This window comes from Callithrix jacchus, chromosome 8, assembly GCF_049354715.1.
Source record: "Callithrix jacchus isolate 240 chromosome 8, calJac240_pri, whole genome shotgun sequence".
NCBI lineage: Eukaryota > Metazoa > Chordata > Mammalia > Primates > Cebidae > Callithrix > Callithrix jacchus.
The window spans coordinates 74,067,165-74,139,253 of record NC_133509.1 but is presented as its reverse complement, the minus strand read 5'-3'; the positions used below and the strand labels follow the sequence as shown (position 1 = coordinate 74,139,253).

Sequence of the window (72,089 nt, the reverse complement as noted above, 5' to 3'; positions counted from 1 at the left end):
TTCTATGCACTGCGCCTGGATGTGGCCAGATCAGACCCTAACACCAACAAGATTCTTGAAAAACTGTGAAGAAGTGGATTTGTTTAATGAGTTGGCAAGTCCATTTGAGAATGAATTCAAGAAAGCTTCAGAAGACAACATTAAAAAAATGCCTCTAGATTTATCCCCTCTTGCAACACCTATCATAAGAAGCAAAATTGAGGAGCCTTCTGTTGTAGAAACAACTCACCAGGATAGTCCTTTACCTCATCCAGAGTCTACTACCAGTGATGAGAAGGTGATCTCATCCAGATCCATAATTTTAATAAACATCTACATACTGATGACTCCCAAATTTCTGTGGACTTAGGAAGTACCACTGGCACAAACTGCACAGCCCACATCAGCTATTGTTCGTCCAGCATCATTACAGGTTCCCAATGTGCTGCTAACAAGTTCTGACTCAAGTGTCATTATTCAGCAGGCAGTACCTTCACCAACCTCAAGTACTGTAATCACCCAGGCACCATCCTCTAACAGGCCAATTGTCCCTGTACCGGGCCCATTTCCTCTTCTGTTACATCTTCCTAATGGACAAGCCATGCCTGTTGCTATTCCTGCATCAATTACAAGTTCTAATGTGCATGTTTCAGCTGCAGTCCCACTCGTTCCACCAGTCACCATGGTGCCTAGTGTTCCAGGAATCCCAGGTCCTTCGTCTCCCCAACCAGTACAGTCAGAAGCAAAAATGAGATTAAAAGCTGCTTTGACCCAGCAACATCCTCCAGTTACCAATGGTGATACTGTCAAAGGTCATGGTAGTGGACTGGTTAGGACTCAGTCAGAGGAATCTTGACCACAGTCATTACAACAGCCAGCCACATCCACTACAGAAACTCTGGCTTCTCCAGCTCACACAACTCCATAGACCCAAAGTACAAGTGGTCATCTGAGAAGAGCAGCTAATGAAGATCCTGATGAAAAAAAGAGAAAGTTCTTAGAGCAAAATAGAGCAGCAGCTTCAAGATGCCGACAAAAAAGGAAAGTCTGGGTTCAGTCTTTACAGAAGAAAGCAGAAGACTTGAGTTCATTAAATGTTCAACTGCAGAGTGAAGTCACCCTGCTGAAAAATGAAGTGGCACAGCTGAAACAGCTTCTTCTGGCTCATAAAGATTAGCCTGTAACTGCCATGCAGAAGAAATGTGGCTATCATACTGCTGTAAAAGATCATAGTTCAGAAGACATTTCAGTGCCGAGCAGTCCACATACAGAAGCTATACAACATAGTTCGGTCAGCACATCCAGTGGAGTCAGTTCAACCTCCAAGGCAGAAGCTGTAGCCACTTCAGTCCTCACCCAGATGGCGGACAAGAGTACAGAGCCTGCTCTTTCACAGATCGTTACGGCTCCTTCCTCCCAGTCACAGCCCTCCGGAAGTTGATTAAAAACTTGCAGTACAACAATGTTAGCTACTCATTAGTGACTTCAAAGGGAAATCAAGGAAAGACCAGTTTCCATTTATGTGAAATCTGTGGTTGTAAATTTTTTTTTTACTTGAAATTAAATTTGGCTGTAAAGTTGGTGTAGCAGCAGTTGATCAGACTGAAAAACAGTTTTTAGTCTCTGGAAAAAGACTGATTTTGCTTTTTTTTTAATATAAATATTGTTAGATTTATTAATTTTTCTGTGCTCAGTGTATAAATTGTATTATAATTCATTGTGGTTTATTTCACTTTTAATTTGCTGGTGTTTTAATAAATGGGGGTGTTACTGAAAAAATGTGAGCAAGGAAAAAAATCACTGATCATTTCTTTCTTTTTATGATTATTATTATACTTTAATTTCTGGGGTACATGTACAGAACACGCAGGTTTTTTACAAAGGTATACATGTGCCATGGTGGTTTGCTGCATCCGTCACCCCTCATCTACATTAGGTATTTATCCTAATGCTATCCCTCCCCTAGCCCCCTACCCACTGCTATCCCTCCCCTAGCTCCCACCCCCTGACAGGCCCCAGTGTGTGATGTTACCCTCCCTGTGTCCATGTGTTTTCATTGTTCAATACCCACGTATGAGTAAGAACATGTAGTATTTGGTTTTCTGTTCTTGTATCAGTTTGCTGAGAATGATGGTTTCCAGCTTCATCCATGTCCCTGCAAAGAACATGAACTCATCCTTTTTTATGGTTACATAGTATTCCATGGTGTATATGTGCCACATTTTCTTTATCTGGTCTATTATTGATGGGCATTTGGGCTGTTTCCAAGTCTTTGCTATTGCGAACAGTGCCAAAATAAACATACATTGTGTCTTTGTAATAGAATTATTTATAATCATGTGGGTATATACCCAGTAATGGGACTGCTGGGTCAAAATCACTGAACATTTCTAAAGAAGTACTATGATAGCCAGGTGTGTTGACTCATGTCTGCAATCCCAGGACTTTGGAAGGCTGAGATAAGTAGATAACTTGAGGGCAGGAGTTCAAGACCATCTTGGCCAACATGGCAAAATCCCATCTCTACTAAAAATACAAAAATTAGCTGAGCATGGTGGTGCATGCTCGTAATCCCAGCTACTAGGGAGGCTGAAACAGAGGAATCACTTGAACCCAGGAGGTGGCGGTTGCAGTGAGCGAAGACCATGCCACTGCACTCTAGCCTGGGTGACAGAGCAAGTCTCTAACTCAAAAAAAATAAAAAAGCACTGTGACAGAATCAGTGTTGTAGACCTTCTAGAAAGGTAAGCCAGTAGTGACATCAAAGTTGGAGTAGAGTAGAAATACTTCAGGTTGCAAGGATTATATATTATAACCTTTTTCCAGATCTTCCAGAAACCCCTATTTATTGATCCTCAGCCCATCATGGATAGAAAATTCATTTATTCAAGCAATATATATTTTTTCAAAAATTAAAATTCTGTTAAGAGTATTAATTGAAGATATTCTAGATTTACTTCATCTGACTTCTGAAACTTAAAACATAAAAAACAATGTGTAGATACTTGAGTCTGTATAACAATGAAGAGAGTTCAGCTAGGAAAGAAATGACCACTGGCCATTAAGAGATTCCAAATATGTCCTTAAAGACAAAAAGTGGACAGAAGTGTACTGACAACTGAAGCAGAATATAATACACTAGTGTCCCACGATCCTTTGGGTGTTGCTTTGCCAGCTGGAAACTTCTGTGGCTGGCGGTGCCTCTGCTTGAGCTTCGCCCACACCCACTGGACTTGTTCTGCCTATTGGACTTGTTCCACCTACTCGACCCAGCCCACTGTACTTGGCTCGAATTACTGCTCTGGATCCCACGCCTGCTAAGGGTGAGCCAGGCACTCAGTTACAAAGGATGTGTGAGCAGGCAAGCGTGGAATCCAGCCACTGCGCACAGCCAGGCATATCAGCTGCTGCTGCGGAGTGGGCAGGTCCAAGCACCAACACAAGCACTGGCTCCATGTGAGGCTATGGCTGAACCAGATGCCTCTTCTGCTGCAGAGACCAGTGTCTGGATGAGGGGAACAATGTGGTACCCAAAAGCTTGGAGATGCCAGGAAACACAAAGCCCCCAAAGAGGGTGTTACAGCATGTCATAGCTCTGGCTCAGGAAGCCCTGAGGTCTGGGCTCCCAGAGGGCTGCAGCTCTTCTCTCTCTCTCATCGCCTGCAGTGCAGCAAGTGGAGGTTGGAGGCATGTTTCAATGGAGCATGTTTCAGCCAGTCTGTATTACAGCTCTTTCAGTCCCACCACCCCATTCCAGTTTGTGGTTGCCCCAGCCCCACTGCTGCTTCCCACCGTGTGGGGTGGCCACCCAGCACCAACAGCCGACGGGAGTGCTATAGTGTTACAGCAGCTCTGCCTCAGGAAATTCCAAGGTCTGGGCCCCCAGAAGGGTGGCCACTCTTCACTCTCACACTCCAGAAGCATGTCACTGACCAGGGCTTGGAAAATTGGCCATGAAAGCATTACAGCTCCTTTCACACCCACCACTCAGTGGATCTCTAGTAATTGCCCCATGTCCAGGAAGAATGAGGTTACATGGCCAACTGGAGGGTGAACAAGGCAGAGAGGAACTTTATTGAGCAACAGAACAGCTCTCAGAAGAGAGAAGACCTGTAGTGGGTACCTCCTTTCCACAGGCAGGTCATCCTGAAGAGTATCTGAGTCTGGATGAGTCCAGAGTTCTTAAGGGCTCAGAAGGGGGGAAGTGCATGCTGATTTATCCATGGGCAGCTATGGGCAGGCCTGGAAAAAACACTGTAAGTTCTCACTCTGGCTTGTGGACTACATCCATAACTGGTAGTCTGGCTCCCAGGCTTCAGGCCATCCCTGGCTTCAAAATGGGGTTTCACCAGGGACCTGCCTCTTCCCACCTAGGAATCTGTCTGCCTCCCATTGCCATCAACATGCCATCTGTGCCCAAGCTGTCCATACTTAGGGGAGCCCACAGGCCCACACCAAGCTGCCCTCAGCATCCCCAGCCTCCCTCTGAGTGAATCAGCACCCAAGGTTTCAGAAGGGGCTGAGGTGGTGGTGGAGGGGGCGGGGCTGGTGTGTCAGTGCTATACCAAATATGCACACACTTGGCTGGGTCACAACAGTGCCCAGGCTAAGCTAGAATTTTGCTCCACACCAGAATGGACACTAAGAGTAGGGAGATGCCACAGAGTGGAAGCAGGTACTTCTGAGCCTGTCAGGACAAGAGGTTTCCCAGGACCCCGAGAGCACAGGGATGCCCAGGTCCAGAGCCATGGCTGGGTGGCTGCAGTTGTTCCTAGGAGTGCAGGCTCCTGCCTTGCCAAATCAGTAGAGTGTGAGGCTCTCACTGGGATCATCTGTTCCAGCCCCTGCTGGCTCCATGAAGGGCACAACCCCAGGTGCACCTCCCCAACTGCAGCTGGCTTCCCTGCAGCAGCTACTCCAAATGAACCATTGCCACCATCACTAGGAGGAAGCTGCAATTGAGATAAAATCTGGCCTGTGCACTGAAACCTTAGAGAAATTCTAGGTTCAGAGCACCTGAGGAACTATCTCTAAGGAACATTAAGAAAAGAATGAGAAGGGTGGCTAAGAACAGAGATTAAAGATCTGAATACAAGAAAACTATACCAATCAAATCCACTGTTTTCTTCCATATCTGTCCATAGCAAATACAAGGACCCTAATATTTACCTCCAGCCAAAAATAATAATAAAAAGATAAGCCTCCTTTGTGGCAAAACTTCATCTCTCTGACCCTTTACATCTAGGCAGGACCATGTGTCTAGTTTTAGCCAATGGAATATAGGAAGTAATCTGTCATTTCCTTGCTCAAGCAATTAAGAGGTGCCTTCTCCATCCTCTCTTCCCCTTCCATTACAAGTGACAGAGAATCACAGGGCATTTTAAGGATAGCATACCATAAAACAGAAGGAATTAGGGTCACTGAATCATCATATGAAGGAAAGCTGCTTGCTAAGAACACCTTCAGTGGACAGTTAAAGGATTAAAAAAATACACTGCTATTTTGTTGTCATTAAGATCTTCAGGCTCATGATTGAAGATGGCCGAATAGGAACAGCCCTGGAGTGCAGTTTCCAGTGAGAACAAGGCAAAAGGTAAGTGATCACCACATTTCCAAACGAGTTTTTACTGCCTACAGACCCGAAGATTCCCAGGCTGCAAAGCACCAAAAGTTTCCAGCACAGCTGTTTCAGCCGGCACTGCCAGTTTCCACACAAAAATTCACACAAATCTGGGTGGCCGTTTCAACTCGCACCTGGATCGCCTGGGAGACAGAGTTGCCTATTCAACTGAAAAAGACAGGGCTGAAACAGAAAGCCAGGTGATCTGGCTTGGCAAGTCCCACCCCACAAAGAGCAGCAATCTGAAACACTCTGGATTGAGAGTTTCGCAACAACCATGCGGTGAAGGAGGTCTGCCACTACCGAGGCAGTCCACCACTATCAAGACAGTCTGCCAGTACCAAGGAAGTCCACCATTACCAAGGAAGTCCGCCAATACCGAGGCAGTCCACCATTACCAAGGCAGTTCACCATTACAGAGGCAGTCCGCCATTACTGAGGCAGACCATCATTACCGAGGCAGTTCTAACTGTACCTCTATAAACAAAACCACAAGGAATTTTACACAGCAGCTGGGCAGAGCCCATGGCAGCTCAACAATGCCTCTGCTGGCAGACTGTGACTAGACTACCTCCTTGCTGGACAGGGTATCTCTGAAAAAAGGCAGCAGCACATCAGGAACTTATAAATAAAGCCCCACCTTCCCAGGACAGAGCACCTGGGAAATGAAGCAGTTAGGAGTCCTGCTGCAGCAGACTTATACCTGCACAGCAGCTCTGCACAGAACAACATAGTTCCCAGCACAGCACTGGAGCTCCTATAAGGGACAGACTGTCTCCTCAAGCAGCTCCCCAAGCCCCATATATTCAAAGAGACACCTCATAAAGAAGAGCTCAGGCTGCCATCTGGTGGGTTCCCTTCTGGGATGAAGACAGAAGAAGAAAACGGCAGCAACTTTTACTGTTCTGCAGCCCCTGTGGCTGATCCCAAGGCAAGCAGGGTCTGGAGTGGACCTCCAGTAGTCCTGAAGCAGATGGGCCTGTTAGAAGGAAAACTCAGAAACAGAAAGAAATGCTTCAACATCAACAAAAAGGACATCTACTCAGAGACCCCATCCAAAAGTCACCAACTGCAAAGACCACAGGTAGATAAATCCATGAAGATGGAAAGAAACAGTGCAAAAAGGATGAAAACATCAAAAACCAGAAGGCCTCTCCTCCTCCAAGGGATCACAACTCCTCACCAACAAGGAAACAAACCTGGATGAAGAATAAGTCTGATGAATTTACAGAAACAGGCTTCAGAAGGTGGGTAATAACAAAATTCTCTGAGCTAAAAGAACATGTTCTAACCCAATGCAAAGAAACTAAGAACCTCTAAAAAAGGTTAGATGAAATGGTAACTAGAATAAATAGCTTAGAGAAGAACATAAATAACTGGATGGAGCTGAAATACACAGTATGAGAAGTTTGTGAAGCATATACAAGTTTCAATAGCTGAATCAACCAAACAGAAGAAAGGATATCAGAGATTGAAGATCAGCTCAATGAAACAAAAGTAGAAGGCATGATCAGAGAAAAAAGAGTGAAAAGAAATGAACAAAGCCTCCAAGAAATATTGGATAATGTGAAAAGACCTAATCTATGTTTGATAGGTGTACCTGAATGTGACAGAGAGAATGAATCAAAGCTGGAAAACACTCCTCAGGATATTACCCAGGAGAACTTCCCCAACCTAGCAAGGCAGATCACCACTCAACTACAGGAAATACAAAGAAAACCACAAAGATATTCCTTAAGAAGAGCAACCACAAAGCTCATAATCATCAGATTCACCATGGTTAAAATGAAGGAAAAAATGCTAAGGGCAGCCAGAGAGAAAGGTCAGGTTATCCACAAATGGAAGCCCATCAGACTCAGCAAATCTCTTGGCAGAAACCCTACAAGCCAGAAGACAATGGGGGACAATATTCAACATCCTTAAAGAAAAGAACTTTCAACCTAGAATTTCATATCCAGCCAAACTAAGCTTCATAAGTGAAGAAGAAATAAAATCCTTTACAGACAAGCAATTGCAGAGAGTTCATCACCACCAGGCCTACCTTACAAGAGCTCCTGAAAGAAGCACTAAACAAGGAAAGAAACAACCAATACCAGGGACTCCAAAAATGTACCCAATGGTAAAGAGCATCGACACAACGAAGAAACTGTGTCAACTAACGGGCAAAACAACCAGCTAGCATCAAAATGGCAGGATCAAATTCACACATAACAATATTAACCTTAAATGTAAATGGGCTAAATACTCCAATCAAAAGACACAGATTGGCAAATTGGATAAAAAGTCAAAATCCATTGGTGTCCTGTATCCAGGAAACACATCTCACATTCAAGGACACACATAAGCTCAAAATAAAGGGATGGAGGAAGATTGACCAAGCAAATGGATAGCAAAAAAAGCAGGAGTTGCAATTCTAGTCTCTGATAAAACAGACTTTAAACCAACAAAGATCAAAAGAGACAAAGAAGGGCATTACATAATGGAAAAAGGATCAATGCAACAAGAGCTAACAATTAAATATATACGCACCCAATACAGGAGCACCCAGATACACAAAGCAAGTTCTTAACGACCTACAAAGAAACTTTGACTCCCACACAGTAATAGTGGAAGACTTTAACACTCCACTGTAAATATTAGATCAACGAGACAGAAAATTAACAAGGATATCCAGGACTTGAACTCAGATCTGAACAAAGAAAACAGAATAGACATCTACAGAACTCTCCACCCCAAATCCACAGAATATACATTCTTCTCAGTACATCACACCTACTCTAAAATTGACCACATTATTGGAAGTAAATCACTCCTCAGCAAATGCAAAAGAACAGGAATCATAACAAACATTCTCTCAGACCACAGTGCAATCAAATTCAAACTCAGGATTAAGAAACTAACTCAGAACTGCACAGCTTCATAGAAACTGAACAACAGGCTCTTGGATGTTGATTGGATAAACAATGAAATAATGGGAGAAATAAAGATGTTCTTCTAAAACAACAAGAACAAAGACACAATGTACCAGAATCTCTGGGACGCATTTAAAGCAGTGGTTAGAGGGAAATTTATATCAACAAATGCCCTCATGAGAAGCAAGGAAAGAACTAAAATCGACACCCTATCATCAAAATTGAAAGGGCTAGAGTAGCAAGATCAAAAAAACTCAAAACCTAGCAGAAGAGAAGAAATAACTAAGATCAGAGCAGAAATGAAGGAGATAGAGACACGAAAAACCCTTCAAATAATAAATCCAGGAGCTGGTTTTTTGAAAAGATCAACAAAATAGACTGCTAGCCAGATTAATAAAAAAAGAAAAGAGAGAAGAATCAAATAGATGCAACAAAAATGGTAAAGGGGATATGTCCATCAATTCCACAGAAATAGAAACTACCATCAGAGATTACTACAAACAATTCAATGCACATAAACCAGTAACCCTGGAAGAAATGAGTAAATTCCTGGACACTTGCACCCTCCCAAGACTAAACTCTGAAGAAGTGGAAGCACTGAATAGACCAATAAAAAGGGCTGAAGTTGAGGCAGCAATTAATAGCCTACCAACCAAAAAAAGTCCAGGTCTAGATGGGTTCACAGCTGAATTCTACCAGATGTACAAAGAGGAGCTGGTACTACTCCTTCTGAAACTATGCAAAACAATCGAAAAGAGGGAATCCTTCCCAACTCATTTTATGAGACCAACATCATCCTGATACCAAAACCAAGCAAAGACTCAACAAAAAAAGAAAACTTCAGGCCAACATCCATGATGAACACAGAAGGAAAAATCTTCAATAAAATACTGGCAAACCAACTGCAACGGCACATCAAAAGCTTATCCATCATGATGAAGTAGGCTTCATCCCGGGGATGCAAGGCTGGTTCAAGATACACAAGTCTATAAACGTAATACACCACATAAACAGAAAACCAAATGATTATCTCAATAGATGCAAAGAAGGCCTTCAACAAAATTCAATGCCTATTATGCTAAAAACTCTGAATAAAGTAGGAATTGATGGAATGTATCTCAAAATAATAAAAGCTATTTATGACAAACCAACAGCCAATATCATACTGAATGGGCAAAAACTGGAAGCATTCCCTTTGAAATCTGGCACTCGACAAGGATGCCCTCTCTCATCACTGCTATTCAATATAGTATTGGAAGTTCTAGCCACAGCAACCATGCAAGAAAAGAAATAAATGCTATTCAATTAGGAAAGGAGGAAGTCAGATTGTCTCTATCTGCAGATGACATGGTTGTATATCTAGAAGACCCCCTTGTCTCAGCCCAAAACTTCCTGAAACTGATAAGCAACTTCAGCAGTCTCAGCATACAAAATCAATGTGAAGAAATCACAAGCATTTCTATACACCAACAACAAACTAAAAGTGAACCAAATCAAGAGTGAACTTCCATTCACAATTGCTACAAAGAGAATAAAATACCTTGGAATACAACTAACAAAGGATGTAAAGGACTTCTTCAAGGAAAACTACAAACCACTGCTTAACGAATTAAGAGAGGACACAAACAGATGGAGAAACATTCCATGTTCATGGTTAGGAAGAATCAATAGAGTGAAAACGGCCATACTGCCCAAAGTAATTATAGATTCAATGCTATCCCCATCAAGCTACCTGTGACCCTCTTCACAGAACTGGATAAAACCATTAAACTTCATATGGAACCAAAAGAGAACCTGCAGAGCCAAGACAATCCTAAGCAAAAGGAACAAAGCTGGAGACATCACACTCCCTGACTTCAAACTATAGTACAAGGCTACAGGAATCAAAACAGCATGGTACTGGTAGCAAAATGGAGACACAGACCAATGGAACAGAACAGAGGCCTCAGAGGCAACACCACACATCCAAAACCCATCTGGTTTTTGACAAACCTCGCAAAAACAAGCAATGGGGAAAAGATTTCCAGTTTAATAAATGGTGTTGGGGAAACTGGCTAGCCATGTGCAGAAAGCAGATACTGGACCCCTCCCTGACACCATACACTAAAATTAACTCCAGATGGATTATAGACTTAAACATAAGACCTAACATCATAAAAACCCTAGAAGGAAAACCTAGGCAAAACCATTCAGAACATAGGCATAGACAAGTACTTCATGACTAAAACACCAAAAGCATTGTCAACAAAAGCTAAAATAGACAAATGGGATCTAATTAATCTCCAGAGCTTCTATACAGCAAAAGAAAGAATCATTAGAGTAAATCAGCAACCAACAGAATGGGAAAAAATTTTTGCAATCTACCCATCTTACAAAGGGCTAATATCCAGAACCTACAAAGAACAAAAACAGATTTACAAGAAAAGAACAAACAAACCCATTCAAAAGTGGGAGATGGACATGAACAGATACTTTTCAAAAGAAGAAATATCTGAGGCCAACAAACATGAAAACATGCTCATCATCACTGGTCATTAGAGAAATGCAAATCAAAACTACATTGAGGTACCATCTCACACCAGTTAGAATGGTGATCATTAAAAAATCTGTAGACAACAGATGCGGGAGAGGATGTGGAAAAATAGGAACACTTTTACAGTGTTGGTGGGAGTGTAAATTGGTTCAACCATTGTGGAAGACAGTGTAGCGATACCTCAAGGACCTAGAAATAGAAATTCCATTGGAACCCAGCAATTCCATTACTGGGTATATATCCAAAGGATTATAAATCATTCTATTATAAAGACACATGCACACATTTGTTCATAGCGGCACGGTTGACAATAGCAAAGACCTGGAACCAACCCAAATGCCCATCGATGATACACCGGACAAGGAAAATGTGTCACATATACACCATAGAATACTACACAGCCATAAAAAAACAATGAGTTTGTGTCCTTTCTAGTGACATGGATGAATCTGGAAACCATCATTCTCAGCAAACTGATATAAAAAAAGAAAATCAAACACTGCATGTTCTTACTCATAGGTGGGTATTGAACAATGAGAACACATGGACACAAGGAGGGGAGCATCACACTGGGGTCTGTTTTGGGGGACTAGGAGATGAAAGTGTGGGGTAGGGAGGTTGGGGAGGGATAACATGGGGATAAATGCCAAATATAGGTGACGGGGGAACGGAGGCAGCAAACCGCATTGCCATGTATGTACCTATGCAACAATCCTGCATGATCTACACATGTACCCCAGAACCTTAAGTACAATAAAAAACAAAACAGATCTTCAGGCTTCCCTTTTATAGCAACTAGCAACCTTATTAATTAGAGCCCTTCTCATAAAAAGAAAAAAGAAAAAATGAACTTTACATTTACCAAAGCAAATCATAAGACCCAAGTTCAACATTAATAATCATGGGGGAAAGTAGGCTTTTTCCACAAAGGTGGGTAAAGGGAGAAAAAGTGAATATTTACAGAATAGTTATCTAATCTACTATAATCCAGCCAATTATAGACAAAAGCCTGTGACTGCTAGGCAGCAAAAGCTGATGAGTGTTAAGAACCAAGAGGCCAGGCATAGTGGCTTATACCTGTAATTCCAACAATTTGGGAGGCTGAGGCAGGAAGATTGCTTGAGGCCAGGGGTCCGAGACTAGCCTGATCAACATGGTGAAACCCCATCTCTACTAAAAGTACAAAAATTAGCCAGGCATGGTGGCTAATCTTGCCTCAGTCTCCTGAGTCCCAGCTACTCAGGAGGCTGAGGCAAGAGAACTGCTTGAACCTGGAAGGTAGAGGCTGCATTGAGCCAAGATCACATAACTGCACTCCAGCCTGGGCAACAGAGCAAAACTCCATTTCCAAAAAAAAATAACTAAGAGAAAAACAAAACATTACAATTATCAAATATTGGTGGGAATATGGAAGAGGGAAACAGAATAATGTAACTGAACTAAATCTTCACATTTTACAAAAAAGGAATAAACAGATGATGTCTAAAGTTAATCAGCCAAAAAGCACAGATAGTGGGTGGGTGTAGTGTCCCGTGCATGTAATCCTTGCACTATGGTAGGCCAAGGTAGGAGCATTGCTTAAGGCCAGGAGTTGAAGACCCCGTCTCTACAAAACGGTTAAAAGTTAACCAGGTGTGGTGGTGCCTGCCTATAGTCCTAGCTAATTGGGAGGCTAAGGCAGTAAGATTTCTTGAGCTGGGAGGTTGAGGCTGCAGTGAGCCATGATCCCACCAATGAACTCCAGCCAGGGCAACAGAGTAAGACCCTTTCTCAAAAGAAAAAAAAAAGTATAGGTAAAGGTATATAATTTGAAATTACCTAAGGAGGAATCCAAATAGGAAAAGATGTCAAACTATTACTCTTTGCTGTCAACATAATTCTGTACCTAGAAAACCCCAAAGACTTCACCAAAAGGCTCCTGGAACTGATAAATGATTTTGGTAAAGTTTCAGGATAAAAAATCAATGCACAAATATCAGTAGCATTTATATACACCAATAATGTTCAAGCTAAGAACCAAATCAAGAACATGATCCCATTTACAATAGCCACACACACAAAAAAAAAAAAACCCAGAGACATGTAACTAGGGCAGTGAAAGATCTCTACAAAGAGAACTACAAAACATTGCTGGGAAAAAAATTATAAATGGCACAAACAAATGGAAAATCATTCTATACGCATGGAAAATAAATATTATTAAAATTGCCATATTGCCCAAAGCAATGTACAGATTCAACACAATTCTTAACAAATTACCAATGTCATTTTTCACAGAATTGAAAAAAACTATTCTAAAATTCATATGGAACCAAAAAAAGACCCTGAATAGTGAAAGTAATCCTAAGCAAAAAAAACAGAGCCAGAGGCATCATATTACCTGACCTCAAACTGTACTATAAGGCTACAGTAACCAAAACAACATAGTAATGACATAAAAAAAGACACATAGACCAATGAACAGAAAAGAGACCCAGAAATAAAGCCCCACTCCTACAGCCGCCTAACCCTTGACAAAGTTGACAAAAATAAGCAATGGAGAAAGGACTCCTTATACAATAAACGGTGCTGTGCGAGATAGCTAACCATATGCAAAAGAATTAAACTGGACCCCTACCTTTCACCATATACAAAGATTAAATCAAGATAGATGAAAGATTTAAATGTAAGATCTCAAACTGTAAGAATCCTAGAAGAAAACGTATGAAACACCATTCTGGACATCAGCCTTGGGAAATAAATTATGACTAAGTCCTCAAAAGCAATTGTAACAAAAACAAAATCTGATGGGTAGGACCTAATTAAACTAAAGAGCTTTTGCATAGCAAAAGAAACTATCAACAGAGTAAACAGACAACCTACAAAATGGGAGAAAATATTTGCAAATTACACCACAAACAAAGGTCTAATATCCAGTATCTATAAAGAGTTTAAACAACTGACCAAGTGAAACAGGAATAACCCCATTCAAAAATGGGCAAAAGACATGAATAGACACTTCCCTAAATAAAACATATAAGCAGCCAATAAACATATGAAACAATATTCTGTATCATTAACCATCAGAGAAATGCACATCTGAACCACCATGATATACCTTCTGACAACAGTCAGAATGGCTATTAAAAAGTCAAAAAATAACAGATGTTGGCAAGGCTGCAGAGAATAGGGAACACTTACACAGTTGGTGGAAATGTAAATTAGTTCAGCCATTGTGGAAAGTAATTTGGAGATCTTCCAAAGAACTTAAAAGAAAAGTACTATTTGATCCAGCAACCCCGTTACTGGGTATGTATCCAAAAGAAAAAAATATCATTCCACCAAAAAGACATGCACACTCACAGGTTCACCACAATACTATTCACAACAGCAAAGACATGGAATCAACCTAGATGCCCATCATGTGAATTGGATAAAGAAAATGTGGTACATATACACCATGGTATACCACATAGCCATTAAAAAGAACAAAAATTGGGTCCTTTACAGCAACAAGGATGCAGCTGGAAGCCATTATCCTAAGTGAATTAAGGTAGGAACAGAAAACCAAATACCAAATGTTCTCACTTATAAGTGAGAGCTAAACACTGGGTACTCATGGATATAAACATGGCAACAATAGACACTGGGGACTGCTGGTGGGAAGGGAGAGGGAAGGGGACAAACGTTGGTAGAAAAAAGAAAAATAAATTAAATGAAATAAAAGTACCTAACGAATCAAACACCAAAATGGTTAAAAATGTTGCTGAGGGTAGGCTTGAGATGAGAGGCAAGAGATGAAAATTTGTTCCTTTCGTACTTTTGTACTATATATTTTTTGTTACCATGGTCATGTATTACTCTCAAGAAACAAAATGTAATGAATTTACTAGAAATTTCTCACTTAAGGGTTAGATTTTAGAGATATGAGACTCTTCCTACATAAACTGAATACTATGGGAGAAATTCCATAAAATTCAAGTGAATAAAAAAAATGCTTTATTTCCCTTGTGGTATGAAAGTATGATTCCCCAATTAATATTCATACAAATGAAGAATTGACTCACATTCCCAGAGAATTCAGTTAAGAGCTGATTCACCTACAGATAGGTCAAAATTTACTTAAATGTTGTAACTTATAAAAATTCCTAATTTGAAAGAATTTATAAAATTTAATTAGTTAAGTGATCTGTTGCTATTCACAAAATAAAGAACTGGCATGAATACAATGCAGTCACTGAAGAATGTATATGTACTGTGCAACAAAAGTAGAAAACACTAATATATAGTCACATTATACAATAATTAACAGGCCACCAATTCTACCTGACTATGGCAGACATCACATATCAAATGATACATACTCCTTCCAGTAGAATGAGAACAACCTCAAAATCTTTCTTAACAGTACTTCTTAGCCTCCAGAAATGATTAAAGTTGGCACATCAAGTGAAATCCTTTAGCCTAGAGCAAGACAACATTCCAATTAATCCTACTATATGAAAATATTCACTTCATTACTCCTTTTCAGCACCTAATGGGATAAAAAGATTTTCTAAATGATTAAATATTAAATTCTGCAATGAGAATATTGCAGTACTTAACCATGAATAATATATTTCTTCATGACAAAGTCTTATTCAGCCAGTATGACCTGGAAAAGCTTGATGAAGATTCCAAGAAACTGTCATACTCAGAAATGAAGAGAGTAACCTTAACTTTCGCTTTTAGTTTTTCATTCTTGTCCCTACGTATCCAATGATACCTGTGGATTTACTCAAAACTCCAGAAAAAGGAAGAGTGTCAGTGCTTAAGCTAGTTAGGTTAAACAACCAAAGGAACCCAATTAAAATGACTACCTGGAGATTGTGCTTTTTTTTTTTTTTTTGAGACGAAGTCTTGCTCTGTCACCCAGGCTGGAGTGCAGTGGCTTGATCTCGGCTCACCATAACCTGTGCCTCCCAGATTCAAGCAATTCTCCTGCCTCAGCCTCCTAAGTAGCTGGGACCACAGGCACCCACCAGCACACCTGGCTAATTTTTGTATTTTCAGTAGATACAGGGTTTCACCATGTTGGCCAGGCGAATCTCGAACTCCTGACCTCAGGTGACCCACCCACCTCAGCCTCTCAAAGTGCTGGGATCACAGGCATGAGCTACCATGCCCAGCCGAGACTGTGCCTCTTGAGTAACAGTTCTGTGAACTCCACTGTCAGATTCCACCTATAATCTAAGCTGCACAACTCCAAGATCATTAGTCAATTACTGATTTTAACTAGAAGTCAAGGAACTTTATTGGTTGAACCACCTGCATTAAACATAACAATTAGTTTTCAATACATACTTAAGCAATAAGGGCTATCTCTGAAAACACCAGTCCTCTTAAATAAAAAGGAAAGAAATCAGTAATACAATGAAAGAACCATTCAAGTTAAACCTTCATTTTTTCTTTAACTAAATGGGATGGATGAGGAGAAAAAATGCTCTGGAATTGGACTTAAAATGCAGGGATTAGCCAGGTGCCATGGTTCATGTCTGTAATCTCAGCACTTTGGGAGGCTGAGGGGGGTGGATCACAAGGTCAGGAGATGGAGACCATCCTGGCCAACATGGTGAAACTGTCTCTACCCAAAATACAAAAAAGTAGCTGGATGTGGCAGTGCACTCCTGTAGTCCCAGCTACTCAGGAGGCTGAGGCAAGAGAATTGCTTGAACCCAGGAGGCACAGCCTGAAGTGCACCAAGATCATGCCACTTCACTACAGCCTGGGCAACAGTGCAAGACTCCCTCTCAAAAAAAAAAAAAAAATGCAGGGATTAGCTAGCAGGCCTAGCCATAGAGACAAAAAATGGCCTCGGCCCACAGTTTTGAGAGCCTCGGTAAAGAATTTGAAATCTGGTGCCCTGAAGACTAAATCTGGTTTTGTTATGCCCACAGAATATTTTTAATGTAAATAAATTGGCAATCAGAAAGTTTAACCTTTTTAAAAATGAGGATTTTAGTTCCTTGGAAACCTAGGAAATCTGGAAACACAGAGCCTATTTTCCTACTTGTGTAAAGCATCCTCCTGTAAGACACAAACTTTCCCTCTCCCTATATTGCACAGGACCCAATTCTTCTCTCATTACATCTGTCTGATTCCTTTGAGACAGGAGCTATCATTCCCTGCTTTACGAAGAGAGGTCTTGCACAATCAACTCATGAGTGGCTTGGTTAGAAAAAGTTGTGATACCAACATGCTTCACTTGAGACTGACAAACCAATGACCTAGTCCTCTGGCGTCTAGCTCAACAACGCAGACTCCCCCCTCTAAAGATGAATTCCTTTCAATCCCTCATTTCTTTTTACTGTGATATGATCCCCCTAGGAAGCACTTCAATCCATCAAGTGTGCCAGGAATCAGGTCCCTTCTCCTAAGAGGCTCCGGTGCCTCTAGGTAATTTATGGATACATGCTAACAGATAATTGGAAGGGTGTTTATGTCACCTCTACCTTTCAACAATGTCTGAAACCCAGACACCACTCAGAAAGCAATAATTTTTCAAAAAATATTAGAATTTAGGCAATTTTTGTGTTTAGTGGTAGCCTTAAACATCTTTTCATGATGCAGCTAAAATAAAGTCTGTCATGGTTACTTTTTCTATTATAAAATTGCAAGTGATTCAGTACAATGAAAGTTATATTTAACCGAAAGAAAGCCAAACTTAAGCAAAAATGGAAATAAAGCCATAGTAAAGATATATTTAAAATTCCAATTACCTAACTAGGAAAAACACTAAAGTTGGCATGCTAGAAAAGGAGAAACATAAAAATATTAAGTGCTTAATTTCTCTCTAAAAGAATTGATCGTAATGAATGTAACGAAAACAAACAGAACAGACCACTGACTTTTAAAAGGCAGGCGTATCAATCCACCAGAGCACATATCTACCTTCATGTGATAGTCCTATTCACCACTCGTTGCCTGGGTTTCAAATCCAAATAAGCATGGTGGTTGCTATAGTGACAATATGCCACTTTTGGAAACTGGAGCTTAGTACTACTAGGTACTTATAAGCTTCATAACGTCAGTACTTCCTCCCACACTCTGAATCATAGATCAGATTTATAACTTCATAAAATGTAATTCCATTCTGTCCTAGATGTCAAATTTATTTTAGCAGTATAGAATATATGTCAAAAGAATCTAACTTGCTAAGTATACATACTCAATATACATTTAATTAATAGTAAATATACTAGCTTGATAAATTTTGTGCCATCATTGGAATTCACTGATTTATTATTGAAATTGGGAGAGATTCACAGCTTACTAATTCTTTAGCTTACAGTTATTTCAAACATAATTCCTACCGCGCTTCATTTAAAAAGAAAATTTGAAATTCTAAAATAATGAATTTCATTTATGGCAGATTGACATATTTTTATTTTACTCAGGATCCACTCCTAATAATTAAAGACTAATTATTAATGATGTCCAAGAAGAAAGTAGCTTGTTTCTAACAAAATGCTAAGGAAAAAAATATCAATCTCAAATTAGAGTGTATTTCCAAGATATTGAAAAAAGTCAGAGAACTGGAAACCCTCATACATTGCTGGTGGGAATGAAAAATGATGCAGCCACTTTGGAAAAGTTTCCCAGTTTCTCAAAAAGTTATACATAGAATTCCCCTATGACCCATCACTTTCCTAGGTATCTACCCAAGACAAATTAAAACATATGTCCACACAGACTTGCACATGAATGGTCACAGCATTATTCATAACAGCTCAGAACTGGAAACAACCTAAATGTCTGTAAACTGGTAAATGGGTAGTGTTTCATCCTGCCGAACCCACAGCTGGGGTCGCCCTCTAAGTGTTCATTAAAATTAATAAGGTCTAATTACCTAAAACTCATGCGGACAGGAGCTCGGAGAAGAAACCTATCACAGTTGGTAGTGAACGTCATATTGCTGGCAACCCTGTATGTGCAACGCATTAAAGAAACATGAATGGAGAACTTTGCCCTCAAAGGGTTAAAAACACCTAGAACATCTTGGTGTTTACCACAAAAGAAGGCGTTTGTTCCAAAATCACAGCATCCCTAAAGCAACCCTCAATTATTATATAAAGAGGCAGCCTCCCTAAGCAACTTTCAATTATTACATTAAGTCATAAAGTCACTTAATCCTTTCTGACTTCACCACTCTTTACAAACAGAGTTAACTTTGCAGGTTGTGGTGAAGTTAGGGACATGGTTTAAAAAATGTAAGTTAGGAGTACTAGGCTAAAAAAGAAGAAAAAAGAAAAAAAAATCAAAACGCTTGTCATCACCGTGAACTTCTCTTCAACGAAAGCCTTAATCTCAGCACTGGGAACAGAAACCCTTTTTCGGGCTCTGGAGAAGAGGCTGGTAACAACCTGCGGACCTCAGCCCCATTTACCAATTTTTTTCTCTCCCCCTGAATCCAAAGGGTGGCGCTGTCCTCACTGCTTCCTCACACAACGGAATGCGAGGAAGTCCACTAGCGTGGTCGGACCGAGGGGGCAGGTCCACTCGCGGCCTTCGCCCCGCGCCGCTCCTCCTGGCCAAGCTCTCCGGAGTTAGCCCTCCAGTCCGCCCGCTTCCTCTCAGCGGCGCAATCTCAGGAATTCTTAGAACTTCTATGAGCAGCTGGGATGATTGAGAAAGACCCTACGTGCCGCCACTTTCGCTCAGGGTCCTCAGCCCAAACAGAAACGTTTCACAGAGAAGCGTGACGACCTCTCGCACTAAGCAAGAGTGCCGCCACCTCCATCAACCGAGCGCCCAAATTAACGGACTTACAGAAGTGACGGGGCGCAGTGGCCGCCGTAGGCGTAAGGGTCGCCCAGTCCAGGCTCCAGCCCCGCCCCGCGGCCTGCGTGCGTCAGAGATCACGTGCCGCGTCTCCTGTCCCTACCGGCAATCAGGCTCTCCCCTCTTCCGGAAGTCGCGTTGGGCTCCTCCCACCAACAGCGACGTCAAACTCAGCTCCTACCACTTCTCGGCCTCCGCCTACCGGCGCAGGGAGGGCTGCCTTTTCCTTACAATATGCCTTGAGGCTTCCGGGCCGCTGAACTGTACGAGAGAGGGTTTCGCGGTTACTGAGTGTGCCGGCCTCGGACGCACGTGAGTAGAGTTTGAGAAGACAAAGGCTGCCTCTGGGCAGGCCACGCCCGCAGGGGCTTTTCCCCCTCTCCACAACTGGTGCTCTACTTGGTTCCGCCGAGACCCACGACGGTTCCGCCCCCTTCTTCCTTGTCATTGATGTTGTTGTTCTTGTCAGTGCCGCAGCCCCGACACCCGGGAGCTCGAACCCGAGCCGGGGCAGCCCGGGTGGCGCGGTGGCGGCGGCGGCGGCGGCTGCGGCTGCAGCAGCTGCGACGGCTGCGGGGGCTGCTCCGGGGACTGCGGGGGCGGCCGGGAGCCGGCAGCCAGCGGCGGGGCCGAATGGCTCTGTGCGGGCAGGCGGCTGGCGCCGCTTCGCTGCCCAGCGAGCTAATCGTGCACATCTTCTCCTTCCTGCCGGCGCCCGACCGGCTGCGGGCCTCGGCCTCCTGTTCGCACTGGCGTGAGTGCCTCTTCTATCCGGCCCTCTGGCCCCAGCTCCGCATCTGCCTTCGCGTCTCGCCGGCAGAGCAGCCTCGGCTGGAATTCCTCATGCGCAAGTGCGGCTGGTTCGTGCGAGAGCTGCGTGTTGAGTTCGCCGCCGAGAATTACCTGAGCGGCTGCGGCCCAGGCGACGGAGGTGGCGCGGACACCGGGACTGGAGGGGAGGAAGTCGAGGCCCTGCAGCTCTCAGCTCGTTGGCTGGAAGTGCTGCGCACCTACTTGGAGCTGGTGCTGTGCGTGCTGGTCAGCATCAGGAACAACAGGTAGGCTTGCGGTGAGCCCCGCCCCGCCCGGTAACGGGGGGTCGCACCTTCCCTGCACCCTGACACAGACTCTGTGCGGAATACGCGCCCGGCCAGCTTCAGCGTCGCCTTCGTCAGTGACGGAGAGTGCTGGTTCTAACCAGGCCGTTTCCTCGAGCAGGAGGACATAGCCAGACTCATGGTGATACTTTATAAACAGTGGTGGACGGGGTGTTTAACAGACACCACTTGTGGCGCCTTCCGGGCACTCATTCATTCTGTCGGTGGCCGTGGGATGGAGCTGACAGGCGCCGTCATTTATCATTTTATGGATGGGAGAATTAGGCTGGGAGGGTGAGGCCTGTGGGTGAGCCTTGGAAGAAACAAAACATACATAACACGGGTTTTCTGCCTCTGAATCTGTCCGTTAGAAGTAGTTCATGGTGGGGGAAGGAGTAGGTACTCATAGGACGCTGCTTAAAAGATATTTTTTAACAGCCATTTTCATACCAGAACTAGTTTTAGGTAACTGAACAAGGCCCAAAGAGAAGAAGGGGTGTTTTTTTTTAAGAGACTGGGGAAGAAGTTCATCTTCAGGGTTGGAAGTCCCTCCCCATACACCACCACACTCAAACTTGTCCCCAGTAGTTCACCTAAAAGTAACAGTCGAGCAGAGAAGCAGCGGGGCGGGCAACAGGCAGTTGGCCAGTGACTGCAAAGGATAAGCACATAACTCTTCTGGTTTTGCATCAAGACTTCACTGTAATTCTGGAACTAACACCCTATATTCCGACCCAGTATCCATCCCAATCATTTTCTCCATCGCCACCTCCAAACCCCGATTAATTTAGATCTTCCGTATATACATATTCTAAACCTTACAGTAAAACTCTAATTAGAAGAAAGTGGGGGCCGGGCACGGTGGCTCACACCTATAATCCCAGCACTTTGGGAGGCCGAGGCGGGTGGATCACGAGGTCAAGAGATCGAGACCATCCTGGTCAATGTGGTGAAACCCCGTCTCTACTAAAAATACAAAAATTAGCTGGGCATAGTGGCACGCACCTGTAGTCCCAGCTACTCGGGAGGCTGAGGCAGGAGAATTGCTTGAACCCAGGAAGCGGAGGTTGCGGTGAGCCGAGATCACGCCATTGCACTCCAGCCTGGGTAACAAGAGCGAAACTCCATCTCAAAAAAAAAAGAAAGTTTAGAAGTTAACAGGAGGAGCACCTTATGTAGTAATAATACTTCAGCAGTTTCACATTCACTGTCTTATTTGAGCCTCTCAGTGACACTGTGAGTTAGGCAAGGCAATTATTAACATCCCTATTTTATAGAAAGGAAACTCATTCTTCATATGTGATTTGCACGTTGTTGTAGGGCATTGTTTTTCTCCAAAAGCTTGTCCTTTTACAGTAAATATACTGAGTATTATGTTGAACAAGGTTGAGAACAGTCCCTGGTTTAATGCTAGGAGATACTTATAGATACATGGTATGGTTAGATAATATATATGCCATTAATCTCTGTCTTAGTCCAGAAGTCAAGAGATAAGCATATAGCTCCAAGTTGTATCTGGGACGTGGCTCCATTATTCCAGTGGCCTGTGTGGTTCCCCAGCTTTTCACAACAAGACATTCCAATTCCTTACTTTGGTTTTATCTGGCAAGCGAAACCATTGAAGCAAATACAGGTCTTGATCAGGTTAGAGACTTTCCAGAGTTGAATGTACGGCTAGAGGACCAACTGACCCAAAAGTTGCAAAGTTTCAGTCAGTGAGCACTTACTAATGAGACCAAGGTTGAGGGTGAATTCAGTAAGTGATTACCAATTAGATTTTTCTGAGATCAAATTGCAATTTTATGCAATCATCCAAAAAATGTGTGCTTTTGACCCAATTAAGAATAAGCCTTGAGCAGTGTCTAGTTCCTTTTAAGTATTTTAGTAACTGGTTGGTTGGATGGGTGGATAACATACAGGCAAAATGGAGATACTTCACATCTTCCCCATGTAGCTTAATTCTCCTGTCTTTCTCTTCCTTACCCCTATAATTTTTATTAGCATCCCAATCTGCCTCTCCATAAGACCACCCATGCCTGCCCTTCTGGGTCAGCTATCACTTCTATGCACAAAACATCAGACCGTCATCCCTGATTTTAAGGTTTGTTTGTCATCTACTGTAAGCTTGGTGCTGTATGTCATGTTTCTTGGGTAGCATATTCATTCTGTATGTCTCAAAGTGTAGTGTAATTGCATGTTGTTTGTACTAATGATACATCACAGGGTTTTTCAAAATTCTGTTCATATGTTTGGAAATAAGTTAATCTCATCTTTATTGTTGAAAATATTTTGAGATACTCTAGTGATATTGGAAAAGTTAATATAAATATTAAATCCATGAATAGGACTAATTTCCTTCTAATTTTAACAAATCTGAAAATGTTTTGAACCAAGTTGTTTATTCTATAGCTGTTAAAGCCTATCATTTCTTTCTATAATCATTTAAACTATAGACTTTGGACATTTGACAGTGCTCTTTATGTTCCCAAGTTAAATTTACAATGGTTTTGCTTTATGATTTCTGCCATTCTATAAGTAGAAAAGAGGGGGTGTGAGTCATACCAGATCATAAGCATTCTGCTTCCAGGCTTTGTGCTGCATTCCTTTATACAGTTCATAAAATTCAGACTGTTATTTTATTTTGTTCCAGTTATTTTCATGTCCCTCAGGAAAATAACTGAAAGTATAAACTTGAATTGTGGGAACTTTTCAAGGGTACTGATCTTCTGAGAGGACAGTTGGCATTTTGTTTTGCTTGATTCCGGGGTTACATATGTACATGTAACCTCATACTGATTATAGCTGCCATACCTGTAGGTTTTAGGAACAACTAATGAGGATAAAGAATGTGCAGAAGTGCCTCTCTGAGGGTACAACACAGTCCTTCACGTTTTAGAAATCCCTTCTCTACAAGGCACTAGGATACCTGTCTTCTTCATAAATAATAAGAATAGAAATGCAGTAAGTAATCATTCAGCTGTATTTTAGGTCACATAGGCTGAATTTCTTCTGCAGTTGTTCTGTAAGAAATTGTACCTATACGTGCAAAACAACAAATCTATAAATGCGTTTTTATTATTTAATCCAGTTGTCAAGTTGAGTACTGCCTATTGAAATGCTGTATTTCAGTCTCTTTAGGAAAAATGAAAGTTCATGGTCTATAAGGTTTATGATAATAGGTAATAGACTCAGTCCCTAAAAATACCTGAACAGTAGCCATAGGCACATTGTCTTCATCTGGTTTACGCTTTTATGGGCTGTACAAATGTTTTACATAAGCTTTTCTTGGGTGAAATGCTCTTGGGGGCAGTACTTTTTTTTTTTTTTTAAGAATTCATATTGTTGGCCAGGCATGGTCGCTCACAGGTGTAATGCCAGCACTTTGGGAGGCCGAGGCAGGTGGATCACTTGAGGTTAGGAGTTCAAGACCAGCCTAGTCAACATGACAAAACCCTAGCTCTACTAAAAATACAAAATTTAGCCGGGTGTGGCAGCACATGCCTGTAATCCCAGCTAGTCAGGAGGCTGAGGCAGTAAAATCACTGGAACCCGGGAGGTGGAAGTTACAGTGAGCAGAGATCAAGCTACTGCACTACATCCTGAGCAACAGAGCAAGACTCCATGTCAAAAAAAAAAAAATTATTTTAAATGCATCTTGTAACACCAGGTTTTGTATAAGATTGATTTTCTTTTTAAGATTCTAGGTAGAGCTCTAACTGCATCTATGTAAATTGGCCATTTCATGACTCTCTTTTTTACTCTGTAAGTAAAAAAGGATCTATTAATGATACTTACATTTGGGTCTTATTGATTTGGCATGCATAGTGAAAACGAATCTTACCTTTGTAGTGTTTCCTACCAAGAAACAATAATAAAGCCATATTAAAATATTTTGAGACATCAGAGTCTTGCTCTGTGACTCAGGACAGAGCAATCATGATCATAGCTCAGAGCAATCATGATCATAGCTCACTGCACCCTCAAATTCCTGGACTCAAGTGATCCTCCCACCCCAGCCTCCCTAGTAGTTAGGACTACAGGCATGCATCACCATGCCTGGCTGATATTTTTTTTTAATTTTGTGTAAAGGCAGGGTCTCACTGTGTTGCCCCAGCTGATCTCTGATGCCTGGCCTCATGTGATCCTCCCACCTATGCCTCCCAGGGTACTGGAATTACAAGTGTGAGCCCCTGCACCCTGCCTAAAAATGGATTTTTAAATGGGTTAAAAATTCTTTGGGCATTATAGATTACTACCTAAGATAGTAGAAAATGCCTTGAAGGTATTATCTGCAACAATTTTTAGCCTTATTTTTCTTGAAATATTTCTCCAGTGGTAGTATAATAAACGTGTATAACAATGTTTCAGTTCTGAGAGCTTACTTTGTTACTGTTATTTACTTTAAAAAGCCCTTTACAGAAGATACTGAAATGTATTGAACCTGTGACCAGTCTGCCCTGTTTAAGAGGTAGCTTCCTGCAGAGAAGAGAAGTGGCAGTGCATTCCCAACAGACTTCTTACCTAAAAACTGGCAAAGAGGTTCCTTAGGGATAGCATCAAGGTTATTGAGAAGGAAGGCTAACTTCCTGGAAGGTTGCTATGAGAGATTTTAGGACTTTTTATTCCACAGCTGTATTGGCAATTGATAGATGGAATAAGGTATAAAACTCAAGGAAAAAAAAGTTAAAATTCTTCAACTGTGTTAAATGGGGCTGTTGAGAAGCTTTTGAGTGGAGTAATTAAATTATCTCCGTTTTAATGTGTTGTTCTGAGGTGGCCTTGGGAGAGTTCACCAAACTTGACCAATTTATTTAGGAGCTAAAATGAAAGTTACAGAAAATCTAGAGTTTTTTCCTCCAATTATTGAGAGCCTACTATGTGCCAAGCAGGGAAGACACACTTCTTGTTCTATTGAAGTCATTCTAGAGGGGGAAGAAAGACAGAAACAAGTAAAGGAAATAAAGATTATTTCCGGTTGTGAAAATAAAAGAAAATCTGACAATAAAATAGAAGTGTATAATAGTGACCAGGTAGTAACATTAGGTAAAGTCAGGGAAAACCGCTTTTGAGAAGGCTATTTGAGCTGCAACATGAATGACAAGAGTTGCTCATCTGAAGATCTGAGCAGTAGGATTCTACACACAAGAAACTGTAAGCACTAAGGTCTTCAGCCACACAAATTTTTGGTCTGTTTGAGCAGTAGAAAAGAGAGTACGATAGAGCTGTGGCAAGTGAGGATGAAAGTGGTGCCATGATGAGTTCTGAGAAGTAGAGGGAGGAAGGATCGGGATTAGGTAGGCTTATCGAATGAAATTTGGAATCTATTCTAAAGAATAGAAGAAGTTACTGAAAAAAAATTTAAGGACAAGAATAGTGTGATATACAATTTTAAGACAGTCACTCTGGCCATTTTATGAACAACTTAGGGAGCAAGAGAGAAAGTAGTGAGACAAGTTGGGAAGCTTTTGCTACAATCTAAGCAAAAGATGATGGTAGCTTGAACTATGATGGAGACAGTAGAGATTAAAAATTGTGGATGGATTTTGGGAGTATAGCCTAGAGTACTCACCAGTTGGATGTGGTATAAGAGAAAAGGAAAAAAAAACAATATTTTTCATCATTTCTTTCTCACTCAATTTTCTTGTCCTTATTACTGTTAAAATTATATTTTAATAGCATGTTAAATAACAATCTTAAATGTTCATTTTATTTAAATATACCTTTTGTGTTTAACCTTTGGGATTTGGGGATGATAGTAATTCTTAGATTGGGGGATGGTAATTCTTAGATGGAATTGGAAGTTCTGAGAAATAACTTCCGGTTAATGGGTCCTAATGAAACTAATAAGGAATACTGTTGTAGGCCAGTGACTTATTTCTGGGCTCTAATGCTGTACTGTCGAACATGGCAGCCACTAGCTACATAAACCTATTTAAATTTTAAATAAATGAAATTAAAGATCTCATTAGTTCTACTAGTCACATTTCAAGTGCTCAATAGGCACATGTGGCTAGTGACTACTATATTGTATAGCATAGAACAGAAAATTTCCATTTATAGAAGAAAGTTCGACTGGACGAAACATCTCTAAACTGTGTTCGTTTGACTTGGCTATGACTCTTCATTAGCATTTTTAAGGAAAGGAAATAATGTTATTAAAAGAGTATAATGTGGATGTTAAAACATGATATTGAAAGTGGACTGAGAAGAATAGAACTGGCTAGAGAGAATTTCATGCATTCATGGTGGATTATTTTAGCTTTTATTAATTTAAAAAAGAAAAAAATGATCTTTTATGGCATTGAAAAAGATTTTAATGTTTTTAAAAGCATCTTTTTGAAGAACCAAGTTCTTTTATATTTTCTATTTCCATAACTAATTCTTCTTAGCTGACTCTAATATAAGGTGACTCTAGTTTACATTTTTCCATTGTTTCTATGTATTAGATTAAAAAAATGATTTTGGACGCTTTAGAATGAAAAGCAACTTACCAAAGTTACTACCATAGATGAAGTTCCCCAATTCTGACCCACAGAAGAGAGAACAAGGTCATCAGGCCTGATATCTCTAGCACTGGGTTACAATTGTGCTAAACAGTCCCAACAGGAGTCTGAGAAGAAGAGTAAGACAATCAACAATTGTGATGGTTCTTTAATTCATAAGAAAATTCCTATGCAGCATAGAGAACAAGATATCCATTTCATTGGAATTTTAATATGCTTTTTTTTTTTTTTTTTTTGAGACGGAGTCTCACTCTGTTGCCAAGCTGGAGTACAGTGGTACGATCTCAGCCCACTGCAACCTCCCACTCCCTATTTCAAGCTATCCTGCCTCAGCCTCCCGAGTAGCTGGGATTCCAGGCACGTGCCACCATGCCCAACTAATTTTTGTATTTTTAGTATGGGGTTTCACCAGGTTGGCCAGGATAGTCTCGATCTCTTGACCTTGTGATCCACCCACCTTGACCTCCCAAAGTGCTGGGATCACAGGCAGGAGCCACCGCGCATCTGACCTTATTATACATATTTAAGTTGTACATTTGTGTTTTCTGTTTCCATAGCTAATTAGACTTAGCTGTATTAACTCTAATATAAGGTAGCTGCATTCTGCGGTTTTCCACTAGTCCTACCTTCTACGTCAAAGAAATAATTGAGAATGGGATTTTTAGTTTTCTAGGAATCTATGTTGTTTTAGAGGGATTCCTAATGTAAAATGTAACTGAAAACTGGTCTGCACCCTAAATTTGTGATGTGTGAGATGTAGCTAAATGGACTTTAATTTTTATTATGAATTAAGGTAAATATACTATTCAACAAATATTTTTGAATGCCAGATGCTGTTTTAATATTTGGAGATAGAGCAATAATCAAAAGGCCCTGCCATCATAGAGCTTTTTCTTGTGGAAAATAAGACAGAAAACACATTAAGTGAAATTATAGTATCTCAGTTGGTAATATATGCTACGAAGAAATATAAAGCAGTGAAGGGAGATGGGAATGGTGGACTTAGGATTGTTGCTATTTAAAATAGGGAAGTTAAGGAGTGTCTCAGCTGCTGAAGTGGTATTTGAAGGTAGAGAGGGAGCAAGCCATGTGCCTCTTTGGGGCACGTGATTCCAGACAGCAGGAGCAGTAAGTGGAGTAGCTCTGCAGTGCAAGTATGGCTGGCATGTTTTAGAGCCAGCATGGTGAAAACCATTATCCTAGGCTCACACAGAAACAGAAAACCAAATACCGCATGCTCTCACTTACAAGTGGGAGGTAAACATTGAGTACACATGGTTATAAAAATAGAAACAATAGACACTGGGAAATACATGAGTGGAGAGGTAGGCAGGAGGGTAAGGGTTGGATACTATGCTCACTACCTGAGTGATAAGATTCATTTATACCTCAGATCTCAGCATCACACAATATACGTTTGTAACAAACCTGTACGCCTGTACGTGTACCTCCTGATTCTAAAATAAAAGTTATTTTAATTTTTTAAAAAGAAATAGAACATTACTAAACCCTAGAAGTTCCCCTTGTGCCCCCTACCAGTTACCACTCCCTTACCTCAAAGGTAACCATTATCCTAACTGCTAATACCATGGCTTAGTTTTACTTCTTCTTTGATATCATATCAGTGAGATTATACAGTATGTTATCTTTTGAGTCTGACTGCTTTTGCTCGATGTTGTATGTCTGAGACCTCACCATTATGGTTGTTAATTAATTTTCATTGATGAATAGACCATAATTTATCCTATTGCTGACATTTGAATTGTTTCCTATTTTCATATTTAATGAGCATTGTTGCTATCTATATACATATGTGTGCACTTCTTTTTGATGCATTAATGTAGACATTCATGTTGGACTTACACTCTAGGAGTGAAATTTCTGGATCATAACATACACATATGCTCAGCTTTAATAGAAATAACCAAAAAGCTTTTTAAGATGGGTTGTCCCTTTGAGTCTCTCGTCAGTAATATATTTGAGTTCCAGTTTTCCTGTCTTACTAACATGTTAGCAAGTGTCAGTGTTTTTAATTCAAGTGTATTATATTGTACTTTTAATTTGTATTTCTCCAGTAACTTTTTATGTGTCCTAAATAAGACCTTTGATAGTTGTGGTTATCATAAAATTCTCCCCCTTTCATTATATGAAGGATTTTTTTAATATTCAGAAGTTTTTAATTTTAAAAGAATCCAGTTTATCATTTTCTTCCTTTATGGGTAGAGATTTTTGTGATCTACTGAAACAAAAACTTTGTTAGAAAAAAATATGCAAAGTCAGGAAAATTACTCTCTTACATCACCATTTAGAAGCTTTATTATTTTATGCTCTACCTGGTAATAAATTCTTATGAAGAGTGAAAAAAGAAAAAGACACAGCATGGAAAGCAATGAGATGTCAAAGAGGTCAGCCAGGTAAGGGGGAAAGTGATACAGAAATCTGTAGGCACTTGTGAGGCTTTTGTAAGGACTTTGACTTTTACTCTTAGACGAGGTACCATCAGAGGGTTTTGAGCTAAGAAGTGATGTGATCTGATATTTCAAAAGGATCAGTCTGGATACTGTGTTGGGAATCGCTTGTAGTAGGGCAAGGGTAGAAGCAAGGAGCAGAGTTAGGAGGTTGTTGCAGTAATCTAGTAATGGTGGCTTGGACCAGGCGTAAGCAGCAGAAGTGATGAGTAATCTGATTCTGTATTTATTTTGTTTTTGTTTTTTTGGAGATGGAGCCTAGTTCTGTTCTTCAGGCTGGAGCACAGTGGCATGATCTTGGCTCACTGCAACGTCCGCCTCCAAGTTCAAGCGATTCTCCTGCCTCAGTCTCCCGAGTAGCTGGGACTACAGGCACACACCACCATGTTTGACTAATTTTTGTATTTTTAGTAAAGATGGGGTTTCACCATGTTGCCCAGGGGGTCTCAAACTCCTGAGCTCAGGCAATTCACCTACCTCAACCTCCCAAAGTGCTGAGATTATAGGCATGAGCCACTGTGCCCAGCCTGTATTTTTATCTGAACGTTTTCTAGAAGTGGAATAGAGTACAAAAAGTTAGATATAATGTTCTAACATTACAATGCCTTTCTAATTGCTATTCCCTAAATATGCCTAAAAATACTTTTCTCCTTTTTGGTTTTTCTTATCGAGAGAGAAAGAGAGAGAGAGAGAGAGTGCGCGCGTATGTGTGTATGATTTGTATTCTCAAAAAAACAGAGTTTGGATACAGCTAATTTCCTGAAAACCTAACTTACCTTTGGTGTTTAACTTCTTTACCACCAAGTACTCCTACATAAATTTGGGTTAGTCTATTTAATTGCCCCAGAAACTTCCTGGTCTTTCTTACTGTGGTCATTTGAAATTTTCATTTTTCTTCTTTTTTCTCTTTCACTTTTATGCTTCGTATAAACTAATTACTCACTGAAATTTGCGTAGGTCTAACCTTCATATGAGCTATGGATTTATATGAAGTCCATATGTGGTAGGACTGAGCAGAAAGGAAAAAGCTAGTGGTACTCCCCATGAGAATTTTTCCCTCCTTTTGCATCCAAATCACTGGTCTAATCACCTGTGACACCAGACGGAGGTAAATATGTTTTTCCACACAGATGCTTATCATGTATACTCCTTAAGTTGACCAAAAAAGGGGAGGAAATAAGGGCCCAAGTTGGCTACCTTTTAATCTGGTTTGTTGCTGTTAACTTCAAAAATGAATCTTGCTTTTCAAATCCTCAGAAGGACAGTTTTTGTTCAAGGAAAAGAAGAAACATAGTCACCTGAGGCAAGAGTCTTGATCTTAACCCCACCTTCTCAAGCCACAAACCTTCATACCAATGTCCTATTAAAATCCACACATATACCACAGGAGTCACACCAGGGTCACAGGGCTGGGTAAAGCCATTCATAGTGCCAGGCTTCAGAGGGCTGAATATATGTGTTCTTGACATCCCCTAAAATCCTAAACTAACTTTCCTATATTAACAGCAGTCAACAACTCTAGGAATTAGGCTTCTTTATTATTTATATTTTACAAATGGTAGAACTGAAGCACAGAGTAGTTAAGTGAAATTATTAGGATTACACAATTAGAGAAGTGACTGCCTTGTTTTCTAATTTTACTTGTGAAATTTTTAATACACACAAAAACTAGACACATGAACTGCCATTAATACCATCACCCAGATTCAGTAATTTAAAGATTTTTACCGCATTTACTTCCTTGCTTCTTTAGTGAAGTATTTTAAACCAAATCCCAGATATCATTACCATTTTACCTTACACACTAAAAGTATGCAGCTCTTAAAATTATGGACATTTCTTGCCAGAAATAGGTGATGGGGATGGAGGCAGCAAACCACATTGCCATGTATGTACGTGTGCAGCGATCCTGCATGTTCTTCACATGTACCCAGAACCTAAAGTGCAATAAAATTAAATTAAATTAAATTAAAAGATTATCAACATTTCTATATATAACCACAGTACCATTGATAAATTAACAGAGTTATCAGTAATTCCTTAGTATTATCTGATTTTTAAAAACAAGCTTATTTTTAAAATCTTTATTTCTACTCCAAGATCTAATAAGCCCATGGATATGTACAACGTAACCACCATAACTTTTCATATCATTGTCATACAATATACATATTTTAGTAGTTAAATAGGCAAAGAGTCAGAGAGCAGTCTGTAGGCTGTTTCTAAGTTGTAAGTTCTTAAGGATGTGCTTTAGCTCTAGATCTGGTACTCATTACTTTTAAAAATACTGTTAAAGAACAAAATTAACTAGAAGAAATTCATTATTTTTTGATAATAGTATATGGCCTTTTGCACGCTTTAGAAAGATTATCAGGCACTGTTTATGATTTTGTGATATTTCACAACACATTTTAGGATTTACATAGGGACTAGTAAATAGGCTATATTCTATTAATATTACCTTAGGAATCAAAGTACATTGATTTGAAGAATTAAGATGAAAGGAAAACTTTCTAGCCAACTGTAATATTTTTCCAGTATTTTTTGTTACATGTCTTCTTAGCAAGTGTTATTTGTGGATATTCTGCAGGAAATAATCCTGTTAATTTCTTGAGGTCACTTGCTATTCAACAATAAATAAATGAATGAGTAAATAAACTCAGGTTACTGAGTTCACCTTAATTAAAAGGATTATGTGGCACAATTCCCTTATTTATTACTGGTATAGTCTCCTGGCCTCAAAATGAGGCATCTGTTTATTACGGCAGCTCAGTAGGTTCTATTCCAGTATTGCTGCCTGGATGTTCTTTTCAGTCTCTTTTTTACCATCTGAAACAATAATGAGCTACCTGGAGGCTATATACAGTTTCCTTGGCCTTACCACGTGGTCTGTATTCTAATTTCAAAACAATATATTTGAAAGCTGCCATTGAGATGTCATTTATTTTGTTTTGTTTTTCTAACTTTTAAAGTTAGTTATTATTTTCCATATCACTTAATAAATTTTCATTTTGATTTGAAAAATAAGTATCTAAAAACTTTTTTTGCCAATGTTCATCTTATACTGCTCTAAAATATGTTGTGAGCTATAATTTTTCCTATCACTTGAATAAAACCATTGATTCAAGTACCTGGTTTAATTATAAGAAACATCACTAAGTGAAAGTTAAAACCTCAATTCTCCACCTTGCTGTACTTTAACTAGTGTTGTAATCTGTGACAAGTCACTTCAGTTTCTTCATCTACAACAGGAGAGAAATGAATTTGGTAATCCCACAAATCTTTCTGGCTTTAAAAGTATATCTCTCATTACATATGTAGGAAAAGTTTATGCATGTATTGTGTATCATACTGTAGAGGGATTATTACCATTTCATTGCTGCAATTAGAATTATTTTTCAGTGTCCCTTGAATGGCATATTTCTAACATTGCTAGAACATTTTAAATTATTGTATGGCTGGAACTATTCCAGAGAGTATCTTTACATTAACTTGTTAAATTTTACTATGATGCAGTTTGTTAATTTTTAAATGATTTTAAAGTAAATTAAGTTCTTGTGAACTTAAAGGCTATGTAAAACTAATTTAACATTTTTTCCGAATTCTTAAGTTATATGTGTTTGCAACAATAGAAAATTTGAAAATTAAAAAAAAAAGCAGATGTGATCACTGGTAAAATGTGATACATCCTTCTACAGAATTGGAATAACAGTCTGTGTATGGTTTTATACTTTTTCCATTAATTATATCATGCATTTTTTCACATAATCAAAAATCCTGTCATAAGCGCAAGATGGCAGAGTAGGAAGTCCTAGCGTTTGTTCTCCCATAGAAATATCAAGATAACAATACTTATACTAAAATACCTTTATAAAAAATGCAGAATCCAGTTAATCATTTGTAGCACCCCAGCCAAGTACATAACTGAGAAAATTCACACCATGATGGGTAAGTAGAGCAATTCACTTTGCTCACATCAGCTTCTCGCCCAAACTAGCTTAGTTCAGAGCCGAGAGTATCACCCATGACTTCTCCCACATTGGGAAAAGAAAGCATGGAGCATGCACTTGGCCATCTGGCCTCCTGGCATTTCAGTGCACCCTGCCAATTTCTGTCTCACCTCATATCCAGTGCTGAAAAACTGGTAGAGCCCAGATGCCTGGAACAACTGAAAATAAAAGAAGAGTGAGTGGCCCCCTACAGCTGACAATTCTGCAAGGTTGGGGAAAGGCTCAGAACAGAGGTTTTCTCTTTAAGAGGAAAATTAAGCGAGCCTTGTCTCTAGCCTTTAGTGTGGTACCCAAAGAGCTGGTTTCCATCTCAATTCATGCCACATACTAAAGGACTGATGGAGCCTGGATGCCTGGGACAGCTAGGAATAAAGGGAAACAGGTGGGTGCCCCCTACAGCAAACACTACTCTGTGAGACAGTTTCTTCAAAGGTACAGACAACAATGCCTTTGTTTGTACAAAGGTACAAGGTACAATGCCTTTGTCTGTACAAAGGTACAACAAAACCATACAAGAAACATGGAAAATCAAGAAAACATGACACAATCTAAGGAAAAAAATAATTCTTTAGTGACCAGTTTGAATAAAAACAAAATGTGGATGTTTTAATTACCTGCAAAGAATTTAAATTAATCCTCTTTTTTTTAATTGTACTTTAAGCTCTGGGGTACATGTGCACATCCCACAGGGTTATTGCATAGGTACACACATGCTATGGTGGTTTGTAGTCTCTGTCCCCCCATCGCCTATATCAGGCATTTCTCCCAGTGTTTTCCCTCCCCAGCTTCCCCACCCCCTGCTGTCCCTCCCCTATTCCCCCACCCCCCAGCGTACCCCAGTGTGTGATGTTCCCCTTCCTATGCCTATGTGTTCTTGTTCAACACCTGCCTGTGAGTGAGATCATGCAGTGTTTGGTTTTCAGTTGTTGTGTCAGTTTGTTGCAAATGATGGTTTCCAGATTCATCCATGTCCCTGCAAAGGACACAAACTCATCATTTTTATATGGCTGTGTAGTATTCCATAGTGTATATATATGCCACATTTTCTTTGTTCAGTCTGTCATTGATGGGCATTTGGGTTGGCTCCAAGTCTTTACTATTGTAAACAATGCCACAGTGAGCATACGTGTGCATGTGTCTTTATAATAGAGCGATTTCTAATCCTTTGGGTATATACCCAGTAATGGGATTTCTGGGTCAAATGAAGTTTCTATTTCTAGATCCTTGAGGAATCACCACAATGTCTTCCACAATGATTGAACTAATTTACACTCCCACCAACAATGTAAAAGTGTTCCTTTTCCTCCACATCCTCTCCAGCATGTTGTCTCCAGATTTTTTAATGAATGCCATTCTAACTGGCATGAGATGATATCTCAATGTGGTTTTGATTTGCATTTCTCTAATGGCCAGTTGATGAGCATTTTTTTTTAATGTTTGCTTGCCCCCTAAATGTCTTCTTTTGAGTGTCTGTTCATATGCTTCGCCTACATTTTGATGGGGTTGTGTGTTTTTTTTCTTGCAAATCTGCTTTAGTTCTTTGTAGATTCTGGATAGTAGCCCTTTTTCAGATGGGTAGATTGCAAAATCTATTGGTTGCCGGTTCACTCTAATGATAGTTTCTTTTGCTCTGCAGAAACTCTTAAGTTTAATTAGATACAATTCGTCTATTTTGACTTTTGTTGTCATTGCTATTGGCGTTTTAGTCATGAAGTCCTTGCCTGTGCCTATATCCTGAATGCTATTGCCTAGGTGTTCTTCTAGGGTTTTAATAGTGTTAGGTCTTATGTTTAAATCTTTAATCTGTTTGGAGTTAATTTTAGTGTAAGGTGTAAGGAAGGAATCCAGTTTCTGTTTTCTTCATATGGCTTAGACAGTTTTCCCAACACCATTTATTGAACAGGGAATCTTTCCCCATTGCCTGTTTTTGTCAGGTTTGTCAAAGATAAGATAGTTGTGGATGTGTTGCTTCCAGAACCTCTGTTTTGTTGCATTGGTCTATGTCCCTCTTTTGGTACCAGTACCATGCTGTTTTGATTACTGTAGTGTTGTAGTGTAATTTGAAGTCAGGTAGCATGATGCCTCCAGCTTTGTTCTTTTTTCTTAGGATTGTTTTGGCTATGCGGGCTCTCTTTTGGTTACATATGAAGTTTGAAGTGGTTTTTTCCAGTTCTGTGAAGAAGGTTGATGGTAGCTTGATGGGATAGCATTGAATCTGTAAATTACCTTGAGCAATATGGCCATTTTCACTATATTGTTCTTCCTAACCATGAGCATGGGATGTTTTTCCATCTCTCTGACTCCTTTCTTATTTCCTTGAGCAGTGGTTTGCAGTTCTCCTTGAAGAGGTCTTTAACATCCTTTGTTAGTTGTATTCCTAGGTATTTTATTCTCTTTGTAGCAATTGTGAATGGGAGTTCACTCATGATCTGGCTCTCTGTTTATCTGTTATTGATGTATAGGAATGTTTGCAGTTTCTGCACATTTATTTTGTATGCTGAGACTTTGCTGAAGTTGCTTATCAGCTTAAGGAGGTTTTGGGCTGAGATGATAGGCTTTTCTAAATATACGATCATATCGTCTGCAAATAGAGACAGTTTCACTTCCTCTTTTCCTAATTAAATACCCTTTATTTCTTTTTCTTGCCTGCTTGCTCTGGCTAGAACTTCCAATACTAGGTTCAATAGGAGTGGTGAGAGAGGTCATCCCTGTCTAGTGCCAGATTTCAAAGGGAATGCTTCCAGTTTTTGCCCATTCATTATGATATTGGCTGTGGGTTTGTCGTAAATAGCTTTTATTATTTTGAGATACATTCCATTGATACCTAGTTTATTGAGAGTTTTTAGCATAAAGTGCTGTTAAATTTTGTTGAAAGCCTTCTTTGCATCTATTGAGATAATCATGAGGTTTTTGTCTTTTGTTCTGTTTATGTGGTGAATTAGGTTTATAGACTTGTGTATGTTGAACCAGCCTTGCATCCCCGGGATGAAGCCAACTTGATAGTGATGGATAAGCTTTTTGATGTGGTGTTGCAGTTGAGTTGCCAGTATTTTATTGAAGATTTTTGCATCTATGTTCATCATGGATATTGGCCTGAAGTTTTCTTTTTTTGTTGTGTCTCTGCCAGGTTTTGGTATCAGGATGATGCTGGTCTCATAAAATGAGTTAGGGAGGATTCCCTCTTTTTGTATTGTTTGGAATACTTTTAGAAGGAATGTTACCAGCTCCTCTTTGTATGTCTGGTAGAATTCAGTTGTGAACCTGTCTGGACCTGGACTTTTTTTTATTGGTAAGCTATTACTTCCTCAACTTCAGACCTTGTTATTAGTCTGTTCAGGGTTTCAACCTCTTTCTGGTTTATGCTTGGGAGGGTGCAAATATCCAGGAATTTATTCATTTCTTCCAGATTTACTGGTTCATGTGCATAGAGCTGTTTGTAGTATTCTCTGCTGGTAGTTTATATTTCCGAGGAATCAGTGGTGATCTCCCCTTTATCATTTTTTATTGCATCTGTTCGAGTCTTTTCTCTTTTCTTTTTTATTAATCTGGCTAGCAGTCTATTTTGTTGATGTTTTCAAAAAACCAGCTCCTGGATTTATTGATTTTTTTGAAGTGTTTTTTTGTGTATCTCCTTCAGTTCTGCTGTGATCTTAGTTATCTCTTGTCTTCTGCTCACTTTTGAATTTTTTTGATCTTGCTCCTCTAGCTCTTTCATTTTGATGATAGGGTGTCAATTTTAGATCTTTCCTCGCTTCTCATGTGGGCATTTATTGCTATAAATTTCCCTCTGGACACTGCTTTAAATGTGTCCCAGAGATTCTAGTATGTTGTGTATTCATTCTCATTGAATTTGAAGAACATCTTTATTTCTGCCTTGATTTTGTTGTTTATTCATGTATCATTCATGAGCATGTTGTTCAGTTTCCATGTAGTTGTGGGGTTTTGAGTAAGTTTCTTAATCCTCAGCTCTAATTTGATTGTGCTGTGGTCTGAGATACTGTTTGTTATGATTTACGTTCTATTGCATTTGCTGAGGAATGATTTCCTTCCAGTTATGTGGCCAATTTTAGAGTAAGTGCAAGGTAGTGCTGAGAATGTATATTCTGTGGATTTGGGTTGGAGAGTTCTGTAGATGTCTATTAGGTCCACTTGGTCCAGATCTGTGTTCGAGTCCTAGATATCCTTGTTGATGTTTGTCTCATTGATCTCTCTAATATTAACAGTGGAGTGTTAAAGACTCCCACTTTTATTGTGCAGGAGTCTAAGTCTCTTTGTAGGTCGTTAACAACTTGCTTTATATATCTGGGTGCTCCTGTATTGGGTGCTTATATATTTAGGATTGTTAGCTCTTCTTGTTGAATTGATCCTTTTACTATTATGTAATGCCCTTCTTTGTCTCTTTTGATCTTTATTCATTTAAAGACCATTTTATCAGAGATTGCAACCCCTGCTTTTTTTTTTTTTATCTTCATTTGCTTGGTAAATCTTCTTCCAATCCTTTATTTTGAGTCTATGTGTGTCTTTGCACATGAGATGGGTCTTCTGAATACAGCATACCAATGGGTCTTGACCCTGTATCCAATTTGCCAGTCTGTGTCTTTGATTGGAGCATTTAGACTATTTACATTTAACATTAATATTGTTATATTTGAATTTGATCCTCCCATTTTGTTACTGATTGGCTGTTTTGCCCATTCGTTGATGGAGTTTCTTCATTGCATTGTTGGTCTTTACCATTTGGTCCATTTTTGGAGTGGCTGGTTCTGGTTGTTCCTTTCCATGTTTAGTACTTCCTTCAGGAGCTCTTGTAGGGCAAGTCTGGTGGTGATGAAATCTCTGATCAATTGCTTGTCTCTAAAGGATTTTAGTTCTCCTTCACTTAGGAAGCATAGTTTGGCTGGATATGAAATTCTGGGTTGAAAATTCTTTTCTTTAAGGATGTTGAATATAAGCGCCCACTCTCTTCTACTTGTAGGGTTTCTGCCAAGAGATTCACTGTGAGTGTGATGGGCTTCCCTATGTGGGTGACCCGACCTTTCTCTCTGGCTACTCTTAGCATTTTTTCCTTCCTTTCAACCCTGGTGAATCTGATGATTATGTGCTTTGGAGTTGCCCTTCTTGAGGAGTATCTTTGTGTTGTTCTCTGTATTTCCTGTATTTGAATGTTGGCCTGCCTCACTAGGTTGGGGAAGTTCTCCTGGAAAATATCCTGAAGAGTGTTTTCTAGTTTGGATTCATTCTCCCCATCACATTCAGGTACATGGATTAAGCGTTGATTAGGTCTATTCACATAATCCCATATTTCTTGGAGGCTTTGTTCATTTCTTGTCACTCTTTTTTCTCTAATATTGTCTTCTCGTTTTATTTCATTGGGTTGATCTGATACTCTTTCTTCTGCTTAATTGATTCGGTTATTAAAACTTGTGTATGCCTCACGAAGTTCTCATACTATGTTTTTCAGCTCCATCAAGTTGTTTATATTCTTCTCTAAGCTAGTTATTCTAGTTAGCATTTTGTCTAACCTTTTTTCAAAGTTTTTAGTTTCTTTGCATTGAGTTAGTACATGTTCCCTAGCTCAGAGAAATTTGTTATTACTTACCTTCTGAAGCCTGTGTTCACCCTTTTTGGGCTATTCCCACTGTTCAACCAGTCCCATTAAAATGAACCTGGTACCTCATTTGAGAATGTGGAAATCACTCGCCTTATGGGTCTCTCTCACTGGGAACTGCTCTCCAGAGTTGTTCCTATTTGGCCATCTTGGTGGAAGTCCTAAATTAATCCTCTTAAGCTCACTGAGTTACATGAAAACACTGGTAGAAAACTAAATGAAATCAGGAAAATAATACATGAGCAAAGTAAGGCTATTAACAAAGAGAAACAGTTAAAAAGAAATACTGGTGCTCAAGAATACAGTAACTGAACTGAAAAATTCACTACAGGAGTTCAACAAGCAGCTGACTTGATAGCAGAAGAAAGAATTGGTTAACTTGAAAACAGGTCATTTGAAATTACTGAGTTAGCAGAGCAAAATAAAAAGAATGAAAAGGAGTGAAGCCATGGAACTCTTATCAAGCAAAGATAAGCAATAGGCAATCCAGAAGTAGAAAAGGAGCAGAAAGCTGTTTCAAGAAATAATGAGTGAAAATTTCCCAAATCTGGTGAGAGAAATTATATCCAGATTCATGAAGCCTAAAGAATACCAAACAGGATGAACCCAAAATGGTCGGCATCAACACATATTATAATCAAATTGTCAAAAATCAAAGACAAAATGTAAGTGAGATAAGTGGTGAAAGAAAAGAAAAAGAAATAACCTGTCAACCAAGAATATTATACCCAGCAAGCTATTCCTCAGAAATGGAGAGAAAGATTTTCCCAGATAAACAAAAGTTCAAGGAGTTTATTACTACTAGAACTACGTTACAAGAAATGCTAATGGGAGTTCTTCAGCATGAAACAAAGGAATAATAAATAATACAAAGCACATGACAGTAAAAAACGTACTAGCAAGTATATAAACAAATAGAGAATAATATTGTACTACTGGTTAATAAATCGCTGTAACTCTGATATAAATGTTAAAAGCCAACAGTATTAGACTGGACGTGGTGGCTCACACCTGTAATCCCAGCACTTTGGAGGCCAAGGTGGGCAGATCATCTGAGGTCAGGAGTTCACCAATATGGTGAAACCCCGTCTCTACTAAAAACAAAAATTAGCCAGGCATGGTAGTGGATGCCTGTTATCCCAGCTACTTGGGAAGATGCTGCAAGAGAATCACTTGAACTGAGGAGGTAGAGGTTGCAGTGACCTGAGATCATACCACTGCACTCCAGCCTGGGCAACAGAGCAAGACTCTGTCCCAAAAAAAAAAAAGCCAACAGTATTAAGAATAGTCCAATAATTAATTAGTGGATATGTAATATTAAACTGAGAAAATCAGTATGCAAGAGTAAATGTGTATAGTTTTTACATACAATTATACTGTTATGTTAAAATGCACTGTTACATATATAAGATCATTTATGTAAGCCACATGATAATCATAAAGCAAAAATATATACAGCCATACCTTGTTTTATTATGCTTACTTTAATGCACTTCACAGATAACTGTGTTTTTACAAATTAAGGTTGTGGAAACCTTGCATCACGCAACTATATTGGCACCATTTGTCCAATATCGTGTGCTCACATTGTGTTTCTTGTTATGTCTTTGTTGTTGTTGCTCTTGTTTTCTAGAAACAGTGTCTTGCTATGACACCCAGGGTGGAGTGCAGTGGCATGATCATGGCTAATGGCAACCTCAACTGCTGGACTAAAGAGATCCTCACCTTGGCCTCACAGAGTGCTTGGAGTATAGATGTAAGCCATCACACTGAGCCCACTCCTGTTATATGTGATATGATCTGTTATCAGTAACCTGTGGTGTTACTATTGTAATCACATTGGTACACCATGAACCACACCTATAGAAAATAGTTTATTTAATAGATAAATGTGTGTGTTCTGACTACTGACTGGCCCTTCCCCCATTTCTTGCCCTCTCATTGAGCCGCCCAAATCCCTAAGACATAATAATATTGAAATTAGACCAGTTGGCCAGGCACAGTGGTTCACACCTGTAATCCCAGCACTTTCAAAGACCAAGGCGGGAAGATCACTTGTGCTCAGGAGTTTAAGACCAGCCTGGTAAGCATATAGACCCCATCTCTACAAAATAATTTAAAATTAGCTGGGCATAATGGCATACACCTGTGTTGCCATCTACTCAAGAGGCTGAGGTGGGAAGATCGCTGGAACGTGGGAAATCAGGGCTACAATGAGCTATGATTACACCACTGCACTCCAGCCTGGGCAACAGAGCAACACCCTGTCTCAAAAAACAGAAAGAAAGAAAGAAAAAATTAGGACTACTAGTAACTCTACAATGAACTCTTAATTGCTAAGTGAAAGGAAGAGTCTCATATCTCTCGCTTCAAGCCAAAAGCTAGAAATGATTAAGCTTCATAAGGAAGGCATTTCAAGAGCCTAGATAGGCCAAAATGTAGGCCTCTTAGACCAAATAGGCAAGTAATGAATGCAAAGGAAAAGTTTTTGAAAGAAAGTGTAAGTGCTACCCATCTATCACATGAGTGATAAGAAAGGGAAATGGCCTTATTGCTGATAAAGTTTTGGTGGTCTGGATAGAAGATGAAAGTAGCCACAGCATTCCCTTAATCCAAAGTCTAATCCAGAGCAAGGCTCTAATGCTCTAATGCTCTGTGAGGCTGAGAGAGGTGAGGAAGCTGCAGGAGAAAAAGTTTGAAGTTAGTAGAGTTGGTTCATGAAGTTTAAAGAAAAAAGTTATCTCTATAAAAATTCAAGCTGAATCAGCAGGTGCTTTTGTGGAAGCTGCAGATCTAGCTAAGGTCATTGATGAATGTGGTTACAGTAAACAACAGATTTTTCAGTGTAGACAAAATTAGTTTTCTATTCCAAGAAGATACCATCTAGGACTTTGATAGCTAGAGACAAGCCAGTATCTGACTTTAAAGCTTCAAAGGGCAGGCTGGCTCTCATTAGAAGTTAATGCATCTCGTCATTTTTAAGTTGAAGTCAGTGTTCATTTGTCATTCCAAAAATCCTTGGGCCCTTAAGAATTATGCTAAATCTACTCTGCCTGTGCTCCATAAGTGGATCAACCAAGTGTAGATGATAGCACATCTGTATACATCATGATTTACTGAATATTTTAAGCCCACTGTGGAGAGCTACTGCCTTCAACAAGATTCCTTTTAAACTTACATCTCATTGACAGTGTACATGGTCACTTGAGCTCTGGTGCAGATGAACCAAGAGATTCATGTTGTTTTCATGCTTCCGAACACATCTGTTCTGCAGTCCATGTATCCAATAATTAATTTTTTACTTTCAAGTCTTATTATTTAAGGACATTTTATAAGACTAGAGCCACCATAGATAGTGATTTCTCTGGTGGATTTGGGAAAAGTAAACTGGAAACCTTCTAAAAATAATTCACCCATTCTAGATGCTACTCAGAACATTCATTATTCATGGGAATAGATATCACCACTAACAGGACTTTGTAAGAGGCTAATTCCAGCATTCATGGATCATTTGAGGGGTTCAAGACTTCAGTGGAGGAAGTCACTATAGATGGGATGGAAATTGCAAGATAACTAGAATTGGAAGTAGAGCCTGAAGATTTGACTGAATTGCTGCAATCTCATCATAAAACTGGAATGCATAAGAAGTTGCTTTTTATGGATGAGCAAAGAAAGTGGTTTTTGAGAACAGAATCTAGTTCTAATGAGATGCTGTGAATATTGTTGAAATTATAACAACAAAGGCTTTAGAATATTCCATAAACTTAGCTGATAAAGTAACAGCAGAGTTTAATGGGGTTGAGTCAAATTTGTAAAAACAATCTCTACTGTGGATAAAAAGCTGTTAAGCCAACATAGCATACTACAGAGAAATCTTTCATGAAAGAAAGAGTCAACAGATGCAACAAACTTCCTTATTTAAGAAATTGGGGGCCGGGCGCGGTGGCTCAAGCCTGTAATCCCAGCACTTTGGGAGGCCGAGGCGGGTGGATCACGAGGTCGAGAGATCGAGACCATCCTGGTCAACATGGTGAAACCCCGTCTCTACTAAAATACAAAAAATTAGCTGGGCATGGTGGCGCGTGCCTGTAATCCCGGCTACTCAGGAGGCTGAGGCAGGAGAATTGCCTGAACCCAGGAGGCGGAGGTTGCGGTGAGCCGAGATCGTGCCATTGCACTCCAGCCTGGGTAACAAGAGTGAAACTCCGTCTCAAAAAAAAAAAGAAATTGGAACAGTAACTCAAACATTTAATAACTATCATCCTGATCAGTGAGCAGCCATCCTATATTGGGGAAAGACATTCTACCAGCCAAAGATTACAACTTGCCAAAAGCTCAGGTGATAGTTAGCATTTTTCAGCAATAAAGTATTTTTTGGTTAAGATATGTATATTGCTTTTTTAGACATAATGCTGTTGCAAACCTAATAAAACTACACAATAGTGTAAACACTACATTTATATTAACTTGAAAAAAAATTACATGACCCTTTATTTCAATATTCACTTTATTGTAGTGGTCTGGAAGTGAACCTGCAATATCTCCAAGTTATGCCTGTATTAGGCCATGGACAGAAATCAAAGCAAAATGGATCAAAGACTTAAATGTAAATTCTGAAACTGTAAAACTCCTCACAGAAAATGTAGGGGGAAAGCTTCTTGGCCTTGGTCTTGGCAATGACTTTGTTGTTTGACACCAGAAACAAAGGCAACAGTACTAAAAATAGGCAAGTGGGACTACATCATAATAAAAGCTCTGTATAGAAAAACTATCAGCAAAATTAAAACGCAAGCTGAAGAGGCCAAGGCAGGCAGATTGCTTGAGCCCATGAGCTTGAGACCAGCCTAGACAACATGATAAAGCCCCATCTCTATAAGAAAATACAAAAAGTAGCTGGGCGTGGTAGCATGCATGTGTAGTCCCAGCTGCTTGGGAAGCAAAGGTGGGAGGATCTACTGAGCACAGGAGATCGAGCTACAGTGAGCCATGATTATGCCACTGCACTGCATCCTGGGAAATGGCAAGACTCTGTCTAAAAGAAAAAAAAAAGATAAAAGGTAGATCCCATGAGGTCAGGAGTTCGAGACAAGTGTGGCCAATGTGATGAAACCCGTATGTACTAAAAAAAAAAATGTCAAAAACAATTAGCTAGGCATGGTGGTACACACCTATAATCCCAGCTACTCGGTAGGGGCTAAGGCAGGAGAATCGCTTGAACCTGGGAGCCAGAGGTTGCATGCATTGAACCCACATGTTGTCACTTCACTCCAGCCTGGAACACAGAGTGAGATTCCATGTCAAAACAGAGAGAAATAGAAGTTAAATATTAGCAAACCATCTATCAAGGTATGAGGTCAGTATCCAAGTAAGTAACTCATAAAACTCAATAGCAAAAAAAAGAAATTTAACCTAATTTTAAAACAGGCAAAGATGAATAGACATATCTCCAAAGAAGACATATGGCCTCCAGATATATAGAAAGATGCTTGATATCATTAATCATGGAAATGCAGATCCAAACCACAGTGAGATATCAACTCATATCTTAGCATGTCTGTTATCAAAAATAAATTTAAGGCCAGGCATGGTGTCTCACACCTGTCATCCCAGCACTTTGGGAGGCTGAGATGGGCAGATTGCTTGATTCCAGGAGTTCAAGACCAGCCTGGCCAACATGGCAAAACCCTGTCTCTACTAAAATTACAAATACCAATTGGCCAGGCATGGTGGCACACACCTGTAATCCCAGCTGATTAGAAGGCTGAAGTGAGAGAATCACCTGAGCCAGGGAAGTTGAGGCTGCAGTGAGCTGAGATGGCACCACTGCACTCCAGCCTGGGCAACCAGAGTGAGACCCTATCTCTAAATAAGTACATGCTTGTGAGGTTGGAGAAAAATTGGAGCTTTTATACAACTGTTTGTGGGAATGTAAAATGGTGCAGCCACTAGGGAAAGCAGTATGGCAGTTCATCAAAAATAGTACTGCTGTATGATCCAATAATGGAATATTTCTGGATATGTATACAAAAGGATTGTAATCAGGATCTCAAAGATACCTGTACCCGCATGTTTACTGTACCATTATTCACATTAGCCAATATAAGGAAACAACCCAAATGTCCATCAAAAGATGAATAAAGAAAATGTGATATATACATGCAGTGGAATAATATTCAGCCTTAAAAAAAAAGAGAGAAATCCTACTATATGAAACAACCTGGATGAACCCACAGGACATTATGCTACATGAAATACGCCAGTCACAGAAGGGCAAATCATGACTCCACTTATGTGAGGTGTCAAACTCACAGAAGCAGAGAATAAAATGGTGATTGCTGGGGCTGTATGGAGGGAAAAATGGAAAGGAAAAATGAGTATAAAATTTCTGTTCTGCAAGATGAAAAAGTTCTAGAGATCTGTTGTACAGCATAGTACCTATAGTTAACAGTATGGTATTGTGCACTTTAAAATATGTTAAGAGGATAGATCTCATGTTTTCTTACCACTAGTACATACACACACACATTTTAGGATGTGAGGGGTATGTTTAGTATCTTGATTATGGTGGTGATGTCACAGGTTTCATGTATATGTCCAAATTCATCCAGATACATGTATTAAATGTGTACAATTTTGTATGTCAATTATACTTCAATAAAGCTTAAAAAAAAAAAAAAGGCAGAGACTTCTGGCAAAGAATTAGATGGGCCAGGCGTGGTAGCTCACACCTGTAATCCCAGAACTTCAGGAGGCTGAGACAGGTGGATCACTTGAGGTCGGGAGTTTGAGACCAGCTTGACCAACATTGAGAAACCCTGTCTCTACTAAAAATAGAAAATTAGTGGGGTGTGTTGGCACATGCCTGTAATCCCAGCTACTCGTGAGGCTGAGGCAGGAGAATTGCTTGAACCCAGGAGGCAGAGGTTGCAGTGAGCTGAGATTGCGCCATTGCACTCCAGCCTGGGCAACAAGAGGGAGACTCCATTTCAAAAAAAAAAAAAAAGAATTAGGTGGTCATAGGGTAAGTGTCCATCAAAATATAGGAAGATGATGCCTCAAAAAGTGAATATAGCATTCCAGCTTGTCCAACTAAAGACAAGTATATTGGGCTATCAGAACTTGATGTTATTAAATGTCTGAAGCCATAAGCCTTCCTTCCATTTAATCCTGATAGTCAAGCAACCTTAAGACAATTTGCCTTGCCTTGTACATTTCTTTAGGAAGACCTAAAGAAAGAGAATGTGTTGATATGGTCATTCAGTACAAATCTCTGTTGCGCAAGGCAATTGTTTTTTCCTCGTAATTTTGGTCTCCTGTGAGTTGACTTAGCAGAATTGGTCTTCATGCTTCTAAATAAGTTTGTGGGGACAAAAATGTATATGCTGTAAAGCCAAGGAGAATAGATTATCTTGTGGTTATTCACCAAGGTAAAGACACTTTATTAAACTTTTTGAAAACTGGCCACATGGCTTTCTGCATGGCCAATGAAATCTTTCCAGATTCTTTACTTTCAGGTTTCTAGAATAGATTGTAATTACACTGTTTTTTTTTTCTTTTTAGTATTTTTTTTGTCAGAGTCATATAACTCATAAGTATACTAGTATAATTGTCATTCTGGTTTTATAGGTATGTAAAATCTTCCAGATTAGCATATGACATCACGTTATATTTAACTGGAGGCTTTGGTAAGGATTTTGTAAACTTTCAGGTTTGAAATGTACTGGTGTAGTTCTTAAATGTTCTGGTGGCCAGAGATGATGTTTTTGATAGATGGGTACAGGTTTGAAAAATAGATACAACTTTTTTGATAGGTCACAACTAGTTTCGTAAACTGTCCCCAGAAATGAAAGAATCATTTATATAAAAGAATGAGCACATTTTATCAAGAATCCCAGATTTTTAATAATAAAGTTTGATAACCATTTTTAAAAATTCTATTGTAATAGATATATTGGCTATACAATTAAGTCAATGTTTATATTTTTATACCATTGTTTTAAACAATGAGGTTCTGATATTTTTGTGTAAATCCTGTCCATCAAGAATAACTGAATAGAAGATTTATATAAACAACCTTTCACTTTTCCCTCGCAATCTTAAACTTAGTGCATTTAGTGTGTCATATCTATGATCCCTATGAGGCAGTAAATCTCAGTTGGAAAGCACATGCCTACCTCCCAAAAACCCCTATATGCTAAAAACCCTCTATCTTTGTAACGCAAAGTGTTACTGATGGGAATGGATTATGCATGTAAACACTGTAGAGGAATTTTTAAAAAATATATGTGTATGTTGTATTAATATGTGTATATATTTTAATAAACTGAATCTAAAGTTTGTTTGGAAAGGAAAAGACTTAGAATAGCCAACACAGTATTAAAGGAGAACAAAAAAGTTGAAGGACTAACACTACTTGATTTCAAGACTTACTAGAAAGCTCCTGTTGTCAAGACATTTGCTAAATGAATAGATAGACATATTGCTAAAACAAAGAAAAAAGAAAAGAATAGACAAATACACCAATAGAATAAAATAGCCCAGTAATTTATAGTCATTACTATAATTTATAATAATTACTATAGTCATTACAATGATAAGTTTTAATTTATCATTCAGTCAACTTATCATTGACAAAGGAACAAAGACAAGACAATGGAGAAAAGATAATCTTTTCAACAAATGGTGCTAGAACAACAATCCATGTGCAGAAGTTTTAGAAATACACCTTATACCCTTTACAAAAATTAACTCTAAAGGAATCACAGACCTAAATGTAAATGCAAAATTATAAAACTCATAGAAGATAACACAGGATGAAAACCTAGATGATCTTGGATTTGGCAGTGACTTTTGAGCTACAACTCCAAAGATACAATTTATGAAGAAAGTAACTGATAAGTTGGACTTTATTAAAATTTAAAAATTCTTGCCCTACAAAAAAAACATTGTTGGGAAGATAAAAAGAGAAGCCCCAACTAGGAAGAAATATTTGCAAAGACTTACCTGATAAAGGACTGTATTCAAAAATGTACGATGACTCAACAATAAGAAGACAACCCAATAAAAAGTGAGCCAAAGATCTGAACAGACGCTCATCAAAAAAGGTATTTACTGAAAATCTGTAGAGAGTTTTAAAGATAATAATTTTTTAAATAAACAGTAAAAAATACATAGATGGCAAATAAGCATATGAAAAGATATTCAACATCATGTCATCAGGGGCTTGCAAATTAAAATAGCAATGTGATACCATTGCATACCTATTAAATTAGCAAAAACCCAAACTCCAAAACACATCACCAAGTAATGGTGAAGCTGTGGAGCAACAGGAACTGTTTATTCATTGTTGGAAGGAATGCAAAATGGTATAGCCACTTTTAAAGACATTTGGCAGTTTCTTTCAAAATTAAGCATACTTTTACCATACTTTATGACAGTTGAGCCCCTTGGTATTTACTTTTAAAGAAGTTGAAAGTTAAGCCCACACCAAAACCTGCAAACAAATGTTTATGTCAACTTTATTAATAATTGCCAAAACTTGGAAGCAACCAAAATGTCCTGCAGTAGGTGAATGGATAAATCAACTTTGGTACATTGAAACAATGGAATACTATTCCATGTGAAAAAGAAACAACCTGCTAAGCCATGAAAAGACATGGAGGAAACAAAATATCTTTCAAAGTGGCTGTACCATTTTGCATATTACTAAGTGAATAAGAAGCCAATCTGGAAAGGCTGTAATACTGTAATATTGTAAGATTCCAATTTATGACATTCTGGAAAAGGCAAAACTGGAGACAGTAAAAGATCAGTGGTTGTCAAAGGTTGGCAGTGAGAGGGATGAATAAGCAGAGCACAGAGGATTTTTTTTTAAATAACAGATGTTGGCAAAGGTGCAGAGAAAGGGGAACACTTACACACTGTAAACTAGTAAAACCTCTATGGAAAACAGTATGGAGATTTCTCAGAGAACTAAAAATAGAACTATCATTCAATCCAGCAATCTCATTACTATGTGTCTACCCAAAAGAAAATGAACCATTATATCAAAAGATACCTGCATTCATATGTTTATTGCAGCACTTTTGACGGCAGCAAAGTCGTGTCCATCAGCAGATAAAGAAAATGTGGTGCATAGACATCATGGACTACTACCCAGCCATTAAAAGAAATGAAATCATGTCTTCTGTGGCAACATGGATAGAAATGGAAGCCATTAGCTTAAGTGAAAAAACTCAGAAAGAGAAATACCACGTTTTCACTTATAAGTGGGAGCTCAATAATGTCTACATGTAGACTGAATGATAGACATTGGAGACTCCAAAAGGTGGGAGGATGGCAGTCGGGTAAGAGATTAGAAATTAACTTTTGGCTACAAGGTACAGCATTTGGGTAATGGTTACACTAAAAGCCCAGACTTCACCATTACACAATATACCTGTGTAACAAAAGTGCACTTGTACCCCTAAATTTACAAAAATAAAAATGCTTGTTTATTTGATAAATAAGAAAACTAACTCAGAGAACTATTGCATTTTGAACATTTAATTTCCTATTCAGTGTTCTTTTCTCTCCCTTCATTTCTTACAGGCAGCCCCTTGAAAATGTAAATAATATTCTTGCTAATTATAATGTGATTTATGTTGATTGTCTGAATCAATAAGAGACACTAACTGCTTCATTCAAGCCAGCATTGTCAGCATATGAAAAAGAAAATACTTATAAATACTTAGATGATTTGTGTCTAGCAGATGTAATATTTAATATTTTAACATCATATGTCAAGAAAAATTAACCTGTTACACTTTGAATTTGACAGTGAGCATAATTCAGTGAATAGATTTAAAGTTGGTGAAAACTCTTGGATTGGAGAGGATTAAGTAGGTTTGATTAAGAAAATAAAATGAATGGACAAAATCTTTAATATGCAGTTTTCCAGTACTAGGAATTGTGACATTCATTTGGTTAATACTGACTAGATTATTTCAGTGCATACAGAAGCACTGAGTCATGATCTGAATGATAAGGAAAGTCAGAAATGACATCATAGGGGAAGAAAGGTGAGATCATTAGCTGTATTTATGAAGGATGGTTGTCTTTGTGAGCTTGGGGATTTTTAAAAATTCTTGGAGTTGGGTTGTATTTGAGTTAACGGGAGGTATGGTAGAAAGAGTATGTTTCTCTGTATGTACTTTCAAATATCTGGAACACACGGCAGGATAATCAAGATATGGTTTTTGTTGTAGGATTTTTTTTTAATTATATAAACAATGTCTTCTCAACTTCTACTGTTTCATAGTGAAAAACTAGCCTTAGAATTTAGATTGTTACATTTATAGCCAGAAAGGATGAAAGTAGTATAGGCTTTCTTCTAAATATATTAATCATAAGAGCAGTGATATTAATTATATGCCTTGAATTACATTTCTGTCAATAACAGTATGTTTTTAAGTAAAGCTAACAAAAAACCGGCATAGGCACATTGCAGTATTCTTCAGAGTAGCACTGGCCAATAATAATATAATACAGGTCAACTATGTAATACTAAATTTTCTAGTAGCGATATTGAGGGTGCAAAAAGAAACAGGTGATATTTTATTTTTTAACATATATATTTTATTGTGTTTTAGGTTTTGGGGTACATGTGAAGAACATGTAAGATTGTTGCATAGGTACATACATGGCAATGTGGTTTCCTGCCTTCCTCCCCATCACCTATATCTGGCATTTCTCCCCATTTTATCCCTTGTCAACTCCCCACCCCCCGCTGTCCCTCCTCTAGTTCCCCTGTGACAGACCCCAGTGTTTGATGCTCCCCTCCCTGTGTCCATGTGTTCTCATTGTTGAAGAACATGCAGTGTTTGATATTTTATTCTTGTGTCAGTTTGCTGAGAATAATGGTTTCCAGGTTCATCCATAGCCCTAGAAATGACACAAACTCATTGTTTTATATAGCTGCATAGTATTCCATGGTGTATATGTGCCACATTTTCCCTGTCCAGTCTATCATCGATGGGCATTTGGGTTGGTTTCAAGTCTTTGCTATTGTAAACAGAGCTGCAGTGAATATTCGTGTGCATGTATCCTTATGATAGAACGATTTATAATCCTTTGGATGTATACCCAGTAATGGGAGTGTTGGGTCAAATGGAATTTCTATTTCTAGGTCCCTGATGAATTGCCACACTATTTTCCACATTGCTTAAACTAATTTACATTCCCAAGAGTGGAAAAGTGTTCCTGTTTCTCCACATCGTCTCCAGCATCTGTTGTCTCCATATATTTTAATGATCGCCATTCTAACTGGTGTGAGATGGTATCTCAATGTAGTTTTGATTTGCATTTCTCTAATGACCAGTGATGATGAGCATTTTTTTCATGTTTTTTGGCCTCATATATGTCTTCTTTTGTAAAATGTCTATTCATATCCTTTGCCCACTTTTGAATGGATTTGTTTATTTCTTATAAATCTGTTTTAGTTCTTTGTAGATTCTGGATATTAGCCCTTTGTTAGATGGGTAGATTGCAAAAATTTTTTCCCATTCTGTTGGTTGCCAATTCACTCTAATGATTCTTTCTTTTGCTGTGCAGAAGCTTTGGAGTTTGATTAGGTCCCATTTGTCTATGTTGGCTTTTGTTGCCAATGCTTTTGGTGTTTTAGTCATGAAATCCTTGCCTACGCCTATGTCCTGAATGGTTTTGCCTAGATTTTATTCTTGGGTTTTTATGGTGTTAGGTCTTATGTTTAAGTCTTTAATCCATCTGGAGTTAATTTTAGTGTAGGTTATCAGGGAGGGGTCCAGTTTCTGCTTTCTGCACACTGCTAGCCAGTTTTCTCAACACCATTTATTAAACAGGGAATCCTTTCCCCATTGCTTGTTTTTGTCAGCTTTGTCAAAGGTCAGATGGTTGTAGATGTGTGGTGTTGGCCTCCAAGGCCTCTGTTCTGTTCCATTGGTCTATATCTCTGTTTTTGTACCAGTACCATGCTGTTTTGATTACTGTAGACTTGTAGTATAGTTTGAAGTCAGGTAGCTTGATGCTTCCAGCTTTGTTCTTTTTGCTTAGGATTGCCTTGGATATGCGGGCTCTCTTTTGGTTCCATATGAAGTTTAGGGTGCTTTTTCCAGTTCTGTGAAGAAAGTCATAGGCAGCTTGATGGGGATAGTGCTGAATTTATAAATTACTTTGGTCAGTATGACCATTTTCACCATATTGATTATTCCTAACCATGAGCATGGAATGTTTCTCCATCTGTTTATGTGCTCTCTTCTTTCGTTGAGCAGAAGTTTGTAGTTCTCCTTGAACAGCTCCTTTACATCCTTTGTTGTATTCCTGTGTATTTTGTTCTCTTTGTAGCAATTGTGAATGGAAGCTCGCTCTTGATTTGGCTCTATTTAAGTTTGTTATTCGTGCATAGGAATACTTGTGATTTTTGCCCATTGATTTTGTATGCTGAGACTTTGCTGAAGTTGCTTATCAGTTTCAGGAAATTTTGGGCTGAGACGAGGGGGTCTTCTAAATATACAATCATGTCATCTGCAAATATATACAATCTGACTTCCTCCTTTCCTAATTGAATAACGTTTATTTCTCTTCTTGCCTGACTGCTCTGGCTAGAACTTCCAATACTATATTGAATAGCAGTGATGAGAGAGGGCATCCTTGTCGAGTGCCAGATTTCAAAGGGAATGCTTCCAGTTTTTGCCCATTCAGTATGATATTGGCTGTGGGTTTGTCATAAATAGCTTTTATTATTTTGAGATATGTTCCATCAGTGCCTACTTTATTTAGAGTTTTTAGCATAATGTGCTGTTGAATTTTGTTGAAGGCCTTCTCTGCATCTATTGAGATAATCGTGGTTTTTGTGGTTGGTTCCGTTTATTTGGTGGATTACGTTTGTTGACTTGCATATGTTGAACCAGCCTTGCATCCCAGGATGAAGCCTACTTGATCGTGATGGATAAGCTTTTGATGTGCCGTTGCAGTTGGTTTGCCAGTATTTTATTGAAGATTTTTTGCATCTATGTTCATCATGGATATTGGCCTGAAGTTTTCTTTTCTTGTTGAGTCTCTGCTGGGTTTTGGTATCAGGATGATGTTGGCCTCATAAAATGATTTGGGAAGGATTCCCTCTTTTGGATTGTTTGGAATAGTTTCAGAAGGAGTGGTACGAGCTCCTCTTTGTACGTATGGTAGAATTCGGCTATGAATCCATCTGGACCTGGTAGGCTATTAATTGCTGCCTCAGGTTCAGCCCTTGCTATTGATCTATTTTGGGTTTTGACTTCTTCCTGGTTTAGGCTTGGGAGGGTGCAAGGGTCCAGGAATTTATCCATTTCTTCCAGGTTTACTGGTTTATGTGCATAAAGTTGTTTGTAGTAATCTCTGATGGTGGTTTGTATTTCTGTGGAATATGTGGCGATATCCCCTTTACCATTTTTATTGCATCTATTTGATTCTTTTCTTTTTTATTTATCTGGCTAGCGGTCTATTTTGTTGATCTTTTCAAAAACCCAGCTCCTGGATTAATTGATTTTTTCAAGGGTTTTTTGTGTCTCTATCTCCTTCAGTTCTGCTCTGATCTTAGTTATTTCTTCTCTTCTGCTAGCTTTTGAGGGTTTTTTTTTAATCTTGCTCCTCTAGCTTTTTAAATTTGATGATAAGATGTCAATTTTAGATCTTTCCTTGCTTCTCATGTGGACATTTATTGCTGTATGTTTTCCTCTGGACGCTGCTTTAAATGTGTCCCAGAGATTCTTGTATGTTGTGTCTTCATTCTCATCGGTTTCAAAGAACATCTTTATTTCTGCCTTCATTTCATTTTTTATCCAGTCAACATTCAAGAGCCAGTTCAGTTTCCATGAAGCTGTGCAGTTCTGAGTTAGTTTCTGAATTCTGAGTTCTAACTTGATTGCACTGTGGTCTGAGAAGACTGTTTGTTATGATTTCCGTTCTTTTGTATTTGCTGAGGGGTGATTTACCTCCAATTATTTGGTCATTTTTAGAGTAGGTGTGATGTGGTGCTGGCAAGAATGTATATCGTGGATTTGAGGTGGAGAGTTATGTAAATGTCTGTTAGGTTTGCTTGGTCCAGGTCTGAGTTCAAGTCCTGGATATCCTTGTTCATTTTCTGTCTAGTTGATATGTCTCATATTGACAGTGGAGTTTTAAAGTCTCCCACTTGTTTGGGAGTCAAAGTCTCTTTGTAAGTCATTAAGAACTTGCTTTATGTATCAGGGTGCTCCTGTATTGGGTGTGTATATATTTAAGATTATTAGCTCTTCTTGTTGCATTGATCCTTTTACCATTATGTAATGCCCTTCTTTGTCTCTTTTGATCTTTGTTGGTTTAAAGTCTATTTTATCAGAGATTAGGATTGCGACTCCTGCTTTTTTTTGCTCTCCATTTGCTTGGTAAATCTTCTTCCATCCCTGTATTGTGAGCCTCTGCATATCTTTGCAGGTAAGATGGTTTCTTGGATGCAACACACTGATGGGTTTTGGCTTTTTATCCAATTTGCCAATCTGTGTCTTTTGATTGGGGCATTTAGCCCATTTACATTGAGGGTTAATATTGTTATATGTGAATTTGATCCTGCCATTTTGATAGTAGCTGGTTGTTTTGCTTGTTGGTTGATGCAGTTTCTTCATTGAGTTCATGCTCTTTACCATTTGGTATGTTTTTGGAGTGGCTGGTACTGGTTGTTCCTCTTTATGTTTAGTGCTTCTTTCAGGAGCTCTTGTAAAGCAGGCCTGGTGGTGATTAAACCTCTGAGTGATAGCTTGTTCTTAAAGGATTTTATTTCTCCTTCACTTATGAAACTTAGTTTGGCTGGATATGAAATTCTAGGTTGAAAGTTCTTTTCTTTAAGGATGTTGAATATTGGTCCCTACTGTCTTCTGGCTTGCAGGGTTTCTGCTGAGAGATCCACTGTGAGTCTGATGGGCTTCCCTTTGTGGGTAACCCGACCTTTCTCTCCGGCTGCCCTCAGCATTTTCTCCTTTGTTTCAACCCTGGTGAATCTGACTACTATGTGCCTTGGGGTTGCTCTTCTTGTGGAATATCTTTGTGGTATTCTCTGTATTTCCTGGACTTGAATGGTGGCCTGCCTAACTAGGTTGGGGAAGTTCTTCTGGATAATATTCTGGATAGTGTTTTCCAGCTTGGATTCATTCTCTCCATCACATTCAGGTACATCTATCAAATGTAGATTAGGTCTTTTCACATAATTCCATATTTCTTGAAGGCTTTGTTCATTTCTTTTTACTCTTTTTTCTCTATTCTTGCCTTCTCTTTTTATTTCATTGAGTTGATCTTCAATCTCTGATATCGTTTCTTCTGCTTGGTCAATTCAGCTATTGAAATTCAGCTATTGAGAACTTCACGAAGTTCTCATGTTTTTTTCAGCTCCATCAGGTTATTTATATTCTTCTCTAAGCTGTTTATTCTCGTTAGCATTTTGTCAAACCTTTTTTCAAGGTTCTTAGTTTCTTTTCATTCGGTTAGAACATGATCTTTTAGCCCAGAGATGTTTGTTATTACCCACCTTCTGAAGCCTGTTTCTGTCAATTCCTTAGACTCATTCTCCATCCAGCTTTGTTCCTTTGCTGCTGAGGAGTTGTGATCCCTTGGAGGACAAGAGGCATTTGTTTTTTGTGTTTTCATCCTTTTTTCTCTGGTTTCTTCCCTTCTTTGTGGATTTATCTACCTGTGGTCTTTGTATTTGGTGACTTTCGAATGGGGTCTCTGAGTGGACATCCTTTTTGTTGATGATGAAGTTACTTATTTTTTTGGTTTTCTTTCTAACAGTCAGGCCCCTCTACTCTAGAACTCCAGACCCTGCTTGCCTGTGGATCACCTGTGGTGGCTGTAGAACAGTAAGGGTTTCAGCCTGTTCCTTCTTCTGTTTTCTTCATCCCAGAAGGATTCCTGCCAGATGTCAACCTGAGCTCTCCTTTATGAGGTGTGTCTTTGGATATACAGGTGTCAGGGAGCTGCTTGAGTAGACAGTCTGTCCCATATAGGAGCTCAAGTGCTGAGCTATGAACTCCATTGTTCTCTTCAGAGCTGCTGGGCAGGTACATTTAAGTTTGCTGCAGCAGAACTCATAACCGCCTCTTTTCTCAGGTGGTCTGTCCCAGGAAGATGGGGCTTTATTTATAAGTTCCTGACATGCTGCTGCCTTTTTTCAGAGATGCCCTTCCCAGCAGGGAGGTAGCCTAGTTACAGTCTGCCAGCAGAGGTGTTGCTGAGCTGCCGTGGGCTCTGCCCAGCTGCTTGTGTGAACTTCCTTGCGTTTTTGTTTATAGAGGTGTAGTTAGAACTGCCTCAGTAATGGCATATTGCCTCGATAATGGCTGACTGCCTCAGTAGTGGTGGACTGCCTAAGTAATGGCCGACGCCCTTCCCCCCACAGAGCTGGACCATCCCAGGTCCAGCTGCGCTTGCTGTGAAACCCTTAATCCAGAGTGTTTAAGAATGCTGGTCTTTGTGGGGGTGGGACCTGCCAAGCCAGATGACCTTCCTCCCTGTTTCAGCCACCTTTTTTTCAGTTGAATGGGCGGCTCTGCCTCCCAGGCATTCCAGGTGCCAGTTGAAACGGCTGCCCAGATTGTATGAGTTTTTGTGTGGAGACCCACTGCACCTCAGGCATGCTGGAAACTCGTGGTGCTTTTCACCCTGGGAATCCCTGGTCTGTGGGCAGCAATAACTCGTTTGGAAATGCAGTGATCACTCAACCTCTGTGTTTTCCTCGCTGGGAACTATACTCCAGAGCTGTTTGTATTTGTCCAGCTTGAATCCGCCTGTCATTATTTTTTCTTTAATGATTCATGTTTTTTGTGTCCTATCTAAAAAAACAATTTGCCTAACCCAAGATTATAAAGATTTTGCTCCTGTATTTTCTTTAGTAGTATTATGTTATACTTTCAGCTCTTATGTTAGGTGGATAATTGATTTTAGTTTAGTTTTTCTATATGGTATTGGCGGAGGATCCAATCGCCCCAACACTCTATTCTTTTTCTGTGGAATTGACTTTCCACCTTTGTCAAAAATGTGAATTTTCATTTTATTTCTCATATCTTAGACATCATGTGGACACAAAGACCATATAGGCATGAGTCTGTTTCTGAATTGTTACAGTAATCTGTTTATCTGTGTTTAAGCCAGTAATGCTACCCTATCTTCTGTCTTTATAAATTTAGACATAGTGTAAGTAATCATACTTACATAGTGCAAGTAATCTAACTTTGTTCTTTTCTAAATTGTTTTGCTATGCTGGTTTATTTGCTTTTTCTTATAGATTTTATAAATGAGCTGCTGGGTTTTTATTAGGATTGTGTTGAGTCTGTTGATTAATTTGGGGAGATTTGACATGTTAACAGTATTAAATCTTCCAGCCAGCAGACATGGCATTCCATTTACTTAGATCTTGTTTGATTTTATTTCAACAGTATTTTATAGTTTTCATTGTATAGGACCTATACTTTTGTTCAGTTTATTCCTAAATATTTTGTATTTTTGATACTACTATAAATAGTTCTTTTTTAAATTTTAATTTTCAGGTGTTCATTGCTAGCATACAGAAACACAGTTTTTTGTTGTCGTTGTTGTTGTTGACATGGAGTCTCACTCTGCTGCCAGGCTGGAGTGCAGTGGCACGATCTCAGCAACGTCCACCTCCCAGGTTCAAGCCATTCTCCTGCCTCACCTCTCGAGTAGCTGGGACTGCAGGCACTCACCACACCCAGCTAATTTTTGTATTTTTAGTAGAGATGAAAATTAGATTATTTCCATTAGTAATCCCTTTGATGTTTTCCTTGACATGTTCTACATTAGCTATTTTATAACCTTTTCACATTAACTACTTGGATTTCACCATGTTGGCCAGATGGTCTCAATCTCTTAAACTCATGATCTACCCACCTGGGCCTCCTAAAGTGCTGAGATTACAGGTGTGCACCACCACATGCAGCCTATAATTGATTTTTATATATTGACCTTGTATTCTGTGACCTTACTAAACTCACTGACCTTACTAAATTCAGAGTTTTTTTTAATTTTTAAAATTTTTGTATAAATGATCATGTAATTGGCAAATAAGGATACTTCTGCTTCTTCCTTTCCAATCCATATTCTTTTTATTAATAGTTTTATGGAGTATAGTTTTAATAGATGATTTAAGTTATTGCCCTAAGTCCTTCATTTGTCATTTCTTAGTATATTTCTGTTGATGGATTTTTCTCCTAGTTGTGAGCCATGTTTTCATACCACTGTGTGGACTCTACTGCTTTCCAGTGGTACTCTCTTCAGCCTTGTAGTTTTGCCCCACACGTGTACAAATCATTACTCAGCGAATCAAGTCTTTGCAAATCTGTGAAGCTCTCTCTGTACAGTTTCTTTGTCTCTGGTACACTGCCCTAAAATTCTAGCCTGCCAGCTCCCCAAAAATCTCTGTCTCTTCAACTGAGGGAGACTACCAGGCTATGTTTTAACCTGAAAACTCTCTCCAGGCCATAATCTGAGACAATTATAGTGCACACCTTATTTTTTCTCCATCTTTCAGAATCACAGTCTATATTGCGTATTGTCTACTGTCTGACAACAATTATTTTATGTTTTTTCTAGTTTTATAGTTGTTTGCAGTGGGAAGGCAGTTTGACTGTTTAATTCTTTGTAGAGGAAGTAAAAGTCTCTTACATATGTATTTTAATACCAGCAGACAGTGCTATGGATAGGTGATTGTAATGAATGGAAACTGAGTTGAAAAGAGAAAAATAATGAGATTGTATGACTCTCCCCTCTCTGAATATTATTAGAAATTGAGTGTGATATATTTTTTCTATTTTATATAAAACCTTATATTCTCCAAAGCCAATTATTCATTCTTTTAGAAGTCTTTAGATTTTTTTTTTCTTTTTAAGAAACAAATTAACCTCTTTATAATTCATGGATATGGTAGCAACTTTAGAATAATGAAAGGATAAGCTGGGTGTGTTGGCTCACGCCTGTAATCCCAGCACTTTGGAAGGCTGAGGTAGGTGGATCACGAGGTCAGGAGTTCAACACCAGCCTGGCCAAGATGGTGAAACCCCATCTCTACTAAAAACACAAAAATTAGCCGGGTGTGGTGGCAGGCACCTGTGATCCCAGCTACTTGGGAGGCTGAGGCAGAGAATTGCTTGAACCCAGGAGGTAGAGATTGCAGTGAGCCTAGATCACGCCACTGCACTCCAGCATGGGTGACTGAGCAAGACTCTGTCTCAAAAAAAAGGGGGGAAGGGGATAAAAGAGAAAATACCTTAAAAGAAGACATAGTTATATATATTAGAAATGTGTTCTTTGGAGTCCAATATGAAAGCCATTTTCACAAGAACAGTTTTAGGTCCTTTCCATAATGGAATAAAATGTGGGTTTTTTTTGTTTGATATCTGTCTTTGAAATGTTTTTTTAACTACATTTTAGAATCACATGTAAAGTTCATTAGATTTACTCGAGTGGCTGAAACTTTTTAAAGGTCAAGAAAAATTAGATTATTTCCATTAGTAATCCCTCTGATGTTTTCCTTGACATGTTCTACATTAGATGTTTTATAACCTTTTCACCTTTACTACTCGGATTCTTCATGTTTTTCTTCTCAACTGATGTGGGATGATTTTATATATTAAATTTTTTTTTAACTGTAAGCATTTGTTACACATTTTTCTAACAATGTTGGTTTGCCATTTTTAGTGTGGTATGCTGTTGGATGTCAAGTTTTTCATTTTTATATAGTCAAAAATTTATCACTTTATAATTTATTGCTATTCTAGGTTTAGAAAGACTTGACTATCTTAAAGGCACCTCAAGTTCAACATGTGCAAAATAGTGCTCATTATCTACTCCACCACCATGCCTCCACACACACCGCAAAAAATTTTCCTGATTTTCATTTTCCCTGTCCCAGTAAGAAAGAAGCTGTACCATATTTTCACAACCCAGAAAATTTAGGAGTTATTCTTGCCTATTCTCCCCTCACTCCCCTATAGATAATCTAGCACCTAAGTCCATTTTACTTCTTATATGTAGCTTTAGGCTGTCCATTTTCTCCACCTTTACCGCCAAAAATCAAATTCAAAATGCCAGTATCTCCCATCTCTATTACTAAAATACTTTCTTATCTCCCATCTCTATTACTAAAATACTTTCTTAACTCATCTCCCTTCTTTGGCTCTGCCTCCCTTCCAGGCTGTTCTAATACTGCAGTAACATTTTCTAATAAAATTTAATCATTTTATTTTCTTAAAATGATTGTTGAGCAGCTTACATAATTTTTTCTTTGACATAGAACCCTGTCTACCTCTATCTACATCACCATTTCATGTTTACTCACTCTCTCTGTACTCCGGTCACTCTGGATTCTTTTCAGCTCACTTTGGTCTCTTCCTGTGCCGCAAATGCTTTTCCTTTTCCCTTTTTCCTGTAACACTGTCTCCCTACCTTCCTTATCCTAGGTAACTTCCACTTATTCTTAAAATCCATTTTAATCAATTTAGAGACACCTTCTCTGACTTACAGTGTCAAATATGCCCATGATATATAGCACCATGTACTTGTCCTTCACAGCACTGAATCAGTATTGTGTCTATAATATATAGCACAGTTCCTGGCACTGAGTAGACCCTTAGGGAATTGTTGGTTAAATGAATAAATTAATTAATGATTATTCCTCAGGCTAAATTTTAGAATGATTGGGCGTTTCATCGAAATTAAGGTGATTAACTTGAGAAAATGTGACATACCATCAAGAAATTATATTTTTCAGGCCAGACATGGTGACTTATACCTGTAATCTCAGCACTTTGAGAGCCCACTGAGGGAGGATTACTTGAGCCCACAGTTCAAGCCCAGCCTGGGCAACATAGCAAGACTTTATCTCTAAAAAATATTTAAAATTATCCACATATGGTGGTGCATGCCTGTGGTCCCAGCTACTCAGGAAGCTGAGCAGAGAGGATTGCTAAAGCCCAGGAGGATGAGGCTGCAGTGAGCCATGATCATACCACTGCACTCCAACCTGAGCAACAGAGTGAGACACTGTCTCAAAAAAAAAAACAAATGGCCGTTTTCATTTATTTAAATCTTGTATCACTGTTGTAGATAGTACATTTTTTATTAAAGTATTAAAGTTATCCCTAAGTTTTGTGTTATAAATGGAATCTCTAGTTGGTTATTGTTGGATTTGGGGTTTTATCTTTATCCAGTTTTTCTCCTATTTTATTTAGAATTTTACTATTAGGAAACTATATGTTTTATAGCTAAAATTATCTAAAACCAAAATATTTTTAGATTTTTTTTTTAAGGTAGAGTTTTGCTCTGTCACGCAGGCTGGAGTTCAGTGGCACAATGTTGGCTTACTGCAACCTCCCCCTCCCAGTTTAAACAATAATCATGCCTCAGCTTCCCAAGCAGCTGGGATTACAGGCATGTACCACCACACCCAGCCAATTTTTGTATTTTCAGTAGAGACAAGTTCTCGCCATGTTGGCGAAGCTGGTCTAGAACTCCTGGCCTCAAGCAATCCACCCACCTCAGTCTTCCAAGGTGCCGGGACCACAGGCGTGAATCACGGCACCCAACCTTACATAGCTTTCTACTTCCCTTCTTGATAACCTGTATGGTTTGATCATAAAACTGGAAGAGGTTCTCTTTAGATTTTAGTTAAGGAATGATATTCCTTACTGAGTAGATATCTTCAGGCAGGGACCTACCAAGGAGCATTTCTTATTGAGTAGATATCTTCAGGCAGGGACCTACCAAGGAGCATTTCTTACTAAGTAGATATCTTCAGGGCAGTGACCTACTAAGGAGCATCTAACATGTTGACTGAATTAACTGGTTTGAGAAATGTTATATGGTAATTAACATCTCTGTGAAATTTAGAGTTTATACAGTTTGTAATAAGTCATTGTGTTATTTATAACTAAACCCTATAAGGTAAGTATTGTTATTACTGATAAAGAATTGAGTCTCAGGCACATTAAGAGATTTTTCCATAGTCATTATAATATTGAGTTTCTGAACCATCTTTATACCCCAGTCCTTGTTATTTAAAGCTTATGCCACTTCTCTATCATGTTGTTTTGTATGTATAAAGAAATCTGAATGTATGTATAAATCAGTCTGCAAGTATTTAACCGGATTCTAAGTGAGTTGTAAAATAGAAACCTTGTTAGAATATCCCTTTTGCATATTCTTATTTTTTATATTTATATTTTATGTATAAATTATTTAGAAAATCATTTTAAATAATTTTTCTTGTAGAAACCTTCAGAAGTTTAGTCTTTTTGGAGACATAAGCATTCTACAACAGCAAGGAAGTTTGTCAAATACATACCTCAGCAAGGTGGACCCTGATGGCAAAAAAATTAAACAGTAAGTTATATGGTTAGTGGAAAGGAGATTATACTAATAACAATTTGTTTCTTCTAAGAAATTTTAAGATACAAACAGAAGAGTAATGATATTTTTCCTGAAAGGAACATAGGTCCTGGAAACGTTTTAACAGAAATACGTTATCAGCATATGCCATTCCATGGTCATAAATCATTAAGACAAATCAAAGAACTTAGTGGATGATAATTATTGCTATTTAAAATTATTTCTCTACTTGCCTTTGCTATAACATAAATTGTATGTCATCCTACTTTTCTACTAAATGGTTCAAGTGGTGCTTTGCTTGGATGAGGAATATATTTGTATGTGTTTAATAGATCTATATGTTTAATATACCTTATTCATTATATTTTAATGTTTACTGTAGGTTGAATATAAATTAGCTAATGAGAAAAAACATCAAAATTGCATGCTTTTCATTGCCTATTTTCAAAAGTCATTGTTAAAAGATTAGAACTAAATGTTAATGGGATCACTGTGGCATGTGTTTTCCTTATAGAATTCAGCAACTGTTTGAAGAAATCCTGAGTAATAGTAGGCAAATGAAATGGCTGTCCTGTGGGTTTATGCTGGAAATAGTAACCCCAACATCACTGTCATCTCTCTCTAATGCTGTTGCCAACACCATGGAGCACCTGAGTTTACTGGACAATAATATTCCTGGTAACAGCACTCTCATTACTGCAGTTGAACTGGAGCGATTTGTGAATCTGCACTCACTTGCCTTGGATTTTTGTGACTTTACAGCTGAGATGGCAAGAGTCTTAACTGATAGCAACCATGTGCCTTTGCAGCGACTGTCTCTTCTGGTTCACAATGTTTCCGTAATGCACAAGTCTCTAGAGAACATGCCAAATGATGAGCATTGGAAAGCCCTGTCACGAAAGAGCACCAGCCTTCGGGTCTACATAATGGCTTTTGATACCAAGAGTGAAGATATGTTAAAGATTTTGAAACCTAGTATGCCACTAGAGAGGATTCATTTTGACAGCTATATCACTTGTGTTTCGGGGGCTATTGTTGATCTCATATCCAGGCAATATGACAAGTTCCTTACTCATTTTATTTTAATGAATGATGTGATTGACACGTCTGGTTTTCCAGATCTTAGTGACAACCGAAATGAAGATCCGTTGGTTTTATTAGCATGGAGGTGCACAAAGCTCTCTCTTCTGGCAATTCATGGTAGGTAATTTTGTTCATTATAATCTGATACTGGAATTACACCGAAAACATTTTATGCCAGTAAAGACCTTTATAGTATCAAGAAATCTTGTATCGAGCTGATGTACAGATTCTTATGCTTTTTAAAGTTTACAAGATATAGCACTTACAAAAGGAAAATCATAATTCAACTCTAAGTAATCTGCTCCAGCTTTCCTGTTACTTTTTTGTCCATCATGTGAATGGCAGTATTTCAAAAAAAATAATGAAATTAATTTAGCTAAGAAAACATACATACCTGTAGTAGAAGTATTTTCTGTATATATATATATCTGTGGTAGATATGTTTTCTCTAATCACACAACCCCTTAAAAACATAGCACAGGGGAAGAGAATGTATTTCTTTCATGCTCACTACCTCATCTTTTAGATTCTTGGTATCAAAGTATTAATTTGTATAATTTTTTTTAACAATAGTTCCATTGATATGCTTTCATTTTAATGTGGCCTGTTCTCATTCTGAGAGAGAGTTGGTATTCTGACAAATAAATTTACTTCCTTTTCAGATGCTTATAAGATAATTACAAAATAGTCTATAAGAATGTCTTAAAATCTTATTAGCTATCTTACTAGCACTGTTTCATTATTTTTTTTTTTTAGTCTGCATTTGTGTTTGGGAATGTAGGTCTTGCTTTTCAATTCTTTGCTTTATGCCAGTCAGAGGTAGTAGAAAAGACTAGACCAGTATTGAAAGTGGTAAACACAATGCGATAAAGAAATAACAGGTTATTTAAAACTTAATTTAAGCCGGTCTTCATAAAGCCTTTTTCTTCTTTAAGCTAAAGATCCTCCCATTCGTTCCCCTTTATTCCTTCCCAAAAGTAGTTATTATTCTGAAGTTGGTGCATATAATTCCCATGATTGTTTTATAATTTACATATTTGCTACTGACAACAGGTTACCTTTAAAGTGTCACTTCGTAACTTTTTGAAGCATTATAGATCATTTTTCACAAATGAAAAATACCAGTTTATAATGTGTTAACTGATACATGTATATATGAACTAAAAATGTTATCCTTATGGTACATCATTACCCAAAGCTATAAAATTTATTTCTATATACTTTAAATGTCTATTTTACTGAATGAAGTAGTATCATAAAGGATTAGATCACCTGCCAATTCACCACCTATAGTGGTATTGTTGAACATAGTATCAAACTTCTAGCCTTTTTTTTTTCTGGGATATACAATCATGTTTCCTTTTCCAATTTCAATATGTTTTTAAAGGAAAAAGACCAAAATGGTAAGTGAGATACAAATCTGAAGCTTCTCTAGAAGTTTTGAATAAGGAAAAGACAAACTTCACAGAGAGAAAAGGACATGACAGTGTTGTCTTTTTTTTTTTTTTTACTTTTCAGGTTACACCGTCTGGGCACACAACCTCATTGCCATTGCTCGTCTTCGGGGCTCTGATCTGAAAGTGCTCGAAGTCACTGAAGAAAGCATTGATTTTGACCAAGGTGAACTGGCCGACCAGGATGTAGATCCAGTGCATAACCTTATTGAGCAGGTATCCCTGGGCCTGGGTCAACCTTGGCATGCAGTCATGGACATCGAATCACTCAGTGTCTTCACTGAACCAAATCGTCATTTTTATAGAGAGATGCAAAGCTTCAGTGAAGACATTTAGCTTTTTTTTAATGTAGAATTCCTGTGGTTACATATGCAAGTAGGGTCCTATTACGTTTTTTTTTTTTCAGTAGTGTGAATTAATCCTTTTGTGCTGTGTTTAATCAATATTAGCTTTATAGAATTATATGTATATTCTACTTCTTGATCAAAGAACGTAGTCGGGTATTGGTTTAGAAGTTCAAAGTGACAATGTATAGGGCTTTCACGGTTAATGGACTTGTTACCAAACCTTAAAAATACACAGCCGAAGATTGTCTGAGGTTGCTGGCTAACTTTATTTTTCACTGAGTTACTCTGCCTTTTTGACGTTTTTATTCTTTGTGTGTCAGAGTTCAGAGCTCAGGAGCCAAAATATTTTTATACATATATAGATATATATCCATAGCCTGGTAGATTTATATGCAATGTACTGCATCCATGCATTCTGATAGCATTTCAGTAATTTTGATTTCAAATGGAAGAATATAAATAATAACCCAAATGAATTATCTGTAATAGAAAAGCCAAGACTTTAACTTTCATTACATATCGAATAGTTGATATCACCATACCATTTTCAATTTTGTATAGTACTAGGTTAGAACATTGCTTAATCTTTTTTTTAAAAAAAAATGCATTTACATAAACATGAATACTCAAATTGCTGGATTTTTAAATTATATCTAACATAATTTTATTCATCAATTACACGTTCATTTAGCCCAGATTTCAAATAGTGGAGGAAGAAAGAAACTGTATTTTAAAGTAAAACCTCCTAAAGGAAATAAAAATACAGAGTTGTAAACACACATGCTTGCAAAAACATTAGTCGTGAAATCCCTAGCAACAAGTCACTGGATTTTTCTCTGTCAGCACGCGTGTCAGCTGCCAAAGAATAGACTTACTGAAGAAGTGCCCACATGCTGGCAGGGGCTGGCCCACTGGCCAGCCAGATACTGCTAGATTGTAATATTTAAGGTCGAATTTCGACCTGTGGTACACAGCTGTGCTGTGGCTCAGTCAGCAACCTCAGAACTCTGAAAAAACAAAAAAAAAGAAAAAAAAACATGCACCTGTTTCACTGTGAATAGTGAATGTAAAGGAAAGAAAGGAAAAACTGAAAGCTTGTTCTATCACAGTATGAGCTGCTATGATACATGAAGAACATTCCATGAAGTATGTTTTAAAACCTTGTTATATCTCAGAGGCTTTAAAAGCCTATTAACTGTTTCAGGGCAACCGCGGTACAGACGTGGTCTCTGTGAGACTTCCACCTGACCCCAGTTTTAAGTGGTACGAATGTTGTGCATTTAATGTTAAAGGACAGTCTGCAATAATAAAGTAAGTAGCCAACGTGGGTGCCCAGCAGTGCTGAGACCTGGCTGCTCTATTGTAAGCTTTGGAAACACAATTTATGCAACAGATGTCCAGATATGATTCTATTTATGGAAAAAGTTTATATGTGTTTTACAAATGGTTTTACCATCTTATATTAAAATGACCTTTTGACAGGTGTGCACTGTTTTGTCTCCAGTGAGCACATACCATGCGGATTTTATATGTACATCAGTAGTGTGAATCTACTGGCACAGTGTGTGTAAATGCCAGATGTGGTGAGATTTTATCTTATAAATGTGATCAGATAAAATAACTCCTGACAGAAACTGTAAGGAAACCAGCTGAATGTTTGACCTGATGACTGATGTTGTATGGTTTATGTTAAATGTATATTCTTTTAATCAATGAATAAAGCATTAAAAATGATCATTGTAATATATTTTATTGTATATGAAGCATGACTACTTTTAGTGTTAAATAAACTGCAATAATCCTTATATTGTGTATAATAACGTGTTAGCTCCTATTGTATTCTGGTGCAGCAAAGCTTAAATTTGAGAATACATTATAAAAAGACTTCTTAGCTGAATTTGGAGGATTTTTTTTTTACAAAAATTCACTTTGACAAAATACAAGCTTAAAAGCAAACAATGGATTTTTTAGCACAAAATCTCACTATATTATGCACCTAGAATACATTATCAATATGGTAAAACAATTTATAGACTATAGGAGCCTTTTACTTTTAAAGATTCCTATACCAAATGCAAAAATACTTAGATACGCCAATATTAAATTCTTCATAAACCCCTATATTACTTTATTTTGGTATTCTAATCTCTATTCTTGGTTGTTGAGACTCACAGCTCTTAGAGGAAACAAAATGACTTATTTTCCTTCGACTCTTCCAGGCACAGCTTTATCTTGGAATAATCTGGTGTTCACAAAGAATTGTACTTATACTTACCACTCCCTTACTTTCTGGACACATCTAACTCCTTTGAGTGAATCGACATGTTTAAGTATATATTTAAGACATACCCAAAATGTATGAAAAAGGAAAGTCTACTAATAAGAATGCATGCAAGTTAAGGTTGTTGTAGTAAAGTGCTAAATCTGGGAGGCTCGACATCTGCTTTCTTCTAGTGTAAGCTCTGGCTCTAATGCTACTTAAGCACAAACTCCTTTTTCAGGTTTGGCTTCCTCACTTCTAAAACGAAGGATTGGACTTTGCTAGCTAAAACTTTGATCCTTCATTGAAATTTTCCATTGCTGTTAGCTCAATACTCAGATATACGAGATCATATTTAAACAAAGTTATTAAATATTTTCAAAATATAGCTTACTAAACTATATGAAATTTACTTATCTATCTAAAATTACTTTCCATTTCCCCCACCACCTAGTAATCAAGAAGTTGGGGAATTGGTGGAGTGATGCTTGGGACACATAATGTGCTTACAGCTGAACACAGAGCTGTGGAAATTGAACACAAAGCTGCAGAAATCGAACACAAGCTGCAGAAATTAAAGCTGCAGAAACTTGTTTGGGACTTACAGCATGAATCAGATTGGATCCTTATGAAGCCAGTAACATAATACAGTGCTAATGGAGTAACAGCAGATGTGAATAATACCCAGGGACCATACCACATTGTCTGTATCAATGTTTCCCCACCTTTGTCATGTTATAGCACACACAGAAAATATGTACAGCATACTGGTATTAGAGAAAAAAAATCATTACTTTTTTTTACTTATATAATAGATAAAAAATAAAATGAAGATTAGAGGAAAATATATTGAATTTGTATGGAACTTTCAAATAAAATTTTGCCACGTTTTAATTGATTTAATTAAATTAATACTTAAATTAATTGATATAATTAAAATTAGATTAATAATTGACTTAATATTTTAATACTGTCACCAATGAGAAACACCCACAAATAGGCAATAATTCTTAGGTCTTTTTTAGGGATAACCATTAGTTTATGTAGTTGAAACTAAGAAATTTAACAACACTTCCTTTTCTTTCTTTGGGAAATAATGTGAATTAATTTCAAATTCTAATTGATGTTTATTACAATTATTTAAAAATCATGATGCTCTAATTTGTAATCTCCCTTACATAATCCTATTGCTAGGTGAGACACCATTGAAGAATAAACAGCCACCAACTTTATGTGAATGCAGTTAGAGGCTGCAGGGAGCCCTCCTCCCACCTCCAGCTCCCAACCCTTTCAAATTCAACTAGCCACATCTGGGAGCCTCACACATGGGCTTCCTACCTGCTCTTTGGACACTTGGAGCATATTTCTTTCACAGCTTTCTAGACCCCGCCTTGTCTGTGATGGACAGTGACTCCTCTGGCCAGGAGTAGTGAGTGTCTGAGTTTGCTCTCTGTCCGGGGCACACTTTCAGAGCTCCACTCTCACTTCTCGGAACAGCCTGAAAGCATCAGAAGGCAACCCACCCAGACTCACAGCCACCCCAGGACTCACTAGTTGTCCTTGTGGGGTATCAGCGTGGTACAGTATACTAACCAATTTGGCCTGCTGGTTGTGGAAAGAAATGGAAGATGTATCGTGAATAAGTTTTCAGGATACTTGAATCATCCTTCCTTTCTGAAAGATGTTTTAAAAGGTCAAGATATACCATGTGTTGGCAAGGAAGAAGAAACAGCTGGAACCTGAATTGGTATATCCATTTTGGAAAGCAAATTTGCAGTATCTTGTAAAGTTGAAGTTACCTGTGCCCTGTAACCCAGCATTTTCACTTCTGGATGTATTCTCTAATGCCATGTTTTCTAACTTGTTTTCCTAGCCCCTAAAAATCCTAAAGGAATTTTGAAAAGCCATGTACCCCTTTGCATGTTAAACGTACAAAAATGATCATATTCTTAGTAGACATAAACATTAGCAATTTAAACTATATACATGACTGCTTAAAATATGTATAATGGAATCTAAATGCTATAGTAATTTAGTACTTACCATCTTTTTTTCTTTGACAGAGTCTCACTCTGTCACCCAGGCTGGAGTGCAGTGGCACAATCTCCACTCACTGCAGTCCCCACCTCCTAGGCCTACAAAATAGCTGGGACTACAGGCATATGCCACCAAGCCCAGCTAATTTTTTTTTTTTTTTTTAGTAGAGCTGGGTTTCATCATGTTGGCCAGGCTGGTCTCAAACTCCTGACCTCAAGTGATCCTCCCACCTCGGACTTCCAAAATGCTGGCATTACAGGCATAAGCTACTGTGCCCAACCTGTTTACCATCTATTTTTAAAATGCAATTCCCTCTTGATCATTAGAACTTTTATGTCATTCATTTATCTCCTTAAGCTTATATATTGTCAGTTATCAGTTTATTTGCCTTTTAGCTCTGAACGCATCCTTCAATATATAGTCTCATAATGAAAAACAAAAAACATTCACACACTCTTCACAAGACTGCTTACCCATGAGGCGGGCATGAGGCAAGGATCACTATGGATGGGCATGAAGGTAATTTTATCTGTAACTCGGTATTCATTATATTGTTATTTCCTGTTTTAAAAAATAATTTGTAATTTACTGATTCAAGTTACCAATAAATGAATGTTCATGGACTTGTTTTGTAATCCTGAGTCTAAAATCAACTCTTAGTCCATTCTGTGCTATTACAGAAGACCTGAAACTGGGTAATTTATCAAGAATAGAAATTAATTTCTCACAGTTCTGGAGGCTAGGAGGTCAAAGATAAAAACACCAGCAGGTTTGGTGTCAGGTGAGGGCCCTATCTATCTCCACCTCCAAGATGTTACCTTGAATGCAACATCCTCCAAAGCAACAGTGTAATCTCACATAGCAGAAGAGATCGAGCTAATCTACTTTTGTAAGCCCTTTTTATAGGGACAATAATCCATTCATGAAGGTGAAACCCTCATGACCTAAACTTCTCCCATAAGACCCCATTTCCCAACTTCGTTGTATTGGGGATTAAACTGAATTTTGGAGGAGACACAAACATCCAAACCATAGCAGTGACCAAGGTAGGAGGACAGAGTATTGCTTTCTATTCTTTTTTGCATTAGTGAATCACAGTAACTTGAAAGAGGCTCAAAGATCTACTGAGAGTTTAAGGCCTAGTTGTTTGTAGGAAAGTTCTAAATAGATTTTTCAAAATATATCACTGTGTGGGGGAAAAGGGGAGATACTGGTCAGAGGGTACAAACCTTCAATTATAAAATGAGTAAATTCTGGAGATCTAATTTATAGTCTGGTGACTATTGTTGTTAATGTATATTTGAAATTTGCTAAGAGAGTAGATCTCAGGTGTTTGCACCACACCAAAAAATGGTGACTATGTAAGGTGACGGATATTTTAATTAGCTTGAGTGTTGTAACCATTTCACAGTATATACATATATCAAAACATCACATTGGGTACCTTAAGTAGATGCAAGTTTTGCCAATCACACCTCAATAAAGCTGCAAAAATGGCACTGTAATTGGCTCTACCATATTTCAGTTTAAAGCACTATTGTCATTAGATTAATACTTATTTAATATGGACATTATATCCAACAATCTCAGCTATTTGAAATGTAGCCAAGGATCCAGAAATAAGTATAAAAGACTCATAAGGCTGGATTCGTCCCTGACTAATGGGTAAAGGTGTCACATTCAGAAGAGCCATTTCCACTTTCTTCAAGCTCACTTTGTCTTCTTGTCAGCGTAATTCTAATACATTGTTCATCAGGTTTCCAAGTCTACAGTGGATTACAAAGGGAAGGGAAGGAGTGACTGTGAAAGGCATGGAAGCTTACACATGTGAAAGCTGTTTTAAATAGTTTGAACTAACTGAGGATAGGTGTAGAACCAAAAAAATCCCATTCCCAGTAAATCCTCACTTTTGAAGGAAGAAAAATACCATTTCATTTAGTAAGATTTCCCAAGTCACA

The 72,089-nt window shown here is 38.5% G+C and overlaps 1 protein-coding gene and 1 pseudogene across 2 annotated transcripts in view; both read left to right on the top strand.

The window, feature by feature from the left end:
• Positions 1 to 1,547, top strand: part of LOC100386438 (cyclic AMP-dependent transcription factor ATF-2-like) — a 1,782-nt pseudogene extending 235 nt beyond the window's left edge. The window contains exons 1-2 of the transcript XR_004729869.3: positions 1 to 277; positions 350 to 1,547. The exon at positions 1 to 277 is cut by the window's left edge and continues 235 nt beyond it. The product of XR_004729869.3 is annotated as a cyclic AMP-dependent transcription factor ATF-2-like (transcript). The remainder of the gene's footprint in view (positions 278 to 349) is intronic.
• Positions 1,548 to 20,289: 18,742 nt separating this feature from the next.
• On the top strand, positions 20,290 to 70,754 carry FBXO33 (F-box protein 33). The gene is made up of 4 exons (XM_002753845.6): positions 20,290 to 20,901; positions 62,834 to 62,944; positions 63,465 to 64,150; positions 65,552 to 70,754. Exons 1-4 carry the CDS (start codon positions 20,294 to 20,296, stop codon positions 65,821 to 65,823), a joined length of 1,677 nt encoding a protein of 558 aa, XP_002753891.1. The 5' UTR covers positions 20,290 to 20,293; the 3' UTR covers positions 65,824 to 70,754.
• Positions 70,755 to 72,089: the final 1,335 nt, after the last annotated feature.

Excerpts from the sequence above, each read along its gene's own strand:
- FBXO33 (XM_002753845.6), top strand. The coding sequence starts at position 20,294 with ATGTTGTTGTTCTTGTCAGTGCCGCAGCCCCGACACCCGGGAGCTCGA. Across the intron at positions 20,902-62,833 it reads GTCAGCATCAGGAACAACAG|AAACCTTCAGAAGTTTAGTC; the intron begins GTAGGCTTGCGG and ends TTTTTCTTGTAG. Across the intron at positions 64,151-65,551 it reads CTCTCTTCTGGCAATTCATG|GTTACACCGTCTGGGCACAC; the intron begins GTAGGTAATTTT and ends TTTACTTTTCAG.